Source organism: Liolophura sinensis, chromosome 1 (assembly GCF_032854445.1).
Source record: "Liolophura sinensis isolate JHLJ2023 chromosome 1, CUHK_Ljap_v2, whole genome shotgun sequence".
NCBI classification, from domain to species: Eukaryota; Metazoa; Mollusca; class Polyplacophora; order Chitonida; family Chitonidae; genus Liolophura; species Liolophura sinensis.
The window spans coordinates 15,757,111-15,829,199 of record NC_088295.1 but is presented as its reverse complement, the minus strand read 5'-3'; the positions used below and the strand labels follow the sequence as shown (position 1 = coordinate 15,829,199).

The 72,089-nt window shown below is 38.6% G+C and overlaps 2 protein-coding genes across 3 annotated transcripts in view; one reads left to right on the top strand and one right to left on the bottom strand.

The window, feature by feature from the left end:
- Positions 1 to 12,044: 12,044 nt before the first annotated feature.
- LOC135462085 (protein flightless-1 homolog) lies at positions 12,045 to 64,399 on the top strand. 2 transcript variants are annotated; one of them, XM_064739437.1, is made up of 35 exons: positions 12,045 to 12,109; positions 12,635 to 12,745; positions 13,798 to 13,950; positions 14,268 to 14,353; positions 18,182 to 18,258; positions 18,973 to 19,057; positions 21,048 to 21,151; positions 21,428 to 21,544; positions 23,023 to 23,052; positions 28,835 to 28,893; positions 29,140 to 29,297; positions 29,818 to 29,902; positions 30,112 to 30,268; positions 48,167 to 48,243; positions 48,422 to 48,498; positions 49,252 to 49,334; positions 49,920 to 49,970; positions 50,341 to 50,453; positions 50,983 to 51,168; positions 51,478 to 51,534; positions 52,419 to 52,534; positions 53,058 to 53,187; positions 53,730 to 53,814; positions 55,849 to 55,936; positions 56,603 to 56,716; positions 57,247 to 57,355; positions 57,646 to 57,729; positions 58,545 to 58,641; positions 58,760 to 58,937; positions 59,236 to 59,452; positions 60,016 to 60,053; positions 60,267 to 60,390; positions 60,691 to 60,780; positions 62,171 to 62,377; positions 62,590 to 64,399. In XM_064739437.1, the coding sequence occupies exons 1-35, from the start codon at positions 12,047 to 12,049 to the stop codon at positions 62,722 to 62,724; spliced, it is 3,741 nt and encodes a 1,246-aa protein (XP_064595507.1). In that variant the 5' UTR covers positions 12,045 to 12,046; the 3' UTR covers positions 62,725 to 64,399. The 2 variants fall into 2 exon arrangements, with proteins under 2 accessions (XP_064595507.1, XP_064595508.1); XM_064739438.1 differs by lacking the exon at positions 23,023 to 23,052.
- A 3,940-nt stretch (positions 64,400 to 68,339) lies between these two features.
- The window catches only part of LOC135461435 (uncharacterized), a 17,567-nt gene continuing 13,817 nt past the window's right edge, over positions 68,340 to 72,089 (bottom strand). The window contains exons 7-10 of the mRNA XM_064738537.1: positions 71,406 to 71,663; positions 70,458 to 70,634; positions 69,052 to 69,303; positions 68,340 to 68,535 (exon numbers count right to left, since the gene is read on the bottom strand). Coding sequence (XP_064594607.1) covers positions 68,369 to 68,535; positions 69,052 to 69,303; positions 70,458 to 70,634; positions 71,406 to 71,663 — 854 coding nt within the window. The 3' untranslated portion in view covers positions 68,340 to 68,368. The remainder of the gene's footprint in view (positions 68,536 to 69,051; positions 69,304 to 70,457; positions 70,635 to 71,405; positions 71,664 to 72,089) is intronic.

The following is a 72,089-nucleotide window of genomic DNA, read 5'->3' as shown; positions in this document are numbered from 1 at the left end:
AGGGAAGGAACGTAGCCTATATAGCCCATTCGCTTGTAGACAGTCTACAGGCGGTCAAACTCCATGAGTATGTTAAAGACAAACGAGAACTGATCCAGTTCTGGTAAATTACTTGTTAAAAAAATAACCTCGACAGTAGATTATTTCTGTTGATAATGTACTTTGCACGCTCTCTCTGAAACAACTCTGTGAATAATACATAGCCATATGTAGCTTAAATTGTGTGTCAGTGGAACGTCTAGGCCTACGTCTGCTTTTATGGTGAAGAATACGAAGAATATCTTCAATCGTGTAGGCTTAGGCCTATTGAGGTCAAATATGCATCAATTCAAGAATTTTCGTCACTCAACCACCCAGCCAAAAGCATTCACCTGTATTCATTCAACTCGCCTATAAATTAATAAAATCATTCAGTTCCGTTTACGGTTGTTCATGCTTCTATTTTACTATTAGTAAGCATATATTCGTCATCTTAAGGTCGTTTTCTGTATCATCCATTCCCCCCCCCCTCCCATCCCGCTTACTCACAAGCGTTAAAGGCAAAGAACACACTAAAGTGAAATGTTTATCAGAAGAAAGACCATTAAAACTGTCCAGAAAAGCAATTTGATCTTTTTTTTTTAGCATTTTTTCAACCGAGTAAAATGCCTTGAAAACATCCCATTCTGCGGTGTTTTTTTTGGGACCTATAGGATATCGATGACGACAGATCCATATTTTTGGCATGAAATAGTTCATTTCAAATGCAATTTACTAGATTAAATAAATTCTTAACAAATAAATCGAACTACTTTCCTAGACAGTGTTCATTTGACCTAAATCTGACGTATACTTCATGTTAGCATTGCCTTCATTGGTTGGGCTGAACCCCGTGATGTGACGCTAATGTCCACAATGATACAATGTATCAGCTCTTCTCTAAATTCTTGTTTTGTTACAACTGACGGTCCCCCCACTGGCTGTCCCTGGTCATTCTTCGATAGTGACATTAGCTGCTCGGATGGCCTCGGTCTTTTCCATACGTAACGTCACATCCGTTCCAGTGACATCACACCATTGTTGATTGTTTATAACAACGTCATTTCTGTTGACATCCTTGACGTGAGCTTATCATGTATAGTAAGAAGCGGTAAGTCTGCTGATTGACCTGACTTCATCTGTTTTTGTTATGTTCCGAGATCTTATAATCACACTCCGTTTGCAATATAATATACTCAGTACGCGGCATGAAATAGTGTTCATCTTTTACTGTGGTAATTGATAATTTAAAACCAGGCCTGACAAATGCTGACAGCCGGTTCTTCCATTCTGAAGCAGCGTACAAGTTCAGGCCACCGAATCGGTTTTCTCTTCATCTCACAATAATCATACTCTTTCTACTCAGTCTTTTCATTTTTGACGCCATATTCAAGGAAGTGTAAGTTTCTTGACGGCGGTCAGCTTATTTTGAGGATGAGATATAAGGATTTTCCTTCAACATATATATACATATAGACCTACCCATCCACGATTTACCAAAATGTCCACGGATTTTACAATGTTTTAACTGTGCGTCCACATAAACATAACTTGTCCCTTCTCTCAACAACACAACTTTAACTTAGATTTTCATTTCCGACCTAAAATTCACCAGAACATCAAGATGTCCTCCATTCAATTCGAACAATAAATTGCCATTTCAGTGTTCTGTATCCAATTCCATCTGCCCATCTAGCTGTTTTATTCTACACACCTCTCTTACGTGTCACGCCATCCTCCAAACATCCGCCATTCCTGTATTACACCAGGACTAACTTCCAATTTTGGCAGATTTTGCACCATGGCAAAGCAGGAAGATGACATCAAGTCTGGATATACTGACGATCATGCCGAACACAGCAAATCTGAAGGTAGGCCCTAAGTTTTCACGTGTCTTTCAAAACGAACTAATCTTTATCACTTTCGCTTTGAATAAAAATGAGCTGATTTGACTGCATGTACTTATATATCCATTTATTTCCGGACTATTTTAGATTTACTAATCGAAGCTGACTTCGAGGAAGAATTTGTGCAGGTTTACATGAGCACCTGGCGCGGCCCGTACCTGAGCTTTCTGGAGGTCATGTATCCTGACAGCCCTGACAGAGTCTTGGAGGCCTGGGTCAGCCATCCAAAAGGGCTTCTACTCAGCTCCATTCTCCCACGAGAAAAGGTTGAGTTTACAGAGGTGGGTGTAGTGCCCAATGCACATGAATATAGCTTCTTGCGTAAAGTTTAATCTGTTTAAATGAGTAGCGAGTGCATAAAGAGTGCACTGTGTACAATGTACAATGAAAAATTAACATGGGGCATTCACCAATCAAAAAACCCATCAGCAGTTTGTTATCTGGGTTTGTTTCCTTTATAAACACAGGTGTAAGAGGGAAGGTTTCACATAGATACAGATATACGAGTGGATGGACAGAGATGCAAAGACAATGGAAAGGGAACTCAGTTCTGAGACAAGATGGTCATAAGGCCAATATTATATCAATTCATTAAACCTTGAGCTAATAACTACATACCATCTAGAATTTCTTACATCGTTGTAAAACAAAGAGGCAACAGCCTGTAGGCTTTAATTATGCAACGATCTGAACACAATTTCCAGGGAAGGGTTAGTGACCCCACCTTTAATTAGATTTGCAAAAAAAGTTTCCTTGCATTATTCTAGGTTTTACAATGAAATAACAGGCGTGAGATGGAATCCTCAACTAAACAGGTCTCACAAAGACCTGAGTCATGCTGATTGAATCTATGTAAATATGAATTCACTGGGAAATGACCAAGGACCAGTCGGTGAACAAGGGCATCGGCCAAGGGAAGCTGCACAAACCGAGAGGCCACAAGCGGACGCATTTGATGAGAAACCCTCCCTTTCGTGTTATTATCCCAGTCACATTGGCACAAATTAACGAAAAAGCTTTTTAGTTGGTTCCTCACTTCTGGAATATCAGGAGGTTTCATTAGGAGGTCTGCCTTAGGTAGTGCGTCAGCTTGCTCGTTACCTGAGATCCCATCATGAATTGGTACCCACTCAAAGAATACAGAGACCCCTTCGCGGGCTAGAGAAATATATAGCTATAAAACTTCAAGGACAAGTGGTAAGCATTTGGTGACATTCGGGCATTTTAAAGATTTCAAGGCAGATAGGGAGTCACTGAGTATAACACATTTCAATGGTTTAAACACGTTAAGAAACTGAACAGCCATTAGAATACCCGTTAACTCTGCAGAGTAAACAGACATGTAGTCAGATAACCTGGACTTGTTACCATAATCATTAAAACACATTCAGCCGACGTCTGAACGGTTAGACTTCTTAACCTGAGACAATAATTCAAACGAAATGTTCGGGATACAAAGATGCCAAGGTGGGAAAGGAGGAATAATACAGCCTTGGACCATAAGTTCGTCAGCACCAGATCTCTGGGAGATATTATTACCCCGGAGCTCAAAAGGCTGGGGATCCTTTAGATTATCTTCGTATAAGACATCATACACAGATGCCTCCAGAACAGCAGAGGCCGAAATTCCAGTGGTGGACTTAAGTTTAGTAACATATTTTAAATTACAGAAGTGACGTCTAATGTATAATGGCCATTTATTACGCAGTACCTGAAGCACATTGAGTGGTGTTGTCCTCAAACTCCCTGTGTATATTCGGAGAGCAGCACATTGCACGGCATCCAGTTTAGCCTTAAGATAAACACATGCTGAGTCGTAGGCTTCACAACAGTAATCTAAATGTGTTCGGATAAGGGCTCTATATAGAAGTAACAAACTGGTCTTATCTGCTCCCCATGATTTACCGCAGATGCAGCGCATAATATTCAAGACCTTTTGACATTTTGCAATAATGAAATAGATATGTGTTCAGACCAAGTGAGGTGCTTGTCGAAGATCATACCCAGGTATTTTGGAAGAGACTTTAATCACCCTGCCATTAAGATATAGCAGGGGCAAGTAGTTAGGTCGCCTCCGAGTAAACATCACACACTCTGTTTTCACGTGTGAGAACTTCAATCCCCACAACTTACTCCACTTCAGGATGTCATCAAGTCCCTGTTGGATGTACCTTGAAGCCACAGATAGATTTCCTGAAACGCACCATATAGCTTTATCATCCGCAAACAGTGAGCAGTTCAGTTTAGGATTAGCTTCTGTAGGTAAATCATTTATTGCTGTATTAAACAGTGTAGGTGAAAGAACATTTCCTTGCGGAGTACCATTATCAACTGATAAATCCTTAGAATAACCTCTACCTATTGTAACTCTAATGGAGCGATCTGACAAAAAAAAACCTCGTATCCAGCCCAACATTTAACCACCTATACCCATAGCGTACATTTTAATAAGCAACCCCACTCTCCACAGCGTTTTAGCTCAAACAGAGAAAAGTCTTCATTTACTGACATGTCGTCAAATGAAATGTTGTCAGATTGGTGATTTTTTTTATATCGTCTTTATGTGACAAGAAATCAGCATCATAATTGTTTGAGCTAGACACATAAGAAAAATTGTCAGCCAAGATGTTACACTTTTCAGGGTTTGTGACAGAATATTCAACACATATAGGGGTGGGAACATGGTTATTCCTATTTCTTCCACTAATTGCTCTAACGTGTGACCACACAGACTTTACTGATGTGTTTCTATTAATGGAGGGGCAGTACTCGCGCCAGTGGAGCTCCTGAGCTCGCTTAATGTCACGCTGAGCCTCTGTCTTACACCTTTTGTATGTTATAATATCTTCCAGTGATCCTGATCGTTGTGCTTTGTTCTTAGCTCGCTTTCTGTTTCTGATGGCGTCAGCGCACTCATTGCTCCACCGTGGCACAGGGGCTCTTACTATACCATCACCAGATGTAGGAGGAACTAACTTTCTAGCAGCGGAATTGACAGCCTTAACCACGTTATTTGACAACACATCAGCTTCTTCACTAAAAACACTGTTTGTAAGCGCCAGTTCACATTCCTTTCTATATGTGAACCAATCAGCTTTGTTAATGTTCCATCGATAGAGATAACTTTGATGGTTAGTGCGAGGGCAGACTCCAAAACTTGTAACAATTCACCAATCATGTGAACGGCAACCCAGTTCCCCAGCTTTACTATCTACAACCAGCGGAAGTGTGTCCGAATTTAGTGTGCACTCAGCTACATGTGCGGTATATAGTTCTATCGTGGTTGTGGTTGAATTTGACAGATGCTCGGTGAAAAGCTGGAAGACAAAGAAGAAAAAGAGTGGACGGTAGAGGCCGAAAAAAAGGTTGCGCCTATGCGTGGATTTCCGGGGGTGGGGGTGGGGGTTGGGGGGGGGGGGGGTAGATACGTTTGTATATTAGTGTGGTAGGCCTACCCGCACCCCCATAATAAAAGTTTACCCAAAGAATGTATATTGGAATGAAATGTCTATAAATGCTAATTCTGCTTGACTTGGTTGTAGTTCGACCCGTGGCTCAGGGAAATCGTGTGCCGTATCAGTTTGGTGGATTCTCATCCTTTACACGGAAAACACAGTAAGTTATTAGAACACCTATGAACGATATATCATCATTTTTTTTGGTTACACAAATATATTACAGACTATGCAGTGAAAATGGGATATATTTGCGGAAACTAGATCATTATAGTCTTACAAAACACCTTAAGAAGAAACCATATTCATGCTATTAATTTACCCCATTGTGCTGCGAGTAGCCCATTAGTGTCACGTTGGAAAAAATTTGGGAGTAAAAATTCGAGAAAAAAAGTCGACTTATTTCTGGAATCAAAAGAGTCTAAATTTCGAGAAAGAAGTCCAAATTTGAGGGAAAAAGTCGAAGTGTCAACATAAAGCCAAAATTTCGAGACAAAAGTAGATACTTCGACTTTTGTCTCGAAATTTTGGCTTTATGTTGACACTGCCACTACCGTGACACTAATAGGCTTCCGTATTGTGTTGATCATTACAGCCTGTTCCTTATTGTATTGGTCATTACAGCCTATCCCGTATTGTATTAATAATTACAGCCTATTTGACAAGAATATTTGCAAAACTACCTGAACAGGACAGTCCAGCGCTAGAGGAGGTTCCAAGTATCTCTAAAAGAGTAAGCTGAATCATCAAAAATGTGAATATAATATCACTTATAGAATTAATAGTCTTAAAGTTGATACATAATTAAAATAATGCCAAAGCTTTGAAGTAGAATAAGCTGTAACAACTATTGATAACAATTTAAAAAGTGAACCAACTTTCATACTCTCTGTGTTTTTTCGGAGAAACCCTGCCGTAACAAAAAAAAAAATCTTTATATCGCCTACCCTACGATACAAGTACAGTGTACCTGTATTTAAAGCTCAATGATGTTAATCATTGTTTTACAGCCACGTATACAGGATAAGAACATCCGGCCTGATTTTGACAGATGTCCCATGGTTGACAGTAAGTTATTTTAAACTATGTATATAATGCTAGATGTTTATGTTGTAGTGTAGTGGAAGAAATTGAAAAGGTTAGTACACGTGCATGTCGATTATTTGATTAAACAGTTGAAGTAACATATGATGGCCATGCATGCATTTTGTGGGAAAAGTGAGTGAAAGGATTTGAGTTACCCCTCATGGTGACGATAAATATATTCTTGTATATTTAAATTTAGGGAAAGGTGTAAGAGGCCATGCCCGGGGTCTGGTGTCGAAGGCACTTTTAGACCGCTTGGATGGCGTAGAGGCACTTGACGCGAGATGGCTGGTAGGTCTGATATTCTGAATTATCTCCCTTGATAAATTCAGCCGCCAATGTAATTGGTGTTTTACCCTTACGGCATACAGACAATATTCTAAATTTACTTACATACCCATGTATATATATATGAGGCATTCACTGATCCAAGCCTCTGAAGCAACTTAATCAACTGCAGGGTGACATTTCATCACTACAGTCATTTTATCCAACACCGTTGAGAAAATCAAACTCAAAAGCTTTGAAGTCCTAATACCGTTTGACAGCAAGCCATAATTTTGTTGTTCACCAAATATTAAATTTCAGCCCCAGATGTGGTAAAATCATTTGTTGGTATTCAGTTCAATTACTGTTGTTATGAAATATGTTATGTCTGTTTATAAGATGAACACCAGAGCTCATGAGCTACATTCAGAATTCTGTGTCTATCCAGCCCCGTCCATAGATCTTCCGGCAAATTTCCAGGGGCCAGTTTTGAACAACACAAACAGTAAGTAACTGCCTTCAAGCTCTAACACTCAAATGTATGCACGTATGTACTTACTCCCTTCCGTCAAGGAAGCTATGTTTTTGCCGGCGTGAAAAGTTCTTCAGTTATTTTGCATGCAAGTTTGTGCACAGTTTTGCTTCAGGCAACAGACCAATATATTAAAATCAAATTGTAATTTGAATAGAGATTTTTTTAAGGAAAAAATCTTAAAGCAATTTTTGCAGAACATTGTCATTTTGGTTGTAATGAAGAATTTTTACATATTGCTATTAGGAAAGTTTAAACTCTGGGAGTATCTTCCAGTACATTTATTTGGAGTTATATACCTTCGTGTACATACGTGAAATCAAATTACTCTGAGTAAATAAATCAGTTCGACAGTGTTGTTATTATTATTTATTTATTATTATTTTCCACCCGCCAGCTGCTTGCCTGGCGACCCTATTGGATGATCTGTTTAAGAGAGCTAAGTCACTGGAACTGGAGTTGCAGGCCTTGAATACACCAGTCCAGTCATACGGTTATCCATATGCATGGACAGAGGATATGCTGACTCATGAAACCGGGAGAGTTAGATTCAATGACGCAGTGAGCGTCATACCGAGTGATGACGACTTCTCCAAACCAAGCAAGGACTTGTTTTCCAAGGTGAGCTCAGTATAAAACTAAGTAATCTGTTTCATTTATATTATGTGAGACAGAGTGTTGAAAGATAATAAAAACTGATGCCATAAATTGCTTACAAGTCAACGCTGTCTTTCAATTTCTTTAATTCAGTGCTCATGGTTTTGATGGCTACTTTATTCTAGGTTACTCCAGAATCTTTCATCGAACCATTTACCACAGTAACTGCCGAACCGTCTGACACCGAGTCTCTGGCTGCCGAATACCACGATGCCCAATCCATAACAGCAGTACTTCCTGGTACTGGATCTCTCATTGCCGAATATCGTCAGAAGGGATATACAACAGCTGTACTCCCTGGCACAGAATATCTCCCGGCCGAATACCTTCAGACAGAGTATACACCTGTACCTCCAGGCACTGAGTCCCTTATTGCTGAATACCACGATGCCGAATATACAATAGCTGTGCATCCTGGTACTGAGCCTCTTACACCCAAAGAGGGTGGCGTTGAGTCGGCAACAGCAGAGCTGCCTGGCACCGAATCTCTCACTGCCGAATTTCACGATGCCATGTCCACAACTGCTGTACTTCATGATACCGAGTCTTTAAATGTCGAATACCACGACGCCAAGTCAACTTTATCTGTACTTCCCGGCACAGAGTCTCTAACTGCTGAACGGCGGGGTGCTGAGTCTGCAACAACTGAACTTCCTAACACAGAGTTTCTGGCAGTTGAACAGCGGAGTGCTGAGTCTACAACAGCTGAACTTCCTAACACAGAGTTTCTGGCAGTTGAACAGCGGAGTGCTGAGTCTACAACCGCTGAACTTCCTAACACAGAGTTTCTGGCAGTTGAACAGCGGAGTGCTGAGTCTACAACCGCTGAACTTCCTAACACAGAGTTTCTGGCAGTTGAACAGCGGAGTGCTGAGTCTACAACAGCTGAACTTCCTAACACAGAGTTTCTGGCAGTTGAACAGCGGGGTGCTGAGTCTACAACAGCTGAACTTCCTAACGCAGAGTTTCTGGCAGTTGAACAGCGGAGTGCTGAGTCTACAACAGCTGAACTTCCTAACACAGAGTTTTTGGCAGTTGAACAGCGGAGTGCTGAGTCTGCAACAGCTGAACTTCCTAACACAGAGTTTCTGGCAGTTGAACAGCGGAGTGCTGAGTCAACAACAGCTGAACTTCCCTACGAAGAGTCTGTGAATGCTGAACAGCTTGTTACTGATTCTTTAACAGATGAACTTCCCTCCACCGTGTTTATTGCTACCGAAATGCCGGCTACTGAGTCTACAACAGTTGAGCTTTTTAACACGGAGTCCCTAACTACTGAACAACCCGGCACTAAGTCTACAACATTTGAGCTTCCCACCACCGAGCCTACTGCTGCCGAGATGCCCGGTACTGAGTCTACACTATTTGAGCTTCACGACACCGTGACGCTAATTGTTGAATACAGTGGTGCCGAGTCAAAAAATACTGGTCCGTCTGACACCGAATCTGTAGGCCTGCATGTACCTGCTGAGCTCCCCCAAACAGACTCTCTGACTGTTGAACATTCAGACCTCAATTCTGAACTTGCAGTTCAACCTAATGCCGAATCTGCATCCACCAAATGTCTCATTGACATCGACTCTCTGACTGCTAAAACTCTGGTCAGCGAATCTGACTCACACAGTAAGATTTTCTCTGTATTATGGGCCTTCTTAAAACACTAAATATCATTAGCGTTGAGTTAAATAAGTTTTGATTAAATTAATTTATTTACAATATGGTTACTTAACACCATACTCAAGAATTTTCCACTGATACTATGGCGCTAAGAATTCTGGATGGGGGAAACCGGAGTATAGTCCTTTTTTTTGCGTAAGGTATAGAATTTCAAAATTTGAACTATTTGAATGTAGGGGAATAACAGTGTTGAGAACCACTTCTATAAGTTTTATAAGGACGTTGCCATTAAACTAACGAAATGTTTGTTTGTTTTTTTGTTTTTCTTCACTTTACAGAGCCGGTTGTCAAGTCTCGCGCGAAAAGGCTTCGTACATTCCTGGTAGAGTTACTGTGCTGTTTACAAGTGCGCCGGCGTGAAAAGAAGCTCTCCGAATGAGTAACCACATTATTAAAAAGGGGTTTGACGTATGGGATGCGGGTTCGCCCTTGGGAACGTTTCAGGGATATAGTGGGGCGGGGGAGGGGGGATTAATGGTTCCGTGTCTTTCCTTTCCTTGCTACTACATGGCAGTCCATACTGGGGCACATCTTTTAGTTCTTTTTCTGAATTTTGAATGAATTGATTTATGTTATTTGAAAGATTCGTGCATCGGTGAGCGTAACGGGTTATTTGTTTTCAGTTTATGGTGCAAGGGTATTATATGCGGTATTTTGAATCTTAAACCAATATTTAAGAGTAAAATACATGTATATTTAAATGGAAATATATATTTTAGTAATTGTCGATAGTCTCCTCCTTGATACTCAGGTTATTTGTACGACAGACATGCCACTAAGTGACTTTGCTTGTCTCGCACATTGATGAGTTCAATGTTCCAAAGGCAAGATAAATGTATTAATGATTATTTTGTGTTTATAAAGCAATGTATAAAGAAAAATGTTGTGTATGGTAGTGTAATCACCATTGATTAGTGTTTTTTTTGTATATCTCTTGATCGATTTATACATACAATGTACATGGTTTGTACATGGTTTATACATGCAATTTACATATTTTGACTACAGTTTCATGAGTAGTTGACCTATGATATCAAAGGTACATGACTGCATGTATTTATATAGCATGATAAAAATTTGTGTACATGTATGTATGTATAAATAAAAGCAGACAAATAAGCTTATATCAGTCTTATCTCGCTATATATGTATACCGCATCTTTTTTTTTTCAACGGGTGGAGGCAGAAATTAGGCCGTAATATAGAAAAGTATATTTCCAAGGCTATTCCTTTTGGCCGATGGCCTTTTTAACGAATGCTATGTTTGTATTACTCATTATACTGCATGCAGGAATCTGGGGGTAAATTCGAATCCCCGTAATCGCGTATCCCGGATGTAGTGATTAAGCTAGATGATCACCCAGTCAAGACCGTCTTTTGTCACAGAGTGCGCGAAAGCGACCCAGATGACAAAAGACGGCCTAGAACACAAGGCGCTGGTTATAAGGGTGAAGGATACTTAAGTAGACCATAAACCTTAGCCATGTACCTGATCAACCTCCGGACAAAGCCCCGGCCCAGGTAGTGAGAGCTGCATGGATTCAAACTAGTCATCCCTTTGGTCACACAAGGATCGTACAAGGATAGCTCAAATACTGCCTTTTCAATAAATATCAGACTAGCTCTATAATATATATTTATTTTCATATAAATTTTGTGAACTTAAGTACCGATACTTATTTTTGAAGCCTAGCACGTGCACAGAAGAGGCTTTTGATTTTGTGAAAGGTAATTAATTGGGCTATCTAAAGTAACAGCAAAAATTGTATTGGATTTGCGCTCGTCAATTTTTTGGCCAAAAAATCCCAGATATAGCCTCTTTAAATACGTGGAGATTTGCTTGATAAATTTAAGACAAAATTCTGAACTTCTCCACATAATACCGTGCATTGACTAGCTATCACTTGAGAATTTTCCCGGCACGAGGATTGAAACCTCGCCCAAGTAAAACTTGAACAATTATGTGGAGATGCTGAAAAATTCTTCTTTAATTTCTATATAATTTTGCAAAGCATCACGGTGGTGCCAGTAGTTTCCTTCCGTTTCAACACAGTATCGGTCAAGTAAACAACGCGGTCTCCTCGAAGCAGGCCTTAAATGCACTCTAAACATCAAAAAGCTAATACAGTCATCCAGGGCTAGGTTCCACCTACCTCTAAATGAACTCATTTCGAAGGGGGAATTATTAAGAATAGTTTAGTTAGACATACTGTTTTCATGACTTCACTTACGGTTATCTCCAGCTTTGGGTAACTTACACAGTAAATGTTCATGTGTGTGAAAATGATACATCCCGTTCACTAGCCCTGGACTCCAGCTCCTTTTCTTATAAGGAAAATGAGTTGGACTCTTTTGGGGTTTCCCGTTCACATGAGGTTAACATTTGACAGCCACACGCACGTGTAATTGTCCTGGAGAAAAACAAAGTGTGACGTCATCGGGAAAAGATGGCGGCTACCGGAGTCCTGCCTTTTGTGAGAGGCGTTGACTTCACCCGAAATGACTTCGCCGTAAGTGAATAAGACTTTTACCTTTAAAAATAATCAGAAATCTTATAGACGCACAACCTGACCATGATTTCCAGTGGACATTTCGTGAAGGGTTTAGAATAAGCCAATGAAGGAAACTTTTTACACATGTTGTTGTTGTTGTACGTTCCTCTTGCGAAGATCTTCCTTTTAAATTTAATCACTTTATATATTGCCCACAAGAAGATCACAGAACTATTTGGTTGATATGTACCTTTGAAAGCTGGTTTAATTGATCATCTATCTGTGTAACATCCACGTTAATGCATGTTTATATACTCACCTGTTAATAATTAGGTTAGAGGTATTTAATATGTTTGTGTAAACACATTTGTACCAGTGATAAAGTACTTCATTCTCACCCACCCCAGAAAATTCTCAGTACTATTTATAAAAATGTGTTGTAGTCAATATTTGATGAGGGGTTTCATGTGAAGAATTCCTCAGCTTAATTTAAGCATTTCCGTAAATATACATCATTACTAATTTTATTATGAATGTTTACAGTGTGGGAAGTTTCCCCAGAATGTGGCCAGTATGACTGGGCTGAGATGGCTACGACTCAACAACACAGACCTTGAACAGATGCCTAAGGAGCTTGCAAATCTGAAGAAATTGGTATTGAAAAATTTTGAAACATTTTTTATTTTACGGTTACACGACGCCTGAAGTTGTTTGTAGTGTCATTGAAAGGTAGGTGCGTGTATATGAGTCCTATTAATATTAGGTAAGCGGGCTAAAGGCGGAGTGCTTGTCTTTCACTTGTCTTTGCTTTTTTGAACAAATGTGGTGTAGAGTCTATCCCAGCTGCTGCAAATGGTTGTGGGTTTTGCCATGGGCTCTGCCTCTCACCCTATTGCTTGGCGCAGTATGGCATAAAACATCAATCAAATAAAAAAATAAATCATTCCTGTCCTTGGACAGAGAATCTGTTGATCACTTTGCCACTGCTACTTTGCTACATTACACTACAGTATAAACACAATCTTTATATATTATTTATATAAAGGTGAAACGTCAGGATTTCCATCACTGATAAAAGTGATATCTCACTGACTAAAGTTAGATATCTATTATCACTTCTGTTATTACAAACCCCGACCCCATGACATCACAAAGAAATATTTTATGACGTTCCAATTCAAGCTTAGCAGAATGATGTCATCGTACAAGTTCAGTCAACCTTAACATTTCTTTTGTCATTCAAGATGTAATGTGCGACGTCAGGCTATATACACGAGTCTGTGAAGGCCTACAGCTAAAAACATTGCTTAAACTTGTTCAAAAACACAAAATCATGATGTTGTCAAAATATAAATAATAAATAGAATATTGCACAGTGAAGGTTGAACATCATAAATACTTTTCTCGTGAAAGGTGAAAATGATCACCTACTCGACGCTTTGCGTTTCGGGGGTTATCATTTTCACCTCTCATGCAAAAAATGTTTATGATATTCAACCTTCAATACCCTCTATATATCATGTTCTACCATGAAATATGAGAAATGTGTACATTGACATATATATACTGACATATGCATTTATTTACATATGGGTATAGTTGTTAATTTTTATTTGTAGAGTTAAATTTTGTCAAAATATCACTGTTTAACATATGTTTGATTGCTTTTGTTAAATATTAGACTTGAATTTGTTTTCCTTTGGCAGGAGCATTTATCTATAGTTCATAACAACATCAAGAACTTGGGTCAGGATTTGGGAAATCTTCCTCTTCTGCATGTAATAAACTGCCGAGACAACAAGCTTGTTAATTCTGGGATTCCAAGTAATATCTTCAGCTTGGAGGACCTCCTCGTTATTGTGAGTTTATTTCCCACAGAAATGTTTCGTTGTAGGCTGCTGTCACTGTCAGTCACATAACTGGCTGACCAACTGACAGTACCAGTTTTGTGATGTAAATGTATCATGTCTTAATCCAAATACTTTGGTGGAGTCAGTGTTTAATTGCTTTTGAGATAACCCAGTTCTATGTAGATTGTTAAGAAATTCAGTCAATAATAAAGGTTGAAATACTGTTGGTGCAGGATAGATTGGATAATAAATCTGGTTTGATTTTCTCAAGAACTCAGAGCATATGCCAGTTATACAATTAAGATGGTTTTTTGTTTTTTGCGCAGGACTTCAGTCACAACAATATCAAGGAGATTCCCATAGAACTGGAGAATGCCAGGTCTATTCTGGTCCTCAATCTCAGTCATAACAAGTAAGTTCTGAGCAGCATCCACAAAACATCATCTCACCGTTAGCATCTTAAATAATATTTTATTATTGAAAAAGCTGGATAGGTTTTACATTTGAAACACAGAACAGTAATTAGAATTTTCTTCTTCCAATGTTCATCTTGTTTGTGAAATCATTTTGAACTTTTAATTGGTAAAAGATTTGTCAATTGTGAATCATTCATACACAACTGATTAAACAATGTCCTCTTTTGAAATTTGATTTTCGTTATTGCAATTTCTGTGTTTGATGTTCAAATGAAGTATGGTAGTTTTGAAAATATCCCCAACCATCTGTATTCCTACTTGACATCGTGGTGTGTTATGGACTAATTTTCCCCAAGCTTCTGTGTAATTTCTTTTGGAATAATATGTACCCAACCCTCCAAATACCATTCACTATAATATGGTCGATTTTAGACTTTGGTATTCGGTGGTAAAATTCAGTGAAAAACTCAATACTGGTGTTACAAAAACTAAATTCTGTGGTATTCTTGTACAAATACTAAAATTTTTGGAGAAGAACTAAATTGCATTTGAAAATATATGCATAGCGTTGAACGATTTTCACGGCCAAGATGGCAAAAAGACGACCTTGGTTTGCCGACACGGGTTGAGTAAATGGACTCAAGCTGTGTTGCTCCCCCACCTAGGGTGTTCAAAGACAAACCGCCATCGCAGATATCCGCCACTGTCCTTATTTCAGGCCCAGCATCCTGTTAGCACATAATGCTAATCATATAACCATCTGTGTTCAGCAAACATTGTTGTCAGTCTGTCAGAATCAGGTCTGCCTGGCTACTTCATTAAATTCACTTGGACCCGTGTAACCCACTACAAGCATACAGCGTTGTCCACAAAGCACATGTAATGTGATGTTGTCGTATGTAAGATTTACATATTCTTGTATCAAAAACTACAGTGTACAGTGCAAAGTACTGTGTATAACAATAAAAAGCTTTCACTTGTATCGGTTTTATATAGGGAGCAGGCAGCTGTTTGAATCAATTACTCATTCTAACCTACTCCATGAATTTACTATTTGTGATTTAAATTAGTTTATATCTCTGTGGGCCAAGTAATCATTGTGACAAATTGAAACTGATTCATGTAGATCATACATTTTATAAATAACAGGCTCAAAACGGAAGATTTTTGCTTCATACCTACGTCATCAATCTCCAAGAATGCCCCCTTTTTAAGTTGGCATCAACCATTATGTTCTTCCCAGCTTGAGGCCCCCATTTGAGCCCCTTGTTTAGGCTTGAGAAATGTACTGTTTGGGACATCTCCTATTTAGCAAAAAGGTTAGTCAGGTATAAGGATAATTTTCTCCCCTAAATAGCATGTCATGGATCATGTAATTGGTATGCTTTCCCGAGCGGTCATAGACAGTCACCAACCCAATAATGCTAAGGAAACTTTGGTGGATAGAAAATGTATCCTTTTGCTGATGCATCTTTTACAATTTGAAAACCGTAGTAGAGGCTCTTGAAATGGCAGGTGCATTTGGTCTTTGCATTAGGTCAAAGCTATTCAGTGATCTGAGGTGAGGCTCCCTTGGGTCTTACTCAACATGGCCAAACATAAAATGTACCTGTTTGGTGGATTTTCTAGTGGTTCTGTGAAGATTCCTTTGATAATAATAAAAAAATTATCCTTCTGATGAAGGGCGAATCCTTTACATCATTAATATTGCTTAATTAACAAGTCAGAATTTAACAAACAACAACTGAACATGTATGGTTTATAACTCTTTCATTATACATGTATACCTATAGTCTGAGCAGCATAAGCCTTACAGTAAATGACCTGAAGTTTCGCCCTTGGACTCGGAAAATATATTCCAGGATTTACTGCGTTGATTGTGGTTCTTACTGACTGCGCCCCGGGAGAGCATCGGCGGTGGTCAGGGGATTATATAGGCAGTCTCCGAATGGAATAAACAAGCTCATGCTTCACTGAGCAGTCAGTCTATGCTCCTGCCACCAACAGTTCATGTTTTTCTTTGTTTTAATCATAAGGAATGTAGTACATAAAGGTTTACTGCACAGGAGGAGCACGTTGATTGTTTTGTGATTGTCATTTTATGATGAAAGGGAATACGGAAAAAACGCCCTGGAGATTGTTGAGCATGAGCGTGACAACCCAGTCCTTTTTAATTTGCATTGTCATGTCAAATGTCCGTTAATATAGCTATAATAGAACTTAGCATTTACTTGCCAATTACCAGCAGATGATCACTTAAACTGCGTTTAAAGCAACAACTTAAAATTACTGGATTCGAAATCTCCACAAGTTCATTAAGCTTGATGATGGTGTGATTTTTGCCAGTCAGTGTTGTGCGAATTTCTAATATGTCAACAACACTCCCGATATGCAGGACTCCCACACAGTGCCACTGAAAAGGGGTCAAAGTTAATCGTGGTAGTTTTCTGAGTTTAATGGGGGTTCCCGATTTCAAAACGTGGGAAAGGTAACTTCTGCAATAGATAGGACAGTTCTGAGTGTAACGATAGAAAATGTGCGTGTAGATTGACATACCAGTACTAAATAGCGGAATTACATGGACACGGGAAGCTGATAACAGAGTTTCCTCATTGAAGTTTGTTTCTAGCTGAAATACATTTGTACACATGTGTTGCATAATAAGGGCTCTCAGCAGACAACTGTTAACCAGATATCTGTTTGAGGTGACTTCCACGTAGGCCTTGCCTGAATAATCGGTCCGTCTGCAGTGTACATAGTGCATTTTGTTTGGCGTGGTCATGCTTTGAGACAGTGTTTGGAATTTAAAGATTTGTAATAGGCATCACTTCTTGATACTTTCTTCGATTTCATTCATGGGTATATTTAGAGATGCATAAGTGGCCTACTAGTCGGTAGACCTGCTTACCTCACTGTCAGTGACTTGACCTCAAGTGGCAAGGATTAGCAACTAGAGCTATAAAGTGTAATGCAGGGAAATGAAATTGGCTGGGGGCCAATCACTCTCTTCTGTCATCTTGCCGCCAACTCAGATCATACAAAAGTAAACGACAGTAACTCAAGTGCGATACTTTAGGTGATTTACTGTACAGTGTGTATCGCTGTATTTTGCTCATATTTACATGTACTTTTGATTTAATGTTTGTAAGTTCCTTTCTTTCCTTTAATATAACAAACAACAACTGAACATGCATCACTGTATAGCTGTTTTATTATACAATGTGTATCTCTGATCAGGATAATATACTTATAGAACATAATATAGAACACTTATATTTGTACATATTAACAATTAGATCGTGATCAGAAGTGAACCTTAAATGAAATTAAAATCCTTGTCACGTAATTTTACATTTTCACAGAACTACCAGTGGCTAATGTGGAATTAAACTCAATATCAGGTTAAAGTTGGTGTTTAAAATATAAATAAAGTTAACCTGGACCAACTAAATTTTGAGTTTCCGGTCATAAAAATTTGGACTTCTATGAATCCCTGCATTTATAATACCTGAAAGCCTTTATTTAGCAACCTGTTCAGAATATCTACAACCCTTTATTAAGTTGCCTATGTTGTGTGTTGTAGGAATGAGTTCATCAAGTGTTTATTGAAGATTACTTGTCTTGCATCAATATGGTATGCATATCTGTACATCACATACAGGAATGTTAGTCAGTAGTTTCATAAACATTGGTAGTTTACCCTTAGGACTCCTCCATTTCCTCCACCCGTAAAAGTGGCTGTCATTCATATTACTTTTTAGCGGAAAGCTCTTCAGTATGATATAAACAAGTATCAAATAATTTTGTTTTTGTGTGTACTGTAGCATTGAGAATATCCCCAACCCGCTGTTCATCAACCTGACTGACCTGATTTATCTGGATCTGAGCCACAACAAAATAGGTAAGTTAGTGTTATACTATACCTGAAAGTCTTAGCGAACTCTAGTAATGACTTTTATGCAAACTTCTGGAAAGGTTGACTCAGTGGATTGATAGCAAATGCACATTTCTTGGCAGATTAGAAGTCATGTAGTGTCTGTCACATGCTCTCTAATAATAATAGTAATACATCATTGATATACATGTTGGTAATAGTTTTATCAATAGGGCTGTATTGGATTACCTCCCTTGATGTCACTCCCATTTAAAAAGTGAACGTTTAGGTGTAAGCTGTGGTTAGGTGGGACCTCCGAAAGTGAGTTAAAGCGGCATAAGCTAGTTGAGGACCTGGCTTTAAGACAGATTCTAGTTTTGTAAACTTATTTGGAAAGCCAGGTAGTAAACTTTTTTAAATCCAGTGGGAGGTAATATCCTGGCCCTAAATAAATACAATACGATATAAGCTTTAATCTGCAAGGTCCCACTTCTCCTAGTTCCTAACTAATGTGGCGTTCATTATCATAGTTACTATCATGGTAACTGTAATGTAACATGGGAGGTAATTCATCGTAAATTCAGGACCAATTTCCTGGAATGTAATTAAGTCTGTCCAGAAATTTTTGGATTCTGGGAAAACCGTGAAACAAAGACACAAATCAGTTCTTGTTCAATTTTGTGAGATTCAGGTATGCTATCTGTGATGTCTATGTTCATTACCAGCTTGTACTGTTAACAGATACCCTACCCCCACAGATGAGACGACTGGCCAATCTACACACACTGATCCTCAACAACAACCCACTTTTACACGCACAGCTCAGGTAAAACCTCACCTGTTTAACCAAATCTTATACAGGGTTTGAGGGATGCAGGAATAATGGCGTGCAAATATAAACTTTGAATGATGTAAACATGTAGTAGACATGCATGCGGACGTGTGACTTTGTTATTTAATTTTAATTTTACTGATGAAATATTAACTGAGATATGAATTGAATTCACTCCAAAACAAATCATCTGTTTGAAATGAACACTTATCCTGGCAGTTAATGAGTACATTGTATGTGTCATTGTATTGTTATTGTAACGTTATTAGAATGCCCTGGATGGAATGGGGTAAAGAAAATACAAGTACATGTATTGGGCAACATTAGCTGTAGAGAAGGTTCATTTCCAGTAGATTTGGTGACCTAAGTGTGTGATTTATGATTAGTTGAAAAATGGGATTTAAGTATCTCTTTCTTTGAAATCTTACGTTATTTGGTTAGTCAAGTAAGCGCTTTTTTCAGCCAAGTATAACACTATGGGCGCTTTTATACATGTACTTTGTTGAGGGGCATACTGGAGTCATCCTCTCTGTCTTTCTTTCTGTCTGTCTGTCCGTACACACAATTTTATCCTTACTTCTCCTCCCAAACTACTGATTTTGATTAGACTTACCATACATCTTGCATGTATTCTGAACTTGTGCATGCTTAAGTTTATTGACAGGCGGGGTAATTATTTTCATGATTAACCTCATTTAGAACTTTGTGTAATAGTGCTTTTCCAATGTATTCCATTTTTGTCTGTTCAACTCTTCCTAAAGTACTGAACCTATTTGCATGAAACTTAGCATATATCTTCCCTATAATCTAAACTTGTGTCTGCTTAAAGGTGAACTGTCCCAGTTTATCAACTTTTTCCCGCAATATTGACACAGCATATCCTAGAGGTATCTGAAACACAGAGCCGAAGTGATTTAAAGAATTAAGATCACTAGATGTTATAAAAAAACAACTTTATTCAATTCTGAGAGTTGGAGTTTTATGAAGCTTGGTATTCTCTACACGTTTTAATATTTGCCTCCCTAGTTCATGACGTCACAGTGGAGCAATGCTGTTTTGTGTAGCTATCAGCTGTACTGATCACACACCGAATTAAAATTGGATTAGTTTTCATGCCTTCCCATTAGACCCCTTGATTCGACGAAAATGGATAATCGCCATACGACAAGACCATTTCATGTCGAATAAGCACTTAAAATTATGCTCCCACCATTTTGAGGAGGCATGTTTTGACCCAGCTTACAGACTAAAAATGGGGTTTTGAATTTGATTCCAAAGTGGAATGAAAAGTAAAAAAATCTGACGATTGTCGAAGCAGTACCTTCTATTTTCAATATTCCTGGTCACCAAAGCAGTTTTCCTGTCCAAAAAACGTGGATCACATCCAATGTAGCCGACATTGTGCCTCTTAACCAGAGTACCACTGTTACGTCACTGTTACGCCATATTTGGCAAACTAGCGCCATTCAAGGGCAGACAAGCGATGTGAGTTTCCTTTTCTCAGAATATTTGGCGTTAATTATATTTTTAATTTCTACAAGTAAAACAACTCACTAGATGCATTTTTTTGTTTTCATGTTTTTTTTCCATATCACAGGTATACCATTCAGTTACGTAAAGTGAGACATAAAACTGAGACAGTTCACCTTTAAGTTTAATTACAATTGGGTAATTATTTCCATAATTACTCCCGTTCAGGTACTGTATTGTCTTCTGATTGATACATTTCCTCATTCCAACTGGATGTACAGACAGTGCAATCAGTGCACACCACGAATAGCCATTGACGCAATCTATATGAAGACAAACTAACCAAATTGTCATTTCTTTTGAGGTTTTCTTAATAGTTTTCTTTCTTTTACTTTTGGAATTGTTCGAGGATCGAAGAGGGGTATTTCAGACATATAGATTCTAGTTACGAAATACACACAGCAGTGTAGGAATATACTGTGTAAACTGAAACTTTGTTTCTGTATTTGTGTAGACAACTGCCAGCCTTGGTATCCCTGCAGACCCTGCATATGAGGAACACTCAGCGCACCCTGGGCAATTTCCCCACAGGACTTGACACTCTCACTAATTTACAAGGTACGGACATTATTGATGACTTAAGGTATATCCATGAGACAGAAAATAAAGATGACTTAAGTTATTATTTCCATGTTAAAGCTCAAAATCTGTTCAGATATTAAACCTTTGTTTAAACCTCAGCTCCGATCTGGAAAATATATCTGATTTCCATATGTATTTTCTTGTAAAAATTTTGCTGCGTTAGGGTATATGAGAAAATATGTCATGGTATATGAGAAAGTAGTGCACACTACAGCTTTACACAACTTTATCATAATGCATTGCTGATTACAGAACTTGATTTGGCATTCAATGATCTGCCGCGTGTCCCGGAGCCCCTGTACAAGTTGAGGTCGCTGAAGAGGCTTAACCTGAGTAACAATGAGATCACAGAACTCCCTCTTACAATAGGTCAGTACTTTCACAGTCTCTCTGTGTTTTATGGTTGTGTCTAATGGGAGATATTTACATGTTAATATGAATGTAGCCACGTTACCACCAGTTCATATGGACTCACAAAGATATCATAGGCTAAGTTGAATGTAACTACAAATTTGTAACACACCTGTCTTTAAGATTGTCATGGTGGTTACAGCCAACTTAGTCTACAACAGCATTTTGAAAGAAAGAAAGTGTTACATTTAAATTTGAAAGGTTTGTCTTAACTGAGATCAAAACTTATTTCCCTGAAAATTTCTTGAACATTATGTCAGAGTTTTGGGTAAAACTTCAGTGAAACATATATAACTGTCAACAATCTCCCCCAAGTAACAAGTGACAAAATGGCCTTGATTCGCTCATGTCATATATTTGCTTGGATGAATGTTTGCAATTACTGGTGTGAACATGGCCTCTCAAACTGTGTTATGTATACCTTTTAGCATCAGCATTGTATAAAGGTTGTTTTAAATTTGGAAATAGCTAACAGGAATGTGGAAAAAAGATAACATGCTGAGATGTTATTTATGTGTCAACTGATAACCAGTATGCTATGATTGAAGAGTTATAATATTCAGACCTCACTACTGAATGATTGTATTAACTATATATATATATATATATATATATATATATATATATACACACACACGTAACCATATCTATTGTTTTCTCATGTACCATATGTTCCAGTTTGAAGTTATTATGTCTTTTGTCCCAAAATGTACAATATATGTTATGCGCGTTTTGATTGGAGAGCGCTGCATTTTTAAGAGCTGCGTCAGGGAATGCGCTTGCTTTAATACATGTCCGTGTTTACATTTATGCACCGTCATAAATATTGGAGCATGCCCAGCTTCCGTATACAACTAGCAGTAATATCTACAAGTCAAGCTTGTTATAAATATTTAAATCTGTGACTATAAATAAAACACAAATTGGTTCGTGACCTACAAAGTTATTATTCCACGTATGCAACCAGTATATTCATGTAGAGCATTTTTCCTTCAAGACTGATGTCAGGACACTTCAGCATGTTCATTGATGTGGAAATACAACTTCCTGGTGCATTTAAATCAGAGCTACATATACATGCTTTTCAACCCAGATTACTATTATATTAGTAGCAGATAGTGTGTCGTTTTGCCCTTTTGTATAAAACATATGTTAATTTGGGAGATAATAAATTCTTTAGAATGTCAAGTTTGACAATTACCACAAATTGTATGCTTTAATAAAGAAAGAGATGTTATTCAAAAAGAAAACTTCAGTATGAAATGGGATCTTCAGGATTTTTTGAACCGAGAAGTAATATTTGATGAGGAACAAACACCTCCAAAATCTTAAGATGTTTTTGTAACACCATAAATTTTTACCCTGCGCAAAGCATTATCTGCGATTATAAAGGTTTTACATATACCGTCCATGATATGGTGATCTTCTGTGTGTAGGTTTATATAAAACTGCCACTGAAGAGTGTCGTAAGTATACCAGAAGATGCTTTGATTTTCTCTCTTTCTGTAGAGTTAACTTTAGGCTGTTTATGCTAGTTTTTAATATTCAGTTTCCAGAATGAAACCTCAATATTAACCATATTTAATAATTATCACCCAACACATATAGGTCTTAGACCTAAGTAGAAATATACCATATCTATCATGGTTGGAGATAGCATGGTGTGCCATAGGAAGAGAACTGTAAACATTAGAAATTGGAAAAAAGGGGAATGAGAGGCTGTAAAGTTACAGCTGTTACAGCATTAATTCTGTGACAAGTGAAGGTCCTTCACTAACAAGGTTTAGGCATTGCCCGTTGAAACCTGCAGTTTAAGTCCAGTTTATGGTGCCATGGCTTGTTTGCAGACATGCATCAACAGTTTTTGCAGTGCCTGTTAATGTGTGATGACTTCTTCATGATGCTGCTCAATTCTTTAAACACCGCTATGATTTCCATCTTGTAGATGAAATATTCGGAATTTGACATAAGACATCATGTAAATAAACATATAAATGATTTTTTTTTTAAGTTCTTTGATAAAAAAAAGTGCATGCACTTTCTATGCAATATCACTTTAATATGTTTCTTGTTACATGTTTCGTATCTGTCTGGAAGAAAATACATGCACATATGTGAAATATCTGCATTTTTGCACATAAAACATGGATATTTATTATCTTCTGTGCTATGAAATAACAAACTGTAAAGTTCCATAACTGGCAAAGGAATACCCTAGTTCTTTAACCTTTTCAACCACCACTGCTACCGGTATTTCGAAGCCTTTCATGAGAACTAAAGAATACATTGAAATAATGTGTGCAGTATGAAGCTTGCATGTCTGTTGACAAATCATTTTTCATAATAATTGTATGCATGAATTCCACTGAAAAAAGTACTTTTGAGGATGAAACAGTTGAAAATTTACACTAGTCAAATCTTGGATCAGTAAAATCATTTAGCTGTTTGTGTGAGTTCAGCATGTATTTTAAGTACACTGTTTCCCACCTATGATGAGTCTTTATATAAACAGATTTGTGTGACATCAACCTGTAGTGGGGAACATTGCCCGCCTTAGACTAGTCTGCCCAAGTGTTGTACTCTTCTGTTTTTGACGGCAGTACATCACTGTTTCTGTTCAGGTGTTGTACTCTTCTGATTTTGACTGCAATACATCACTGTTTCTGTCCAGGTGTTGTAGTGTTCTGTTTTTGACTGCAATACATCACTGTTTCTGTCCAGGTGTTGTACTGTTCTGTTTTTGACTGCAGTTCATCACTGTTTCTGTTCAGGTGTTGTACTCTTCTGTTTTTGACTGCAATACATCACTGTTTCAGTCCAAGTTTTGTACTGCTCTGTTTTTGACGGCAATACATCACTGTTTCTGTCCAAGTGTTGTACTCTTCTGTTTTTGACTGCATTACATCACTGTTTCTGTCCAAGTGTTGTACTTCTCTGTTTTTGACGGCAATACATCACTGTTTCTGTCCAGGTGTTGTACTCTTCTGATCTTGACTGCAGTGCATCACTGTTTCTGTCCTGGTGTTGTACTGTTCTAATTTTGACTGCAGTACATCACTGTTTCTGTCCAGCTGTTGTACTCTTCTGATTTTGACGGCAATACATCACTGTTTCTGTCCAAGTGTTATACTCTTCTGTTTTTGACGGCAGTACATCACTGTTTCTGTCCAGGTGTTGTACTCTTCTGTTTTTGACTGCAGTACATCACTGTTTCTGTCCAGGTGTTGTACTGTTCTGTTTTTGACTGCAGTGCATCACTGTTTCTGTCCAAGTGTTGTACTGTTCTAATTTTGACTGCAATACATCACTGTTTCTGTCCAGGTGTTGTACTCTTCTGTTTTTGATGGCAATACATCACTGTTTCTGTCCAAGTGTTGTACTCTTCTGTTTTTGACTGCAATACATCACTGTTTCTGTCCAGGTACTGTACTGTTCTAATTTTGACTGCAGTACATCACTGTTTCTGTCCAAGTTTTGTACGCTTCTGTTTTTGACTGCAGTACATCACTGTTTCTGTCCAAGTGTTGTAGTCTTCTGTTTTTGACTGCAATACATCACTGTTTCTGTCCAGGTGTTGTACTCTTCTGTTTTTGACGGCAGTACATCACTGTTTCTGTCCAGGTGTTGTACTCTTCTGTTTTTGACTGCAGTACATCACTGTTTCTGTCCAAGTTTTGTACGCTTCTGTTTTTGACTGCATTACATCACTGTTTCTGTCCAAGTGTTGTAGACTTCTGTTTTTGACTGCAATACATCACTGTTTCTGTCCAGGTGTTGTAGTGTTCCGTTTTTGACGGCAGCACATCACTGTTTCTGTCCAAGTGTTGTACTCTTCTGTTTTTGACTGCAATACATCACTGTTTCTGTCCAGGTGTTGTACTCTTCTGTTTTTGACTGCAATACATCACTGTTTCTGTCCAAGTGTTGTACTCTTCTGTTTTTGACTGCAATACATCACTGTTTCTGTCCAGGTGTTGTACTCTTCTGTTTTTGACGGCAGTACATCACTGTTTCTGTCCAAGTGTTGTACTCTTCTGATTTTGACTGCAATACATCACTGTTTCTGTCCAGGTGTTGTACTGTTCTGTTTTTGACTGCAATACATCACTGTTTCTGTCCAGGTGTTGTAGTCTTCTGTTTTTGACTGCAATACATCACTGTTTCTGTCCAGGTGTTGTACTGTTCTGTTTTTGACTGCAGTTCATCACTGTTTCTGTCCAGGTGTTGTACTCTTCTGATTTTGACGGCATTACAACACTGTTTCTGTCCAGGTGTTGTAGTCTTCTGTTTTTGACTGCAATACATCACTGTTTCTGTCCAGGTGTTGTAGTGTTCTGTTTTTGACTGCAATACATCACTGCTTCTGTCCAGGTGTTGTACTGTTCTGTTTTTGACTGCAGTTCATCACTGTTTCTGTCCAGGTGTTGTACTGTTCTGTTTTTGACTGCAATACATCACTGATTCTGTCCAGGTGTTGTACTCTTCTGTTTTTGACGGCAATACATCACTGTTTCTGTCCAGGTGTTGTACTGTTCTGTTTTTGACTGCAATACGTCACTGTTTCTGTCCAGGTGTTGTACTGTTCTGTTTTTGACGGCAGTACATCACTGTTTCTGTCCAGGTGTTGTACTCTTCTGTTTTTGACTGCAATACATCACTGTTTCTGTCCAAGTGTTGTACTCTTCTGTTTTTGACTGCAATACATCACTGTTTCTGTCCAGGTGTTGTACTCTTCTGTTTTTGACGGCAGTACATCACTGTTTCTGTCCAAGTGTTGTACTGTTCTGATTTTGACTGCAATACATCACTGTTTCTGTCCAGGTGTTGTACTGTTCTGTTTTTGACTGCAATACATCACTGTTTCTGTCCAGGTGTTGTAGTCTTCTGTTTTTGACTGCAATACATCACTGTTTCTGTCCAGGTGTTGTACTGTTCTGTTTTTGACTGCAGTTCATCACTGTTTCTGTCCAAGTGTTGTACTCTTCTGATTTTGACGGCATTACAACACTGTTTCTGTCCAAGTGTTGTAGTCTTCTGTTTTTGACTGCAATACATCACTGTTTCTGTCCAGGTGTTGTACTCTTCTGTTTTTGACTGCAATACATCACTGTTTCTGTCCAGGTGTTGTAGTCTTCTGTTTTTGACTGCAATACATCACTGTTTATGTCCAGGTGTTGTACTCTTCTGTTTTTGACTGCAGTTCATCACTGTTTCTGTCCAGGTGTTGTACTGTTCTGTTTTTGACTGCAATACATCACTGATTCTGTCCAGGTGTTGTACTCTTCTGTTTTTGACTGCAGTTCATCACTGTTTCTGTCCAGGTGTTGTACTGTTCTGTTTTTGACTGCAATACGTCACTGTTTCTGTCCAGGTGTTGTACTCTTCTGTTTTTGACTGCATTACATCACTGTTTCTGTACAGTTATGCTCGTAAAGCAAAGAGGTATTTCGCAAACATTTACAGCATAATAGCTGTGAAAATGGTGCGTTTTTACACATTATGGAGGCTCATTCCTTGAAAATGTATTTATATATGCCAGTTCAATTTATATTTTAGTATTCTTCAAGTTTGTATGACTTGGCATGTGTCAGATCTGAGTGCATTAAGGTCTTAAATGTGCATGCCCATACAATCAGATATTTTATACATATGTGATAATTGTGGTATAGCAAAAGTTAGACTAAGAGCTACGAAGCTAGACTTTCTAATTGATGCATATCTACCAGCCACTCAAAAGCCTGCATTATGCTAAGTACTACATCATTTTCCTTGTGGACTTTCAGAAGTTCCTTCATACATAAACTTGAGCATCTTAAAATATGAAGTAAAATGTTCTTGGGTAAGGAGTAAATTCAAGTACATGTAAATCAATAAGATCACGCACATGGAACAGCTGACAGTTCGGTCGATAGATATTTCTTAGGGTTGCACAATATCTGTGTTTTATCTCCATGATTGGTGTTAGCCACCTGGATATGCTGTGGGTAGAAATTGCCTGAGAACATTGACCTTGAGTACATGTGCATTACAGATTTTTTAAATATATGAATAAAAGGGGATATCAGTTTACAACAGTAAAGTGTACATTTTAGTGTATGTGCATGTATGCCAAAATAATTTATGATTAGTTGTTTACAGGTGATTCGGACATGAAACACAATGTACAACTCAGAATCTGTCTAGTTTTCTTCTTCATAGACTCATAAGAAGAATTTCTTGACTCGTTAAAGAAAAGTACAGGTGTAAAATGCAATTTTGGGAAATATATATAGGGATCCAAACTTGCTCACTGATTTCTTGGTTTGGCCCACCAAAGTAAAACATTTATGTTAGGTTACATTGTAACAGTGATTTGTCATAATTGTACTTACACTTTAATATTGCCATGCTGAGAATGGCTAAATATTCACTTCTGTAAACAAATACACATAGATTATATTACATCATGTATGATCTTCATATATTTGCACTAACAGTTATTAAAATAAGACATTGGTAGGTATAAAAACAGTATGTAAGCATGCCAAGCTGATAACAGTAACGACAATACGATAATGGTTGCTATATGTATTCAGTGTTTCTCTGTGCTAATACTAACAGTGCACCATGGAGTTCATGGATTTATAAAGTGTACATGTGTTTTTAATGTTTGAAGTGCAGTGTAAAAAGATTTGATATGTCTGTGAATTGTATCATATAAATGCCTCAAGATGTTTATGTAGAATATATATACTGTGTAATTCATGTGCCTGCTCTTACATGACTGAATGCAGTTCATGTTTAATATATGAATACATTTGTGTATAATTTACATATATGTACTCACATTGTTTGCCGCTTGAATATTCTTTCATAACTCTCTGTAGTGATGAATAGTGACAGCTACCTGTAAATTGTTGATACCTATACCTCAGTATATGTACATAAGTGAGTATCAAGGTTTGACTTGTCTGAACTTTGACTTTGTCAGAACTTAGGATCTGTGATTTATATATGCTGATTTGTAATGCCACAGCTCATTGTGAGTTTTTTCTGTAAGCTATATGTACATGTAAGGCTTTGTGGTGTGAATTTTATTTAGTTTGCCAATTTGCGGGATCTTTTGTGCAGATACAGTCATATGTATTATGTATCTGCAAGGGTAACTTATTGTATTTCAATACACATTTTGCATATATGAATATTATGAGATGAGAAAAGATAAGAATATTGTTTTTACCTAACTTTGGAATATGTCTCCTTTATCAGATTCTTGGGGCAGTTTGGAGTACCTCAACTTATCAAGAAATAAGTTGAAAGCTTTGCCTGTAAGTATTGTTTCAGTACTTACATGAATTCTTTCAGCTTTCATAATTATTAATGCAGAAATGGAGGAAAACTGTAATTTATAAATGTGGTTTAACAAGAGATAACAGACTGCTTCTTGAGCCAATATCTCTGACTACTCACAGCTAAACATTCAACAATGATGGATCATGTTCACTTACTTTGTTTACCATGGGTCATTATAGGTTACTCATTAATCTTTAGACATGTGCTTTCATTGGATTCAGAATTCCCTGTGTAAATTGGTTGAACTGAAGAAGTTGTACGTCAATTCCAATCAGCTAGACTTTGAGGGTATACCAGCCAGTATAGGGAAGTTGTTTGAACTGGAGGTGTTTTCGGCTGCTAACAATAACCTGGAGACCATTCCAGAGGGTCTGTGCAGGTAGGTTATATTTTATACATATCTGTAATGTATGTTGATAACTAAACTTGCATGTACATGTAAATATACCATAGCTGTAGACATAGCTGTACCATTGCTGTAGACATAGCTGTAGACAAAACTGTACCATAGCTGTACCATAGCCATACTCTCTTCTTTATGAAAACTAGGCAAGTTTTTGTGCATGTATGTTACTATACCAGTTAATGGATGTATATGTACTTGAGCTAATGTAGTCAGTATATACAGGGTGTAGGTGTAGTGCCTCAATCAGAAATGTTGAGAGGCAGTGGCACATCACACTGGTTAATTCTGGGACATCTGCTATGCCCCCATCTGAAATGTTACAGGAAGCGTCACCCAAGCTTCTTCATGGACACCTGTATTTTCCCAGTCAAAACTAGCTCCTCTTTCTCATGATGTAGTAATCTCTGTGATCTTGTGTGACTTAGATGGCTAACATCATTTAATTGCTTTCTGATGTGTGTACAATATGGAGTTTGTGTCTGATGTGCTACAGGTGTGGAAAACTGAAGAAGTTAATCTTGAACTGCAACAGGCTGATTACACTACCTGAGATACTTCATCTGTTGACAGATCTGGAGGTATGTAGTGTGTATGATCCATCCAGCTTCCAGTAGGTCAGATTTTCAATGTTTACACGATGTGCATAGGTTCACATTACCACTTCACATTTGCACTCAGATTTTGGATAGCATACAGTGTATCCTGATAATCCTACTTACTTTACTGCATGATTCGTGTGTGGAATTGGAACAGTGTACTGCAAGAACTATTTGTAATTTTCTTGAAGCTATTAGATGTCCATGACAACCCTGACCTGGTCATGCCTCCCAAACCAGTGGACTTGGTGAAGAAGAACTGGGAGTATTACAACATTGACTTCTCTCTCAACAACCAGCTGAGACTGGCAGGGGCTTCCCCTACCAAGGAACAAGATGAGAAGCCAGGTGAGTTATCTCCCTTCTCTCACATTTGCAGTCATCGTGAGGTTGTACATTTCAGAAGCATTTGACTGCTATTGTTGCGCCTTCCTTTTTCTGCTGAGAATGAAATCAGATGACATTGGAGTAATTTTGAAAAGAAAATATCTGCACAACCTGTCAACAGTGTTTATCTAGTCCAAAGTCACATTTTGTTATTAAACTAAGCCTACATTGTAAGAATGTCAAATTTTACCTGGGATTTGCAGCCTTTTAGATTGTGAATGTGTTGCAAGTATAGAATGCCAATGGAAAGGTATGTTTTTTTTATGTTTCTCTCTGTCCTATTTTTGTGGTGTTTGTTAAAGCATGTGTGTATGTGATTTGTTATTATCCTCTTGTGTTCATACAAAGGACTATTTTGTAAATAAAGCACTGTATTGTGATGCTTGTGCGTTTATGTACATGTCTTTGTGTTCTGAAACATCCAGCAGATAGTTTATCTTAAAGGATACATAAAACGCTTTGGTTTTATTTCTTAATGTGCAAATTATGATGTGTAATAGCATATAACACTACACAAAAGTATTCAACTTTTGCTCTGGGGGGTGGGGGGGGTGTGAATTATGGCTTCAGAGTACAGTTTTCTTAAGGGCCCAGCGGTCAGTCCGAGGGAGTGCTAAGCTCGTCCATAGAAGCCATGCAGTATCTGTTCACATGTTACCTTGCCCACACTCTAGCGACATGGTTCACCGGGCTTGAGGCACTTCAGGGGGGTTTTCACCAAGTTCTGAGCAAGATATACTATGACGTAATTTCAGGTATAAAAATACCCCCAAAATGAATTAATTTTTAAATAGAAATTCCAGGGCATAATTTTCTTCATTTGGCACAGAAACACAATCTTTGTTTGAGAGTTCCTTTTCACGTATCCTTTATCTTACGCTGATAATAATCCTGCAGCCGTGTACAAATAAGATTCTGTGTTGAATGTTTTATCAAGATTATTTTGTGAGTTATGTTTGTCAAACTTGTGGCATCGTAACCTTACAGACAGGTAAATGAATCTGAAATATAAGAGCTGCCCTGTTAGTTTGTTTTTTTTCCTGCATGTGGTCAGAACAGAGCATATGTTACATGCAGGTACAAATGTAGTTCTGTAAGATGGTTTATGGTGGGTAATTAATTTTCCCTTGCTGAGGACAGTTGAAGTTCTGATTCACTGCAGTAGTCACACCTTTGACTACTGAGGTTATGAGCTCAAATCCAGCATTATCTGGCTTCTAGTCAGGAGGTTTGCCAAGTACTTTGAACACTCTGGTTCCTCCAAACATGAACCTGAAAGTGAAACGTTCTTGAGCACGAGTTCAGCACCAGTCAATCAGTTGGCGGGTTATACAACTTATTCTGCATGGATGTACATGTGTTATTGATCTTCCAGTAATACACTCAAGATTACAATCATCACACCGAACGCAAATAATCACGACTAAAAAGTTTCTCAAAGGTACTCCAAGACAGTGGTTGAGTTCTTGAATGAAACACATATTCTTTTTATGTTCCTCGTGAGAACCTTCTCACAAAAAGCTGAAAGACTAAAGCCTTATGAACCTTTCAATTTATCTGTAAATTTTATGAATTTTATTACATGTACACACATTGCTTACATGAAGTGTTGGTTTACAGAATGTACCTTAATGACTTTAGACAGCCACTTCCTCACACTATGTCAGTTACTGTTTAAGCAAATTAAGCAAGAGTTTTACTCTGCAGTGCCTACTTTATTCTTTCCCAAGCATTAGTTAATATTATGTGACAATTAATCTTGGCACTGTTCCTAATTAGTCTGTTTAATGTAATAATGAGGTAATGCTTACTGCTGTCATAATGTGGGTAAAGAAAATCAGCTTATCGTGTAAACCACAGCCATTTAAGTGATTTCAAAGAGCCAAAAGGCATGACAAGGCTAGTCCAAGGCACATGTTGATCTGATGAATCAGCAGATTCTGTGGTTTGGGAGGGGTTGGGGGGGGGGGAGTGCTTGTGGTTCGGAGGCATGTCATTTTTATAGTGGTTTTTTTTTATATTTTTTTTGTATATTTTTATACTTTTACATCAAGTATCAGGTTATTATTGTTCAATCAGAACTCCACTTTGTCCATTATTACATACTGTTAGAGTGTATTAGGCCATAAGAGTTGTTTTCTACATGTGTGCTACATTTTTGTACTGAATATTTGAATAGGATGTGAAAGGCTCATGCTTTGGCGTTATCTGATCACATAATTGCTACCTGTAAATATATGAACATTTCTTAAAGGAATGGTAAATATAGTATTGTTTTTTTAGTAGATTATTGACTAAAATCTAGTAAATGTATACTGAATGATATTCGGTGAAAAAAAAACCCCACATTTTTAGGACCTACTTCACTGAACACTTGTGAATACTTTGTATTAATTCAGGTATGTGAATGGATAGTGTATGGCTGAACGGGGTTATGCTGAGATTACTCAACTTCAGTTTTCAGGCAGCTACAGAAGATTTATAGTCTGTAATATATTTCTGTTGTAACCCATCATATGTACAATGTATAAAGTTTGAAAATGGTCATTCACACCCCTGTACATGTAGTTCGTAAACTAACTAATTAGTGTGAAGTTGTTGTACATATGGTGGATATTTAGTTGCCGTGTATCAAAATAAGATTTGATAGTTATATACACAATTCCGGTGGTATTAAATTCTTCCTTGTCACCGGACACCATAAACAGTACCCTTGTTGACAAGGTAAAGATATTTACTTTGATCTCTGGCTTATAGACATGTCTACAAGGTCTTCACAGAGTGTGTCATTTGAACTGCAGACCACGTCTGTCATAATAGTTCATACCTGATGGCTGGTACAGGTGTATTTGATGGTGTGTAAATATGAATTAAGTGACCTGTCCTCACTCGAATTGAAAGCCATTACAGAGGATTTTAGGTGTATTTTGACAGATCAGGCATGGTGCATATTGACAGTTGAGTTGATCCACTAGCTGTCATTAAATACATGTGTACACAGACTATTACTTCTTTTTATAATTATGTGACCCTGTGTGCTTATTTGAAAGCTAGTGGGATATTAAATGGAGGGCTCTCTCAAATTTTCCATGCTGAAACGATTGATGGCTCTTCTTGTGAACCAGTGCATATTACGTTAAACATGCTGCCTATTTGCTGGCATGTATTTTTAATATATGAGCTTTGTTTACACGTGGATGTTCTTTAATATCCATTAAGTTGTGGTTCGTCATTTTCCTCATAATGGAAACTTGTTGCTATGTATCAGATAGTACATCATCAGCCTTCACAGTACAATTATCACAATAACACTAATAATTTCAGGCAATATAATGTTGTATGGTAATATTGTTTGTCACAAATGAGTGGCTGTGATGTAACAATGGTGTGCTAATATCCCTTGATTTCTGTATTTTTTTCCCACCCTTGTGCTATAAACCACAGAAGTGGTTGACCACTATATATGTAGTCTCTAGTCCCTGTGAATCAATTACAGTTTAACCCTAGCTGCCTTGACTTAACATTATCCTGTGTAGTGCTGGGTTATGTTGGGTGAAGTCAATGAATCATTACCTGTATGTGTTCATAACAGCTGTAGTCAGCTCATGAGTGAGAGAGACACACTGATGGCTCCTTGTAAATACAATATTTGCCAAATTTGGGATCTGTCCAAATGGGAGAAGGGATTAGAATAGTAGTAGTCTGTCTTGGCACCTATGTGGCCAGTAATTGAAACCCCCAAGACAAGCAGTGCCCACCAAGACAGTGGTGAAGTCGCCAATGGAGATAGAGTGACTGTTCATGCTCAGACTTGTCCCCCTGGGCCAGTGGAACAGCTCCCACTGGGGAACCGCTCAGTTCACTGGATTGCTTGTTTGCCCCATGATAATCAGGTGTCTCCAATCTGCAGGGGCCTTTAAATCCTGGTCACATAAGTGCAGGCTAGGTAACAGGGACTATAGTTTTTTGACACATTGCCAGTGCTAGCTTTTTATTACAGCAAAGTTTCATGGCTGTGTATATGGCTTTCTGTGGACAAGCTGACACTACAGTAGAAGCATGCTATTTGTGCTGGGTATTCCTTGGTTAAGTAGAATGATACCCTAACTTTGAGCCTTGCACAATGTACAGTACCAAGCCTACATGGAAAAAAAAAACAAAAACAGAATTAACTTTCCAAGGAGGTGATGACATGCCTTGTGTGAATATTTATGTGGAGGATCTACAAAGTGGATTGTCAGTTAGCTAAGATGACAATGTACCACACAACAGGGATTCACCAAGACGTTGTCAATACAGCCCAGGCAGGACTCTTAATAATTCATAATCTGAGCAGTTTCAGAGGAGAATCTACCATGATGACAATATGACAGGGATAGGCTGTGGACACATAGCAGTCAGAAGGCTTTCATGAATTTTCATTTTACAGCCAGTATCGGTTTCATGTTTTTTTCACTTCTGAATTGTTTACTAATCTTTAGTTCTTAAATGGATACTTGACGCTGTGGACATGGTGGAATTTACAGGCAGATACATTCTACTTTGTATCCAAGACTGATTTGGTGTCAGATTGAAAGTAAGCTGAGAAAGTGTGCCAAAGTCCGTCCTTATAAGGGGGACTTTTTGTTGCTTAAAACCGTGACAAAATAATGTGGATACAAAATTCCAGGAATCCTACACATGATATGAGTGAATTGCTTCATTTTCACCATAGTGAAGGTTCCCTTGTGCTGGACTACACCATTATATACTGAAGATGAGCAGTGAGGACCTCAGCCTACAGTTCAGCCAGTTGATAGAAGATGATCAGGATGAAGATGGAGTTGAATCAGACTCCTGGGATGGGGATGAGCTGGAAAGAGAGTTCAGGAATTTTTCCAAGGAGGCCACTTTGAAAGAGCACAAAAGCTCTAATCGTGATTCTTCCACCTCACTGATCCATGGGAAGATAGATAATACCTCAGCAGAATCAGCCAACTCCTTAAATGACATCCCAGTACGGACCTCTCTCCAGAGAAGTTTTTCTGTCAAGGAAAGATCTGAAAAGTTTGAGAAATCAGTAAATTCCCCTAGGAAGTCTTCTGAGAACACTGAAAATTCCACACCAAGGCTCAAACAGGACCAAATATCACAGATGATTTCAAAATTGAACAAAAGCATGGAAGACCAAGCAACATCTGTTAGGAAAATCAGAAGTGGATCAAGGTTTAAACAGAATGTGATAAGCATCTTTGAAAAGGAAGTAAATGACAGTATTAGTGAACCAAAAGCAATTGATAATTCTGAGCATCTTCGGCGATCCATCAAACTTCAGCGTGGCAGAGAAAGTGTCGAGAATGTGAAGGGTATTTTTGAGACAACATTGGGAGATGATAGTGAGACACCCAAACAAGTCAGTCCAAGACGTTCTCTTAGCAAGGAAAAGACACAAAACAGTGGCAAGTTGCTTGCCATCAAAGGTGTGTTTGAAAATGCCACTGATGTAGGAAAGGAGCAAAAAGCCAGAGGTAACCATAAACCTAAAGTATTAACACAGACAAGCGTTTCACAGCTAGCTACTGAGTTGCAGAAAACTTTGAAATTGTATACTCCAACTCCATCCTCTGTACCCTGGGCCTTCCCTGGGCAGACAACTACCTCTGACTCTGCCCATACCCTTCACTCTAGTTCTGAAACTTCAGGATACTCGACTCAAAGCCAGTCATCTCCCAGACACTTTGTGTTCCCTGGTCAGGTGGACATGGAGGCAATCTCAAGAAACTTACAGGCTAAACTTTCAAAGAAACTTAACCCTGATAGTCAGCCTAGACATAGTGAAGGCATTTGTGGGACTGTGGATACATTTGTATCACCGGCTGATGTGGTGAATGGCCAGACCTCAGCAGCATTGTCTCCAAGGCAAAAACAAAGTGACAGTGAACCTAAACAGAGCTCAAATTCTGAATCGAGTTCAAAGAAAAGCTTTGCTACAGCAGTGGTTACATGCTACGAAGCTCCAGCAGCTGCTGGTGGCCAAAGTGACAATGCAGCCAATGTTCATGAGAAGATTACTACTATAAAGGACAAAGACAGCTTAGTTTACCAGGAATGCCAATCACAGCCTGACCACATGCAGACACAGCATATATCCTCAAACACTGACAACCACCAAAATCAATCTGATAAGATAAGTAAAAATAATCTCTTAAAATCCCCAGCTGAATTCATTGATACAGTGACAAACTCTCATAAAGCGAATGTCAGTTTAAATTCAAGTAGATCTCTGCACATGGAAGCCTGTGGCAAAGCTGTTTCTGCTGATGACTTGCCCTCTGTTTCTCCAGAATCTGTGCTACCTGTTAGCAGTGCTTGTACATCCCCTTCTGTGATGGGTAACCAGCACTTCATGGTTCATGTCAAAGCTAACAAGAGTAATGAGCCAAGCGGAACTAATTTTTCCTTGCCACCAAACCCAGGAAACGATTCTGTATCGGACATTGTGCCAATAGACAGATATGACAATAAAAGTGTGTTAAGTAAGATTCGCAGACTGGTTACCACAGCTTCTGATGTGCAGAGAAATTCAGAGTATCGAGTCAGGGAATTAAGTATTCGTGAGAGGAAGCGGTCTGACATCCGGCGGACATGGTCTGATGTGGAATTGACTGCATCTGTGTCTTCTTCTGCTTCTTATCAGCTTTGTGACTCCAAAAAGAAAACCCATAGAAAAAGAGCTTCTTGGACTAGGAATGTAGAGCCCAGTCAGCTTCAGAAGTCCACAGTCACTCAACGCGAGCATTTGTCAAGTGATTCCAGCAGTGTGGACAGTGCCAATTACCATATGCCGTGCAGCTCATACATTTTGAAGGACGTCAGGCAGTGGGCAAAAACAGTTCAGATGTCACTTGAGAAAGAGAAAATGACACACATGCATGTAAGCAAGGCTTACGTTCACGCTGACATTGAAAATGTTGTTCCATCATACTTTCTGGTTAAGGATAATGGGCAAAATGAAAAGTCAGTGTCTTCAAGATTCATTAACCAGGAAAGACCAGTTTACTCTAGATATGATAGTCAGGAAAGACACTCACCCTGTAATCATAACAGGCAGGAAAAATTTATCAATACTACCTCTGACAGTCACGCAAACCAACTTTCTTATGGATATAATAGTAAGAAAAGACCGGTTTCTGATAGATATGATAGCCAGGAAAGGCAAATTTCTGCTAGAAATGGTAGACAGGAAGGATCTGTTTCTGCTAGATATTATAACGAGGATAGACCATTGTCTGGTAAATATAATAGCCAGGAAAGGCCAGTTTCTCCTGCACATAATAGCTGTGAAATGCCAATTTCTGGTAGATATGATAGTGAGGAAAGGCCTGTTTCTGCTAGATATGATAGCCAGGAGAGGCCAGTTTCTGTTAGATATGATGGACATGAAAGACCAATGTCTGGTAGATATGATAGCCAGGAAAGACCTGATTCTGCTAGATATGGAAGCCTGGAAAGGCCTGTTTTTGTTAGACATGATGGCCATGAAAGGCCAATGTCTGGTAGATATGATAGCGAGGAAAGGCCTGTTTCTGCTAGATATGATAGCCAGGAAAGGCCTGTTTCTGTTAGACATGATGGCCATGAAAGGCCAATTTCTGGTGGATATGATAACCATGAAAGGCCTGTTTCTGCTAGATATGATAGCCAGAAAAGGCCAATCTCTGTTAGATATGATAGTAAGGAAAGGCCAATATCTAATAGATATAAAAGCCAGGAAAGGCCTGTTTCTGCTAGATATGATAGCCAGGAAAGACCAGTTTCTGTTAGACGTGATAGCCATGAAAGGCCAATGTCTGGTAGAGATGATAACCAGGAATGGCCTGCATCTGCTAGATACAATAGTCAAGAAATGCCAATATCTGATAGATATGATAGCCAGGAAAGGCCTGTTTCTGCTAGATATGATAGCCAGAAAAGGCCAATATCTGCTAGATATGATAGTAAGGAAAGGCCAGTATCTGCTAGATATGATAGCCAGAAAAGGCCAATATCTGCTAGATATGATAGCCAGAAAAGGCCAATATCTGGCAGACATGATAGCCAAGAAAAGCCAGTTTCTGCTAGATACGATAGCCATGAAAGTGCAGATTCTGCTGGATATGATAGTCAGCAAAGATCAGATACTAGACATGACAGCCATGAAAGGCCAGTTTCTGGTAGATATGATAGCCAGGAAAGGCCAGTGTCTGGTAGATATGATAGCCAGGAAAGGTCAATTTCTATTAGTCAGGAAAGACAAGTTTCTTCTAGACGTGATAGTCGTGAAAGGTCAGTTTCTGCTAGATATAATGGCCAAAAAAGGTCAGTTTCTGCTAGATGTGATAATCAAGAATGGCCAGTTTCTGCTAGATATGATAGCCAGAAAAGTCCAGTTTCTTACACATATGATAGCCAGGAAAGGCCAATTTCTATCTGTCAGGAAAGACCAGTTTTTGCCATATGTGATAGTCATAAAAGGCCAGTTTCTGCTGGATATGATAGCCAGGAAAGTCCCGTTTGTAACAGATATGATTGCAACGAAATGCCAATCTCCACTTGTGGTAAACTTGATTGTGAGGAAGGACCAGTTTCTATGTCTGGTAGATTTCTTATTACAGGTAATACATTTGAACATGTAAATCAGAAAACCATCAGAGTAATTAACTCTCCAGAAACAAGAACATATGATTGTAACCAAAGGCCCCAATCAGAAAAACATTTAAAATGTGTTGATAACCAGAATTCAGAAAACTCTGTGAATCGGTTAGGAGCATTAAGCCGTCAAGTCCAGGGAAGGTCTCAGCCGGACACCACTTCATTGCACAGTCTAGGAAATGCGTTCCAGTCTCATGGACCAGATGTCAATGCACAGGTGAAACACTTACCAGATCAAGGAGAAAATGATTTTTCTGACTTGGAGAACATTAAACCCTTTTTAGCCCCCAATCAGGAGATGAAACCTGAATCATGCTATGACACTGAAAGTGCTGTTGAAAGTGACATGGAGTCAGTAGTGAACGCAAGTGCTAGACCAGTCCGCAAGTTTTGGTCTTTGAACTCCCTCTCACAGGGTAAAATTCTTGTGAACTCGAATGGTCAAAGTCTCCAAAATGATATATCTATTTTCAAACCTCAGTCAGTTGAAGATATACAAGCAATGGATGCCATTCAACAGCTACGACACAGGGCCAGTAGTGTCAGAAGCTTGAGCAGGTGCTCTTCTGAAATGACGGATGAATTGTCATCCCAGTACAGTATATTTAGTGAGCGGGGACACTTGTCTACCTCAGTAAGGGAGGGTAAACAGCCCCCACATCAGGGATATCAGGGATACAAGGACAGTGTGCATTACAGTGTCAGGCCACCTGTGGTCAACAGTGTAGAACAATACACGCATCCAACAAATCGTAATCCAAACTCCATTGACAATAGCTCTGAGCAAATGAAGCCAATAACCAAATCTATTCCCACAGTGATAATTCATCCTGCTGATTCAGAAGGCCAGTGCACCCCCAAGGTGATGGAAACAAGTCCTACATGCACATGTATGAAAGCCCAGGTGCCAGAGAATAGGGTAAAACCAGATCACGAGGTTAAAACAGACAGTCACAATATTTCAAAAAGCAGGACAGCTGCAAATGAAATAATACCAGTCAGGTCACAGTCACTGGAAGCGCTGAACACAAGGCCAAAGAGTCGACCACTCAAGAAACGGGATAGATCAAATTCTGCATCAGTGGGTTTGAACTTTCTTCATGATAAACTGTTGAAATTCATAAACAATCCAGAGCCACAGACATCAGTATTTGTGCATTCTAAAGTTTCTGATGTGCAAAGGTCAAAACCTATAGATGGTGTAAAGGAACGAAAAAATACTTTTCAGGAAATTTCATCTGAGCATAAAACGAGAGATTCAGACAAAACACCTGGGTTTTCTTCCACAAACTCAAAGACATTAGAAAGTGTGCAGTGTGAGAAATCAGTAAGGCCACAGTCAGCTCATTTCACTGATTCCAAGAACAGACCAAGAGCTAACTTCAGTGTGGAGGAGAGAAAATCTAAGAAAACTGTTTCCTTTGGTGAAACTCCTCACAGCCTCTTAAACACTGTGAACTCCTCTCATAATCCGGGTAACTTCCGACTAAGAAAACCCCAATCCAGGCCAGAGCAGCCTGTCCAACAGAGGGACAAACCTCTGAAGGCTTTCCCTATCCACAGCAGCACGGAGTGCAAATACATGGTGCTAGAGGAGCCAGTTTATGTGATCTACAAACCTCCAGATGAAGCCAGTCCAGAAGAGTCTGGGAAACAAGGAAATGGGTCATTAAGTGTTCGTGCTGAAGTTGAATCTGAACAACTAACATCCACTGGCATCAGGGCAAAGCGTCCAAGTAAATCGCGTATTCCACGACCTGTCAGAAGTATCAGTCCTACACCAGTACATGTGCACCAGAGTTTGGATTATAACCAAAAAGGCCCTTCTAGAACAGCTAATCATATTTTATCAGAAAAGAAGAAAACAATGTCCCTAGATGACAGAAGTTGGAATTCATTATCAGTATGGCCAAAAACTGGCAGATCACAACAGAGCTCTATGAGCCCCAGGCGTTCAGTATCAACAAGTCAGGAAAGCTTAATTCGCAGTTCACTAACAGAAGGCATGTCCAAAGGGACCTTGCATTATAGCTCTGCCCTGGATTTGAAAACGTCACATTCTCAAAATGGCATTCATCAACTAGGGGGTCATCAAGCAGGTAACAGGTCAGATTTTAGACCTGTTGCAAGAAAAGCTTCCCCCAGGCAGTCCTGGCAAAAACCAGAGTCTTTTAATCGAAGCGGCAATTCTCCAAGAATATCAGTGTCTGCCTGGCCAGTGGCAAGTAAAAGTCACAGAGAAACCATTTCCAAAGATAACATTGAAGGGAATACCCAAAACAGTGCAAAAACTTTGTTCAAAGCTAAATCATTTAGTACTTCTGACTTGTCCATGAAACCAAACAGACCAAATTTACATAAACTCTCACCGAAACCATCGCAAAATTTACCAACAAAATCTAGAACTGTTGGATCTCCTCGATACCATGCGTCCTCAGGAAGAAATCATGGATTTCACCATTCACCATTGGTATCGTCATCTAGAGCCAACAACGGTAACGCAGCTGCTGTGAAAAGCCAAGAACGACCAGGTTCTGCTGTTTTACGTAAAATGTATGACCAGAAGCTGCAAGCAGCTCGCAAAAGCACATCGGCATTACAAACAAGTCATTATGACCCTGAAAGCCAGTCTCTACATGCAGAAACTGGCACTGTGGAACCTGCACACGGAAATTCCAACATAAATACTTCTGGTCCAGGTAGAATGTTTGTGAGTGCCGGAAGACCAGGTGCTCTATCTCCAGGTGTGATCGCAGATGGTGGGGGAATTGAACCAAGTGTGTCGGTCAGCAAGTCCTGTATGGAAGATCTTAATAGAAGGATGCATGAAGAAAATAGCAGTGTTCAATCTTCATTCAAGGACGTCTCTACATCTGAAAGTGAGGAGACAACAAAAGCCTTGGTGAGAAGTTGCCACCCACTCGCTGTGGCTCTCAGGGCAGCAAAGTGCCAGCAGAGGGAACGGAATTTGGGTATCCAAATCCCAATTACTCTGGAGCAAGCAAACGATAACCCAGAACTTGTTCTACCCGTGACAGGGAATTCTGATTTCAAAAGTCTTCTTGTACCAAGGGCACAGAAGCAGTGGAAAACCAGAGGGAAAGTTCCATCCGGGAACAGAGATGGAAAATGCAAAGCTGTGACTAGACATTACCTTAATCGTGCTGAAATGATGTTGCAACAACAACAACTGTGTGATATTGATTTGGAATTTGAGTCATCAGAGAATGAAGGTAGGCATGTGAAAGGGTTTGTTTATGAACACTAGGCAAAAGGACAAACCATTTTAGAAATGCATATTCTTGAAACAATGTGGTTCAAATCTATTACAACATACTGACTTTTCTTTGTAGCACGTCTGTAGAAGAAGATTTGTTTATTTTTTTCATGGTTGATTGATGTAAAGAGTTTTTTGTGTTAATGGAATCGAGAATAAACTACTGTTTGCAGCTATGGTTCGTAAGTGACTGAAGACAGCTGTGGTGGGTATGATACATTGCCTGAGAGTCAATAGAATGACACTTTCAAACCAGACAACTGCTTTAGCTTTATTTGAGTGCTCTGTTGGAATAGACATACATGTCATATTTCTGGTTAGACTTGTTTTGAATAACATGTTTTCCATATAATAGACAGTTTTGGCCCTTGAGTGACCTCAGTCTTTTATCTGTATTGGTGCCATTGAAGTCGGAATGAAGTGCTTCAGTAGTGCCAGGTAATGGTTGCTTGACACTGCCACCTGTTATTGTTACAACTGTACACACAGGTCATCATATACACATGTGCATTGTGTTGTTCAGAACATTAACACTATTGCCACCTGTTAGTGCGTTTTAGTATCTTAGATATAATGCATATATCTTTGTATATGTATTGAACCAAGCATGTTTAATAACTGGTTCCATGGTACAACTGAAAGACACAGGTACATGAAACATGAGATTATCTTGTGTATACTATGCATTTCAAATGTTTATGCTATTGCTTTTAAGTACATATCTGTACCGTGTATCAGAATTCAAAATGACCCTGTACATGTACTTTCACATGTTTTGTTGTTTTGTTTCAATGTTAGATACCAGGCCTTGCTAGATTTTCCTGTCTTTTCTACTGCTGACTGAGCTGTATACGTTTCTTGTCTTCCACCATAACTGTGCTTATCTGTACCACACATTGGAGAAAGTTTGTCAGTAACTTGCCAAACGTCATTGGTTTACCCTAGGCACATCTGATTTGCTTCACCTATAAAACTGACCTCTGTCATATATGTGACAAATTTTTTAGTATTGCGTGAAGGAACAATCAAATAAATAAATCAGAACAAACTAAAGGAATTCCAATATGACTTATCCAGTCACTACGGTGTCACGTTACCTACTGATAGTAAGATAGACACACTTGCACAACATGAGCCATGTTTGGAATGACATTTAAGTAATGGTAAATTTATGTGGCCATGCCTAATTGTATTGGTCTTGTAACCGGGATATAGAGGAATTTGATAGCCATGAAGTGTGCTGTGATTGCAGAAAGAGCCAGGTACCATTGTAGAGATCAAGAAATGTTCCTGACACAAACAGGTTAATTAGATGTTTACATTAATAAACGATGCGTTCTTCAACCTGGTCAATGAATTTATAATATTTAATGATTATATGGAATGGAATACCTGTACTTGCAGGTCATTTGATCAAAGTAACCTTGGACCTGTTCCATGCTCCATGTCACTACAAGTGTTAATGGCATGTCTACCCACCTGTATACTTGTATATCATTGTACAATGACTACCTGGTTACACATGTAAACACCTAGCCAGGCATTGCAGTTGGGGAATGTCATTTTACTAATTCACAGACCTGATAGATTTATGATGTGACCCCATTTATTCTCACTTACTCCCCTTACAAAAGGGGACGACTTGTAACCCATGAGCACTAAAATACTCAGAGAGGGCAGGGTTATTTGTAGTTGATATGACCATTATATTTGCATATTCTCTCTTGGTGAATAGGTCTAGGTTAGAATAGATATCCTCCTTATAAATTGTCAGCTACTATTAAAAATATCTATAAAACATGTTGATCAAATGTGACCACGGCCAGTTTGAAAAGAGTGTTATGGCTCTCTTTCAGAAGAGTTAAAGTACTTTGAAGTGAAAATCACTGTGTACTTGTGTATAAATATGTTTTGAAATGAATATTATAGCAGAATTGATGCATACTCATACAAGATGCTGCTTTAATAATAGCAGTTGAGTAGATGTTTGTGAGTCGAGAGCTGTATATCGATACATACTGAAATGGTGTTAATGACTGAATCATTGGTAAAAGACTGTCCTATTTCCTCAACCTTTTTGCATATGAAAGAGCAACTTTCAGTGCAAATTATTCACATTTATAATTAGATTTTGGAGACAAAACTACATTTGTTGGTTGGCCAATTTCAGGGCTTTGCAAAAAGTATAATTTTATCAGTCTACACAGAATAATGCCTTCAGAATATGCTTCAATAAACACCTTGCAACATTTGAAAATATTGAAGAATTACAGTATCTAGTTTACTTTAATACCCAATGACCCCATGCCGTTGTAACCTGTATACTTGTGCCCTTCATACTTTGTTAAGTACATGTAATGATGAACAAGCTCCCACATACATGTATAAATAAATATGATGTGATATTGCATAGTACATACTTGAGCCAGAGGCAATGTGCTATTGTGTGTGCATGGAGTGCGCGTGTGTGTTTTTATCAGTGATTCAAGCAAATGACACAAGTAGATATGAAGAATGTTTAGCTTCAGCATGAAAAAGTTATGATGTTAAAAGTTTTAAATGCTACATCTAATTTGTATTTACACTGTCTTATAAAAAGTGTTTTATTTCTTATATCTTCATAGTATGTGTAACATCTGGTTGATAAAGTTTTGGATACACATGTATTATTCTTTATTCAGTTAAACCCATTATATTACTTTTCTTATCTTACTATATGATGAAGATTATTGTAGAAAAAATATGTTTCATGTGATTAGGTCTCTGAGGATGGGCACACTGTATATCTGTAGTTTGTAGTGCTGTGTATATATAGCGGTATAAAATGTTTTCTTCTGATGTGGAGAAGCAAGATAAGGGAAAGCAGAACTTCTATGTGTTTTGGAAATTGTATGTACATGTATATTGCAATTTATCTTCAATGTCCAACTGTTGAGTTCTTTTCAGTGAATTTGAATTGAAGGAACATGTTATTTGAAATGAACTTCACAGCTCGATGTAGAGAAGGTGTAACTGAACAGTTCTTCTTATGCATACATATTTACTAATATATTTATGTTGGCTGAGACATGCCAGAATGTAGAAATTGATTCCACCTGTTCACTATGATTTATCAGACCTCCAGCTGAGGATTGCTCCCATTCTTTTCTCTAAGCCCTGGCTTGTTGTATCAGACCTTTAAAGTGGAGCCTATTATTTGAGGTCTATGGCATTATGTATGCTCAGTCTTACTGACCTGCATGTTCTCAAGGGTGAAGTCATAGTCAGTAATAAATATGAAACATTACTTACATGTAGAGGTGTGCTGTATTTAACCTCGAGTTTGGTCGGTACATATGCGCTTTTTTATGATGATACTTTTCATGCCAGCATCCAGTGTCTCTGATAGGAATTAATCAATCTTCATAAACAAAACAAACTCTTAAGTGGCTCTATAAGGTGGCTGAATCTGTCAAAATCAAACAAGATGTGTCATTTGTAAAACGCTAAACTTTAAAAGTGAAATCAATATAACAGTATACTGGAAGATTGTATACTTATCATCATTATACACAAAACATGATATACGTCCATCTGAAGTATGTCTCGTTGCACGTGACTATAATTTATGCTATGAGAACAACCTGTACTGAATAATATTTGACATGAACATACCTGTCCATGTACATGTATGTACAAATATAGTAACCATCTATTAGTATATTATATATTAGCCTATATGATTTAAATATGCTTATGTGATAAATAAAATTGAACATTATTGTATCACTTCAAATATATTTGTTTAGCCATTTTCGGTAAAATTCTGGGACTGTGTGACATATTTTTTAATATTTTAAAATGCATATACTGATAATGGTTTTTACCCAAGGTACACTTGATGATTGACAGTGACTCAAGGAATGTGTTAAAAAGTCTTTTACTGATAAATGTTTCTGATTGCTGTTAAATTATTTTGTTAGTGTTATGTGATAGTAATGTTTTGGATTTCAAATTTGTCATTTGTAATCATGTAAATAAACGTATATATTTACAGAATTTAACCTTTGTTTTTACTGTTAGTATTTTAGCTTCTGCCAAGCCGACAGCCAGTGTACCAACAATGCAGAATTTCAGTACTAGAAGCTTGTATTAGGGAAACACCTACATAATATGATAAGTTCAATATGATGAATATGAGAAGCATTTGACAGTCAACACTATTGTCCCAGGTTTCCATCATGATGATATATACACACACATGTACACTGTAGGGGAGGCATACACTGTAACTAGCTCACACACTCTTCCCTTGTGTAATATTATGTTTAGGTGAAGAGTTTCCCTCATTTCACTTAATTGCCGATATATTGATTAAAACTTATTGATTTATACAGTTACTATATGTGCATGTACTTGTCTGTATGTTGACATGCTTTTAGCGCAGACTGACTGTGCCAGAATAAACCATTGGTATCTACATGTATGTATGTACAATATTGCAAGTAAATTTGTAGTGAAACTAGATGATTCCAAGGATTGACAGGACCATAGCAAATTCTGAGAGCTTTTGAATCATAGGACTGAGAATGTACAGTTGGATGTGATCAATCCAGTGTGATTGTAGGCTATAATACAGCAAAACATATTTTTTATGCTTTTTAAACATTTTTTCTTAAAATTTTATCTGCTGTTTTCTTGAACAGTAATTATCCAGCCAAAACCGTCAGTCTTTCTGTAATGTTGCTTTTTGTCTTTAGTAACAAAATCAGTAACCACAACCGACAGTGTTAATCTTTATAATGGGAATGTGATTCTATTCCACGCTTACTTATTTCCTTTTATTTGCACAATGCAGTAAGCTCTGTGGGAAGATAAACTTGGGGATCCAAGCAGCATTTGTTGCACTTTTAAGAAATGTTGGTTTTGAAACATATTCTCAAGTTGACATGAATATTTTCTTGTGATTTCTGGTTAAAAGAATGTAAATTATCAGGAAATGAATCATCCTCCAAAGATCTAAAATCTGAAAAATTGTATAACATGTACATGTAATTGTATGCCGTAATTATTCCATTCTTCTGTGAAAAGGTGAAGGATATTAATTTGGGTCTGTCTGTCTGTTGGTGTGTCAAGCTTTGGTTTCCATGCAAAATAACTGCTCCAGATATGGTCTGATTTTATACACTATTGTGTTTTGGCTTAAAAACCTCCTTGCAGTTGATATAGTTTTACATACATGTATTTAGTGATGAATATAAATGCTGTGAACTTGCTTACCTAACTGTTTTTTACAGTAAGTGTACAAGTAGTTTGCAGATCATTCCTTTCTCTACTAGACTAAGGGCTTTGTGTCTGAAGACTGCAGGGTAATCTGTTGAACCACGATTGTGTAATATGTATGGAAAACACACTTTTACAGCACTTTAGTGTGTTTGTCCTTCACACTCTGCAACGTCACATAAAGTGTGTGTGAAGACTTTTCTGTGTGATGCACTGTTAGGGGGTTTTCTTTTCGTCTGTGTGGGTGTGCACAATTATGTCATCAACATGTTTCCATATTTTCTGTCTTTTCTTCACTGTTTGGCTGGTTTGCTTTTTTTTTATTTCCTTGGTGATGTATTTCTATCCACATTTTTACACTTGCTATAAACAAGCACTTCTGCCTTGTTAAGATATTTTATATGTTATAGAAACTTATTTGAGATTTTCTCTATTAACATACAAGAGAATAATTGAAAGCGTCAGTGACAACAACTATCATGCTTTACGAAGTTTGGTGTATTCAGTGTACATGTATGTAATATTTACACTTGCATTGGAGCTAGAATATTTGCTGTGCTAAGAATTTTCTCTTTCTTTGTACATTTTGTAGATGTTCATATGTTTGCATGGACAGTATTAATCACAGCTATGTGTTGTTTTTGTTTTAGTTCATAAAGACCCCATAGCTAGAAAACTGAGACTGCGTCGCCGAAGAGATGGGCAAGAAAGTGAAAAAGTCTTAAAGGTTTGTGTTGAACTTACAACATACATACTGTAGAAAAAAGATGGCCTCTTGAAATTTTGCAGTGAAATGGAAGTTAAAACATCAATTAAAGGGTTAATTGAAATTTTTATTGTAAATTATATGCATAAGAATTACATTATTTTTCAGATTATTAAAATGATTTCTTTTCTGTTTTCAGGGTATGAGAGATGTGGCCAAAGACAAAGCTGCTGGTATTGCCACAGCCATAGAAGAAGAACAGAGAGAACCACTAAGGTAACATGTCTACGTATCCATGCCACCTGTGATTTGAAATTTCACATTTTTAAGGCACATAGAGATGTAACTTAAGTTTGTTTGAAAATTTATGCTTCATTTATTTTGTATATGATTTTTTGTTAAACCTACATTTAAAACTAAGGACAAATTCCAGGTAGACCAAGATCCTTGTTCATTCAGTACATGTATGCAGTTTTGGTACTTTTCGTAGTATAAGGTTCTTAGTATAAAGCCAGTTTTGATTCTAGTATTAAGCATAAATCACTGCCCTAAATATAAGATGTTGTAGTTGTGATAGATTTGTCTTAACAGAAAATGAATTAGATGTTCCAAATTTTAACTCCTAAAAACAAAGAATAAGTGTTAAATTGGATTTCAAATTTTCATTTGAGGACTGCCTCTGTGCTTATCTCAGCGTGTTATAAGTGTGCATTTACTGGGTGGGATGTTGCCTGATGTCTTTGATGTGAGATTCTGTTAAGAACAAATTAAACATATTAATATAGATCATAGGTCTAAATAGATCATATGACTAAAATAGTGATGAAAGAATGTAAGGTTGTCAGCAAACAAACAAACAAATAAATATAATCTTCGGTGGTGTGGGGGCTCTTTGTATTTGATTTATATATATATATGTAGCTTTAGCATATCTGACACTACAACAGTGAACACATGTAATGTCTGTACATGTATTAAGCAGGTGAGATAGTAACACTTTATAATATGTTCATATAATCTACCTCACAGACCAAAGAGATGGGATGAGAATCTGAACAAGCCAGAGCTAGATTACAGTGACATATTTGATGCAGCTGTTGGACAGATTCCAGGTAAAGTAGACTCAGGAGAGATAACTCAGATATGAGCGCTCATCTACTATCAAGGATTTACATTTCATTCTTGGCTTAATGTACATGATCATTTATGGCTTTATTGTTCACACACTAAGTACATGATGTATTTATTCACAAGCTTTCAGAAGTGACTTCTTCAGTCATCTCTTCCGAAGGCTTGTGAATAAGTCATCATGTACAAAGTGTACTTTGTCGTTTAATTCATCACTAGCATTGTGAAACCTATCCATACTTGTATCTTCTTGTTAATCCAAATAGCCCTGTGAAACTTCTTTAGATATACATGTGAATGCTTTGTCCTCAACCTTTACTTGTGTTTCCTGTGTTGTGTATAGATTGACATTTGTTGAGTGACCTGTTCTCCATGTACGTACATGTAGATGAAGCAGTTCTTTTTGTCAGTCATCACAACCAACATATGAATATATTCTATTCTGTAAAGTCGAGTGACTAAAACATCTAAATTGAATCATCCTTGTACTCTGTAAGATTAAAGCTCCAATGTTTGGTGGCTGTGTTGCTGTTTTCCTGCTAATAATATGTGCTTATTTTTTTAAACAGGCATTACTACCTGGGAAATTGAAAACTTTTTACCCATTATTGTGGATGACAGTAAGTTGTTTGACACGTCTGGACATCTGTGTGTTTGTACTCCCAAGTATCTGTAATTGCAGGCTGTGTTTGGCTGCAGCTTTCTGTCAGGAGGTTTATCAGGTACCTGTAATGGTCGCTGGTGTACACTAGGGTTTACAGTTTTCTCCATCCATAAACTGGTATCGCCATGGTATAAGTGAAAACCTCTTGAGCACAATAGTAAACTTCAGTGAAATAATATGTGGTGTACTGAGATATTTGAAATACCTGATGTGATGTATGTTATAATTGTGAGTTGTGCATAGAATTCAGATTGCACAGGCATTGATGCCAGGTACTTGGAACTTGAACATAAACCATTGCTATATTGGAGTTTTCTGTTTTGTAGGTTTTCTGGGGAAATTCTATGAAGCTGATTGTTACATCATACTGAACACATATATTGATGAGTCGAACAGTCTGAATTGGCAGATTTATTACTGGATAGGTGCAAAGGCTACGGTAAGTGGTGGATAGTGTGTTTAGGTCAGTGGATCAGTACCCTGTTTGACATGTAATGTAACAGTACAGAGGGTGCTGCTATAGTGTTGTGCCATTACATTGTATGTAATAACTTTGACATACAGGTTATATTCGTTATGTGGAATAGTTGAGATTTCTTCTTTGATGTATTTGAATTTCACATGTATATTTTAATGAAGTACCGTCAATGATAGTCTGTTTTGTTATTGGCATTGGGGTGGTTTTTTGGACAGTACTGTATTTCAAAAGCCTGTAGAATGGATACTATTCTTTAGTTTACACTGTGAGTCTAACATGCGTTTGTTCATCTGAGCACATTTCCAGATGACCGTAACATGTAGTGTATACTAATGATTGATAGATGCCATGTACCTGTTCACTGATGAAACCATCTTTGAAACACACGGACAAGCTTTGGTGTATACATTTGCAGAATATAATAACAGAAATAGCAGACTTGGTGGGATAAGCTTTTGCTAAAGTTGAATTAATTAAATGCTGACTTCAGCTGGATAAGAAGGCGTGTGCAGCCATACATGCTGTCAATCTGAGGAACCTACTGGGTGCAGAATCTCGTACCTCTAGACAGGAAATGAACGATGAAGACGATGAATTCCTCGACCTTTTCGATAACGAAGTTTCATACATCGAGGGAGGTAGAACATCAAGTGGGTTTTACACAGTAGAAGATACAGTAAGTTAGCAGTACCTGATGTTCAGCTGTAATAATTGTTAATTAATACAAGTTCATTCATGTGTATTTTTGCATTAAATGATAGACTTATTAAGATTGACACAAACACAAAGCTAAATGTAATATGTGTATGTTACTGGTCTTTTTTGATCAATGTATTTTGGTATTGAAGCTGGTAAAACTGCTTGTGTCTGGGTGGTTTTATCAGATGTTGTTAACATGCATACTAATTCCATTATCCATTTGAACATGTAATCACCACTGCTAATGTGCAAAATAATTACCTTGTGTGATTTCCTTTCTGAACAGGTTTATGATGCAAAGTTATACAGGGCAAGTGGCTCTCAACGTATTCACCTGGAACGGGTAAGTTGTTGCTGGAAACTCAGCTCAGCTAATCACACTGCGCTTTCAGTTTTAAATTTATAAATTATTTCAGTACAGTTTACTTCACACTTTACAAATCAATTTGAAATCTGTTTAATCATGTAAAAAATTTTAGGACAAAAATCATGTTGCAGTAAGGTATTTTAGTGCATCTGGATTTGTTTTGTTACACTTAAGTATGAAGTAACTATACCACAGACACTCTACATATGATGTTTTCTGTCTGCCTGTCAGTTCATGTGTACAGATGACAGTATCCTCGGCCTCAAAGGGCAGACTGTATGTGTATCATGTTTTCTGTCTGCCTGTCAGTTCATGTGTACAGTTGACAGTATCCTTGGCCTCAAAGGGCAGACTGTATGTGTATCATGTTTTCTGTCCGTCGGTCAGTCCATGTGTACAGTTGACAGTATCCTCGGCCTCACTGGGCAGACTGTATGTGTATCATGTTTTCTGTCTGCCTGTCAGTTCATGTGTACAGATGACAGTATCCTCGGCCTCAAAGGGCAGACTGTATGTGTATCATGTTTTTTGTCCGTCGGTCAGTCCATGTGTACAGTTGACAGTATCCTCGGCCTCACTGGGCAGACTGTATGTGTATCATGTTTTCTGTCTGCCTGTCAGTTCATGTGTACAGATGACAGTATCCTCGGCCTCAAAGGGCAGACTGTATGTGTATCATGTTTTCTGTCTGCCTGTCAGTTCATGTGTACAGTTGACAGTATCCTCGGCCTCACTGGGCAGACTGTATGTGTATCATGTTTTCTGTCTGCCTGTCAGTTCATGTGTACAGATGACAGTATCCTCAGCCGCACTGGACAGATGTTTGATGTGTCATCTTTTCTGTCGGTCTGTGTGTACAGGTGGCAGTATCCCCGTCTTCTCTGGATAGACGCTATGTGTTCTTCTTGGACGTGGGCATGAAGCTGTTTGTCTGGGTGGGAAAGATGTCCAAAGGTGTCACCAAAACAAAGACCAGGTAAGTCACAGCTGTGGACGTTATGTGGAAAAAGGAGTGTCATTAAAACAAAGACCAGGTAAATCATGGCTGTGGGTGTTGTGTGGATCAAAGGTGTCACCAAAACAAAGACCAGGTAAGTCATGGCTGTGGGTGTTGTGTGGATCAAAGGTGTCACCAAAACAAAGACCAGGTAAGTCATGGCTGTGGGTGCTATGTGGATTGTGATATCTGGGTAAACCAGCAAAGGTTGGTGGTTTACCTTGGCGTTCTGGTACCTATGTATTCCCCACGCTTAAAACTGACCTCCATCATATAAGAACATGTAAAACATTTTTGACTTATTTTGAACAAGAAAATAAATAAGTAAATTCAGTCACAGGTATTCTGTTTTTGTGGCTAGCATGTTTACTGATGAAATTAAGTAGAGCCATAAGTTACATTTAGGCCAAACTAGTGGTGTCTATTTTCTTTCCTGGGAAATGATTGACAAAAAATATGATATGACAAAATAGAAATCAACTTCGATTGTGGGTGTTTTTAGGTTACTGGCTGAGAAGGTGGACAAACATGAGAGGAAAGCTTGTGCAGAGATCACCACCATGTTACAGTACCAGGAGACGACAGACTTCTGGAAGGAGCTAGGAGGACCTCCAGATGACCTTGACATAAAGGTGAGAGGTCAGAAAGAGAGTAGTTGGTCATGGGCAGTGATTCTGTGCTAGTACAGAAAGTATCACTATTCCAGTGGTTGCAGATTAACAAGCCTTTTGTGTGGATTTCTGAATGATTCTTATACTGGCTTCCTCTTGGCTTATATATGGGAAGGTCTGACAGCAACCTGCGGATAGTTTGGGTTTTCGCCTTGCTCTGCCTGCTTTCCGCCATCATAAAGCTGGTCGCTGTTGCATAAATGAAATATTCTTTAGCATGGTGTAAATGTAAATCAAATAAACAAATATGTGTGAGTTATCTAAAGCATTAGCAAGTGTCCCACAGCCATAAACCTGACCATGCAGTGCTGTGTACATGATTTATTTATTTATTTGATTGGTGTTTTACGTTGTATTCAAGAATATTTCACTGATGTGACGGCGACCAGCATTATGGTGGGAGATTGCTGGCAGACCTTCCCACGACAGATGATTGATTTAGAGCATTAAATACTAATTTATTAAATCTATGCATAAAGAAGAGGTTTTGTCTTTTGTTTCAGGAAACTGTGCCTGACAACTTTGTGACAAGAGAGCCAAAGTTGTACAAAGTTGGCCTTGGTATGGGATACTTGGAACTACCACAAGGTACAAACTGTCTTTTTGATATGTACACACTGTATATTGTATACAGGTTGTTTTCAACTTTTTCATTTACCTGCATGTTGCATCAAATATTCTTCAACACAGCTCAAAGCACAATCCATTCAATAAGAAAACTAGAATGGATCTGCGAACAACAGATCCTAGGCCGGGATCCCGGATCGGATCAATGACATTTTCCCCTTCATGTCCTGTGGATGTTGACACAGATTGAAGATTTTCAGCACACATAGAGTACGTGTGTAGTGCTTTGCACTCAGTGATGTTCAGCTTTACAGCTGTAACGGTTTTCTCTCACCAGACCTCCAGATATGGTGGGATTAGCGCTTTTTCGCGTTTTGATCGCAATTTGCGGCAAAACTATACATCGCCGGAAAGAAATAAGTCCCGATTCATGATCAGGACGTCAAACTCCGTTGGGTAGCATGCTTACAATGTTCGTGCCTTCATCCTAGTTGCAAATGCATTTAAAATGCATCATATAACATGGGGACATCAATGTGCCAAATACAGCAAGTCGGCCTTTGGACAATATTTGAAGCACTGGAACTCCCACATTTATTGACATATTTCCATGGTTTTCTGAACGCCTACAGTACCCATATAGCCCTTTGTACTCAGTCATTTTCAGCTCCACAGCTGCAGCAGTTTTGTGTCACGTGACTTCCAAATATGGGCGAAAATTGCACTTTTTCGCACTTTCATAGCAATTGGCGACAAAACTGTGCGTCGGAGAAAGGAAAAAACCACCAGATTCATCATCAGAACATCCAACTACGCCTAGCAGCCTACTTAAAACCTTGAAATTGACAACATTTTCATCGCCTGACAAATTGGCTAAGCTGGGATCGAACTCTGACATGACTGACAGGCGTCAGCGGTAAGAGAAAAGAAAGAAAGAAGAAAAATCAAAGTTTGTACTTTCATGTCTCAATCCATGACCTGCCACGAACAGACTCACTGCTCTACTAATATCTAGGCCGTTGTCAGAAAGTCAACACCTGAACCACGGCACATGGCGATGTCTGTTAATCACCCTGGCCTGGTTAGCGTATGGTAAAGAAGACAAGGCCTGCGCAAAACAAAGCTAACTTTTACAGGTCCACGTCGTTTGCTGTTGTACTTAGAATTCTACACCATCTAATAGAGTACTGTATAGCTGAATGTCATCCTACAACCGTTTTGGGAGATCACGGACAGTGTAGCAGAAAGCATCAGGTCAAATACTATAAACCCAGTCCAGTCCCCATCTAACTCCATGTTAAAGCAATAGGATTCCCATCTTTTTCTAAACAAAAAATGGTGTTGTCATTTAAACGCTTCTGGCGAGAAAACTATTGATCGTAGCTCAAATCCGTTGGCGAATGCTCAAAAGAGCATGTCTTGGGCTACAATTTGGTGCAGGTTGCATATTTCTAGCTCCCATAGTTCTCGAGTTACAGGTCATTGAAATTATGTAACTTTTTTTTAGTTTTTTGCTTATATCTCAAAAAGTTACATAGATATGCAAAAAATAAATTCGGAAATCAGCAGCTCAAGATACATCAGAATACGTTGAGAACAATTGACATTTCAGAACTTTTTGTGACGTCACAATTTCGACCAATGGCAAGCTTCCAGAGTTTTGACCGAAAGTCAAGCATTTCTGCAAACTTTTTGTAACTCGTGACCTTCTAGCTGCATGTCAAATTTGAAAACAATCCGTTCTGTGGTTCTTGAGAATCACATTTTTAAAGGTTTTACACAAAATTCAATATGGTGGCCGAACCACGTGACATAGAAAAAAAAATGGAGAATTTGTCCTGAGATATTCACCGCCAGAATATATGAGCAAAATTTGAGACTTATATGTTGAACGGTGTAGGAGTTTCCCTGCTGACAAAGTCGGTGAAAAAAAAATAATAATTATAATAATAAGAAGAAAAAACAGAACGATTACAATAGGGATCCCATTCTTCCAATATACCAATATATAGTGGTTTATTTGGTGTTTATTTTTTTTTTGTTTTTTTTTTTCAGTTGAAGTTCCAAAGGGAAAGTTAACTCAGTCACTGTTGGATACCAAAAGTGTTTACATTCTTGATTGCTTTTCTGATATATTTGTCTGGTAAGTGCAGTCTTTATCAACGATACATTATGAGTATATTTTTGTGTAAAGCACAATGGCATGAGAGAGGTTTTCCATTGTTGATGCTATGCGTGCATATTAATTACAGCAGATTGCAACATATACAACTTTCTGTATGTAATAGAATCAATTTTAGGACACAAGTAAATGTTGCAGGTGATTTCTCAAGTACTACTTGTATTGACCTCAAGGTTTGCATACATGTACATTGTACGTGTAAAGCACATCTGACACAAGGGACATGTTCTGTTGTTGATGCACTGTGTGTATATTAATTACAGTGAATTACAAAATTCACGACTTATTGTCTTTTGTATTGGAAAGAATGTAAAGATAAATGTCAGTGGTTTGATCAGAAAATGTACTGGATTTATTGAGCTTAGGGTTAGTAAAGCTCAGTGACACAATAGGGGAATGATCCACTGTTGATGCCCTGCAAATGTGTTCATTATCGTAAATAGCTAAATTTATGGCTGTCACATCTCTTTCATTTGTTAGAATCCATGTTAAGGTAAATGGTTTAATTTATTCTGTATTGAGCTGACGTTTACATCTATATGCCTCCTACAGTTATCCTGGTTATTGTAAGATGTACAGTAAGTTTTACCCAGGCGGTCATGTACTACTCCACTTGGTTGTTAACAGGATTGGGAAGAAGTCGATGCGTCTGGTAAGGGCAGCAGCACTCAAGCTGTCACAGGAGCTGTTAGGAATGATTGACAGGCCCAGCTTTACCTCTGTCACACGATGCCTGGAAGGGTGAGGATACAGTAGCATCCTAAAATAGGGGTATCTCTATCACCTTCTGTAGGTGATGTCAACTCAGTGTTTAACATAACCAATTACATGTAGTTTCACCATTTGAGGAGTCAAATCTATTGTGCTAGAAATCTTCTGTTTTCAATTGCATTGCATGTTTATACTGTTAGCTTCAAACTTGCTTGCCAAGAGAACAGACGCTGTACTTTGTATTTTACTTTTATGGAGGATTATCGTCATTCCACAGCAGGTTTTGTGACTTTTTTGACATGTGAATCAAAGGAAACCATCTTGTATGGGTTGAGAGCTACCAATCAAGATGTATGTCAAAACTGCTAACCTCAGTCTGGTACAGGAAACTTGGTGTAGTGGTCACAAATTGAGTAGACATTTTAACATTTTGGTCATATTTTTCTTAAGAGTCAAAAAATCGTTTGATTTCCTTAACCCTTGCTGAGAAGAGTCTATTTTGTTGATTGTAAATCATTTGATGACATGAAACATTGTTACTTCTTTACTGGTGTGTACAGGACAGAGTGTCAGGTGTTCAAGACAAAGTTCTTCGGCTGGGACGATGTGATTGCTGTGGACTTTACCAGGACAGCGGAGTCTGTGTCCAGAAGAGGCGCTGATATGAAGGTAAGGCTAACACGTATACAAAATAAAACATTTGTACCCAAATTACAGGTTAACAATAAAACCTATGAAATGACTGGTGAGAATATGTGAGAACTACTTAAACACATTTGTCAACTCAGTGTTAATAAAAGCTCCCTCCCTCACCACTTGGGAGCGTGTTTTGCAAATCTCACAGTCATTGCTATTTTAATCCTGATTTTCATTGTGTGCATTGTAAACTTCAATGGTTCATGTTGATGGGAAATATCTGTAAAATCGCTAAACACATGTACCGGAATTATACTCCACAGGTGATCATGGAACGTGACAAGATGAAGACTGACTTATCTGCACTTTTCATGCCTAGACAGCCTGCCATGTCAGCCGAAGAAGCTGTAAGTACACACAGTTCATGGTTTTTAGCTAAAGCCACCTTTAAAAAAATTTGAGCTAATTTAGTTAAGAAATAATTTGGGGATTCACTTACGTAGTACAGATAGGTTAGCTGAGAAGCCTGTGAATATATTGTGGCAGTCATTTTAGGTAGGTAGTAATGAGAAGTGACTCTCTTCACCATGAAATCTTTAATACAGGTGGATGTGAGAATACAGTACATGTATATGCATGCTCTTTCATACAGTATAACAATGTGATGAAGACACTTTGCTCTTCTCACAGTTTTTAATACCCTTCTTTCTGTCCTCTGCTTTACCTTCTTGACGAAGTTTTCATTAAAATATTCCTCCTTATTCACCACGTCTTGTTTGTTTTATGTTGTTGGCCATTTCTTTAGTATTTTGTTTTTTTCAAATCTTTGTCCTGTGAAAGTTTATTTCTTTGACAAGTGTCCACTTCGGGACCGGTAGATCCAGGATCAATCCTTGATCGAGTCACACTTAAGACTTTAAAAGAGGAAGTTGTAACTTCCTCGCTTGGCGTTCAGCATGAAGGGGATAGTGCAACAACTGGTTGACCCGTATCAGTATAATAGCTCGGGCGGGGCTGCTTACTTGCGTTCGGTAAGTCGTCACTAGATAAAAGAGCGGTGGAAATCCGTCCTGCGACAAGGAGGCACATTACATTCACCCTAAGGATTCCTTCGTCGTCATCGTGACTGAAAAATTGTTGAGTACGACGTTAAACCCCAAGCACTCGCTCACTCACTCTTTGACAAGTCTTAGCCATGTGCGTCATTATTTTCTGGCTACAGGATCAACTGGTGGAGGAATGGAATGAAGACCTGGATGGGATGGAAGCTTTTGTTCTGGAGGGCAGAAAGTTTGTCCGTCTTCCAGACGAAGAATTAGGTATTTTCTTTTATAGCATTCCTGTAAATTACAAGTATTTTACTCAGCTTTGCCTATATTGGCACTTGTCTGTTGTACCACTACCTGTTATCATAGGGGTTGTTGTTGTTGTACACAGGTCAGTTCCACAGTGAGGACTGCTATGTGTTTCTGTGTCGGTACTGGGTGGTCCCAGAGTTACCTGAAGGTGAGGAGGAGGATGAAGATGACCCCCCAGAGGACGAAATCAAGTGTACAGTGTACTTCTGGCAGGGGCGCAACGCCAGCAACATGGGATGGCTCACTTTTACATTCAGGTAAGTGTATAGACATGGCTTAACAGTTAGCTAATGGCAGCATTCAAATGCCTGCAGTTTCAAACATCGTGAAATACGTTCTGTATAAAATAGACTGCTGGAGTGTTGCTGTTGTTGTGAATAGATGAATTCAGAATTTTTGTTGTTGTTGCAGTTGATGTTTAGCTTTTTAGTGTTCCAACTGATTAATGAATCTTCAAACATTCATGTAAGTCAGTGAAGTTTTTAGCAGACAAAAGGGAGAAAAGCTGACTTAAAGTTTGATTTAATTCAGATAAATAATGATTATGTTTTGCAGTTTACAAAAGAAGTTTGAATCTTTGTTTGGAGATAAATTGGAAGTTGTTCGCATGCACCAGCAGCAGGAAAACCTGAAGTTTTTGTCTCACTTCAAGCGAAAGTTTGTGGTGTTTGATGGTAAACGTGTGAAGCCAGGGGAGCCAGCTGAGAAGCCGCAGGTGTCACTCTTCCAGCTGCGTGCTAATGGCAGTCCTATAGCCACAAGATGCGTACAGGTAATGTTATTTTGTTGTTAATAATATAACATTTTGTCTTATGAGAATTGTTAAGTATGACATTAAAACCCCAGCATACATATGTATTATCTTAATAAATATGAGGAAATTCAGTTAGCATAGGACCAATCTTCCTTGATCCCATTGCACAAAAACCCAAGCTGGCGCCCACATGTGCTTCTTTGATTTTAAAATCTACAGGCTAAGACTGTTAACTAACCTGAGGAAAAACAAATTTGCAGTACATTTATATTAAGAATCTTGAGATCATAGGATCCCAGCTTCAGCTTTAAGTCAGGTGGTTTGTGTGGTACTTGGCCAGGCACTGTGGTTTCCCTCAGTTGTTTCCCATAAACATGACCATTGTTACAAATGTATAAGTGTATACTCTTGAATATGTCATAAAACAACCAATTATGTTAGCAAATGATTAAATAAATACACTTATGTACTGTCATGAGAGGAAAGTGTGCGCTTTCTAAATTTCTCTTTCCGTGGTAGAAGGCAAAACATTTTGTAGTTAACATGGTAAATGTGAAATGTGGTGTCATATTGTGTTCCAGATTCAGGTTAGTGCCAGCAAGCTGAACTCCTGTTTCTGGTAAGTTGCTTTAATTTAAGTAAATTTTAACATGGTAGAATTTAGGAGGCTTTTTATGTACAATGTAGATCATCACATAGAATCCTACAATCTTCAGCAAAAATAACTGGATTTTAGTGCCCAGAACAGTTAAAATCATTTTATAATATTACAGGAAATGTACACTGGTGCAAAGAAATTTAATGCATATAAATTTTGTTTTTTTCATTCCAGCTACATCCTCCATGTTCCTTTTGATACAGCTGACCTACAAGGCATAGTGTATGTGTGGATAGGCCGGAAGGCTGAGCACAGCGAGGCTACAATAGCAGAGGAAATAGCCTATGACATATATGGGGTAAGAGTTGTCAGTCAGAAATGCATGGGCAATAAAGCAGTGGGTTACAGGGGTTGGCACGTCAGCGTGGCCAGCAATAACGTCAGGAATAATCCAGTGGCCTCAGGCTGACTTTCTCTCGACGTATGTAAAGGCTGCAGCAACCTGCAGATAGTTGTGGGTTTCCTCCGATCATAATAGACCTTACCGTTAAACTATCTATGCTTCTGATGTTTAAATATTTTCCCATGTGGCATCGTTTGTTAACAAACAGGTTTAATTTCTGCTGTGTTTCATATTCATTGTATGATTGTATTACAGCAAAACCACACAATACAGATGATCAATGAGGGGGAGGAGCCCGAGAACTTCTTCTGGGTTGGTATTGGTGGTCGCAAGAAGTATGACAAGGTAAGTATGGAGCTAGGTAATGATGTCTGTTGACATCAATACATGTACATGTAAATTCATGTCTATTTCTAAGCTACATATCCATATTCAGCATGAAAGTAGGTACATGTACACTGTTATCAGTTGGGGGCCTCCATGGCTGAGGTGGTTAGCATGGCAGCGCAATGCGTTGACCTAGGAGCCTCTCACCAATGCAGTCACTGTGAGTTCAAGCCCAACTCCTGTTGGCTTCTTCTCCGGTCACGTGGGAAGGTGTGGCAGCAATGGCGGATGGTCATAGGTTTCATAAATAAATAAATAAAGTTCTCAGGATCATTTGTGTATCAATAAACATATGATTTCAAGTTGTTTATGTTTTGTTTATGGGTTTTTTTTTTCAGTTTCGACAGTAATGTTTTGGTGTTCACTATACTTGTGTGAAAAAATATCATGGGTTTAATAGGCAGCAACAGCAAAGTAGATTATTGTAGGATTAATGTAGGATTTAGATAGATGTCTGTCTTAATCCCAGACTTAGATAAAATATTAGGAAGTGTCATGCAGAGACCAGGAAGAAAAGCCCACATGGGCTTACTGTCAAACGGTGACACTTTGTCAAAATTGAACAACAATAGGCATGTGTGTATTGGAGTAGGTAAATAATACTCACAACTGTCAAACTTTAATAACTGACATACACTGTATGGTTTTAAAAATTGCAAATAGTAGGAATAAATTAATCTCTCAAAACTGGCTGCTGGAGCTAAATTGACCGTTTCTTTGTAAATCTCTCTTCTGTACAATTGCCTGGATGGCAGTTTAATTAGGAACTGAGCAAGTCTGTATATGTAGGCTGATCTTGAAAACTTCGTGAACACACCAGTCAGATTAACCAGCCACTTCAGGTTACTTGTTGAGCTTGGCCTACATTTCCGTTCACGACAAGCGCGCACTACTGCGCGTGCTTTATTCACAAGAAAGTTGTGTTGGTTTGTGAAATGTATATGAAGATTTGGCCATTTTACTATAAAATATCTGTCGCATGGTTCTACATGACATAGTATAAAGATAGATCAAAATTAGTGTGCCGATCGTCGACACCAGTGGGAGATTTTGATCTCGTACTCCTATGCCTTCCGACAATGATCCTACGCGCCTCAGCAGGTCTCTAAAACAGCCCAGTAGAGAGTTTGGCCCGCGCCAGTGGAGCGTTATTCAGTAACTCCGAGTGCAATACGAATGGTAAACAAATGACGTTTGAGCTGTACTGTAACAGTTCAGGATGGAAGAAAGTTGAACACTTTGTAATGTGATATGGAGATACAGATTTTGATTGCTTTCTAAATGTACAGATGGTGTGTGTCAATCAATACATGTAGTTTAATCCTGTGTTGTTGTTGTTTGGCATCAGGACGCAGACTTCATGGAAAATGCCCGTCTCTTCCGCTGCTCTAATGAGAAAGGTTATTTTGCTGTTTCGGAGAAGTGTGCTGATTTCTGTCAGGACGATTTGGCAGATGATGATGTCATGATCCTAGATAACGGGGAGCAGGTGTTCCTCTGGGTCGGGAAGAAAACTAGCGATGTGGAGATTAAACTGGCCTTTAAAAGTGCGCAGGTGAGTCAAGGGGGAATAACTCCAAAGAACCAAAACCCAGCTGACATGCCACATGTGTAACCATATTTGTAATGAAAGGTTATCTGTGCAAAAACATTTTGGAAATGTCCCATAGCTATGCCACAGTAAAGAATTGCTACCTTCAGATGTGCTTGTGAATTGTGAGGGTGAAATGTTAACTCGGCTTACCTTTCTCCTCATTTGTATTACAGGTATACATCCAGAACGTGAGAAGTAAACAGCCAAACAAGCCCAGGAAACTTCTCCTGGCCATGAAACACAAGGAACATCCGAAGTTCATCAAGTGTTTCCATGGCTGGGGGAAGCACAGAGAGGCACCAGTCTGAATCTACCATAGGTCATTGGTAGAGTTTTCCAGTACACTGGGTTTGTGTATGCCAATACATCTGTTACTGTTACATGTATTCATGATTCCTTCCTCTTGAATTTATACAGATCCCTCACATAGAGACATCATATACTTATTCTGTGTGACGTGTTACGTGGATGGATTTGTATACAGGCTATGATTATACACATATAATTGTCTGCATTATTTTGACCCTTGGAGTGGAAAAGTGTCAATAGCTTGCAAAAGAATGTTGGTTTACCCCCAGGCAATTCTGTTCCAATGTCCAGAGTCTTACATTAAGTGCTATCATCTGGGTAATAATGAGTTTGGCACATGTTGTGCATGCTCTGCTACCTGTTTTAGCATTGCAATCATATTGTTTAAGGTATAAGGTACATATGTACGTATTCATAACCTGTTGACAAATTTTCTTTATAGAAATGCTATGTATATCAAAAGTCTTTTGAAATAATAAATGTCTGACTAATATGTCGGTAATATGAATTGAGAAAGTTTCAGTTGTGACGAGTAATAATAAGAAAACTGTATTTGTCACAGGCACAAGAATGTATAAACATTGTTTATTGGCCTTCCTGATGAGTTCAGAAAAGGTTTCATAAGCTTAATGTCTTTTTGAGCATTTCTGCTAAAATGAACAAATTTATTAAACAAGTGTCAACATGCTTCCAGCAATTTCTGCCAGGGTTTTAGATCAGTATATTAAAATTTGATCAGAATCAAGAGCCAAACTTTACTACACTGGTCATGTTGATGGGACATGAAATTCTCAGCTATTGCTTTATACATGGATGGTGCTGGACACCATGTCATTGTATACAAGTACATGTAGTTTGTAAATAATTTATCATGCTGGATTCCTCTCCAGCCGTAAGTGGAAAGGTCTGGCAGCAACCTGCGGATGGTCGTGGGTTTCCTCCGAGCCCTGCCCAGTTTTCCTCCCACCATAATGCTGGCCGCCGAATAAGTGAAATATTCTTGAATACAGAATAAAACACCAGTCAACTAAATAAATAAATAAATAATTTACCTAAAGCTATGTGTACCAGGTACACTGGTAAACAACATTGTATAGGAAGCTGTATATACCTTAATGTAAAATGTGTTTATCTCAGTGACTGCTTTTGCATTTATATCTGCATTTTGTGTGATAAAGCGGAAAGTGGCATGAGCTTACATGTGCATGTATGTCAGAGTGGGTTCTGTGACTTTTGTATTCACACAAAAATAATAAGCTGTGATGTAGCCGATGTTTTGTATTTACCAAGTATGTATAGGACTAGTGTTAGGAAGTGATTGATGAGGCTTGGCTTTACACCTGATTTCTGGAGGATAAATCATTCATAATTTTCACTTGTACTTTGTATAGTGATAGGTGTGTCATACGTTTTATCATGAAGCATTCACTTGTAGCATCCCTCATACTTTCTTGGTGAAACTAGACTTGTTGTGTAATCATATTAAGTTTGTGTTCCCGCGAAATCTTTACGCAAAATGTGTGCTGTCTATATATTTTTGTACTTTTCTGTTCTATTTATTTCTTGTGTAAATTGTGATGACCTTATAGGATATAATCACTTTGTCATCAATCATAATACCAACATTGTCTCATTCTCATTGTAAGAAGTAAATATGTATCACTCCTCTTCCTATATCAAGGTGTTGAATGTTTTTCTGTTATGTGACAACTTCTACATCTGTGTCATGGTAGATGTAGGTCTAAAGGTATATATGCATCTTGCAGTGTACCCTATTTCGTGTAATTTTTGGGACATCTGGTGTGCTTTTTTTAGCCAGTATATATGTAATCGTAGCAGGAATATGTAGTTTCCTTTTTCTCACATGGTTAGTCCGTTTAATGAACAAAATACTCATATCTTCAAAAAGCTGGGAAAGAAATGTAATATTCTGCTTTCAGCACTACTATTATTTGTCCCAAAAATGCAAAAACTTAGGGAACATGTATGCCTACTGGCTCCAGGTTGTGTTGCTTCTATCTTTCGATTGTACTGAATTGTGTTTGACCCTAACATTAAAAACAAAAGCAAATTCACAAAAGTTGCAACTTCCTGCTCAGAGTTTCATGTGGCCTTGTACCCACAGATGTGCCCGCTTCGATGGTGAGTGATCCAGGGTCAATCCTGGGTCGGGTTATACCTAAGACTCTAAAAAGAGGAAGTTGCAATTTCCTCTCTTTGCGTTCAGCATTAAGGGGATAGTGCAATGTCTGGTTGACTGGTATCAGTATAATGGCTGGGGTGAGCCAGCTTACTTGCCTTCAGAAAGTTGTCTCAGTGAAGCAGCACTAGATAAAGGAGTGGTGAAAATCTGTCCTGCAACAAGGAGGCACATTACATGCACTCTAAGGATTCCTTCGTCGTCGTATGACTGAAAAAAAGGTTAAGTACGACCTTAAACCCAAAGCACTCACTCGCTTACAGAGGTGCGTTGTCATATGTGATTCTACATTTTACATGACCATATAACTAGAAGGGACAGTTAGTATATGTACATGTAGCTAAGATGCTTGTGTTTCAATCGCTATGACACACAGGGTGCAAGCTAAATCACAGCCTCAAACAGGGAATCCCAAGATGTCACTGGTCTTTGATCGGGTTGACAATATGAAGCTGACAATCCAGACATTTATTGGTGATCTTTTGTGAGGTTTGTTGGAGATCACATACCTCCCACCAATATAGTACAAACCTTTACCTCACTTTTCGGATGAACAATCCGTCACAAATGGGGAAAAGTCCCAGGGTACTTGCCAAGGGCTGGTGGTTTATGGAGCCTACTCCAGTACCATGTGGTTTCCTCGAACCATAAAACAGACTGCCGTCGTATGAATGAAAACTTGTGAGTATTTTGTTAACGACCAATCAATAAAACAAATCTGCAAAAATTTCTCTAGCCCCTCAGCATCACTACCATTTACCTAACAAGGCCTACCTACCTTTTACCTACCTTACCATAGGCTCTTATAATTAATTTATACAAGTGAAAAGTGGCTGGTTTGGTTGCCTTTCTCTGCAATATCATAACGCTTTTCTGGATAAAAGTTGATACTAAAGGCAGCAAGTGTTGTAAACAGGTTGTACTATTAATGGAGCAATATGAATGTGAGAATACACCTGTATGCATGTTACACAAATCCACCCAACAGTTGAGAACATTTATTAAAAATTGTGTAGTAATAAAAAGTCATTTACATAATCAAATACCACATCAACAAATACAAATACTTTGTACAAAAGGAAAACAACAAGCGTAAACTGCATAACTCAGGATGATAAATAGCTTACAAAAGCTATTATTTTTTTTTATTTTAATTAATTTTTTTTCTTTTACAAGGAGCTTGAGACTATTACGTTTATTAATTTATCGATGATATAAGGACATGAACTCCCTTGAGACTCACTGAACTTTCTAATGCCACGATCATGACTGTTCTCTATCTGAGTCTACATGTATGTTGTACTGAATCAACCATTTCACGCTGGACACAACATACCATCTTCTTGGTGAGATGTCTCAGATAGGTGCACCTCATTGGTGTACAGTTTGCATGGCGCCATTTGTTGAATGGGTGGGTCCTTGGATTCATATCGTCCTCGATAGGATCATAGGAATGAACTGAGAATCTTTATCAAGATAAAGATCGTGTTTGTTGCATCCCAGGCTGGATGGGAGACTTAAAACTTGTCTTTTTCACACTGGTCCCAAGCTGCTACTCTGCTACTCTTTGTCTGTGATTTTGCAGAGCAATGGACAGACACTACAGACTGGAAAAGACGCCTAAATTACATTTCAGCTTGGGGCGTGCTTTTCTCTGTCAGATATGTGTGGGTTCGACAGCTGGACAACAAACCCAGGACTCTTCAGTTGTATACCATTTTGCCATGAACTGAATTCGTTACACCAGTAACTGTTCCCGCCATCTAACCTGTTGAATTTGTTAAATTTCATTGTAATACCCGTAATAAACCATCAACAGGGATACAATCTCTATGCCAGTGATGCATCTGGATACACCAATGATTCCAGTAAAAACAAACTCGTATTCCAGCCGGAGTGGATTGAGTTTTGTCAGTTTGAGGTGTTTGAGGTTTGTTCATATCGGACTGGTATTAATTCTTGACAGCTAATAACATAGGCAATAATAATCAAAATATGTTCACGAAAAAAAAACAAATGTCAGCACGATTGCTTACATGTACGTAGGTGTTTCTCTGTATCACCAACGAGTGGTCAATCACAGGTCTTGTTGTTCTGACACATACAAATGATGTTAGTAACTATTATAATTCCACAGCATACGTAACCGCTGCATATGTACTTAGCAGTTTAATAACTATGCGCTATTTACGTTCACGTGCAGCAATCAGGGATTAAGCATATACACATGGACAATTTGAGTACGTGACTATAAAAGTGCAAACTATTAATAGTGTGTTTAAATTATACATTTTTACAACATACCGACAAATTCATAGTCATGAGATTATTATCTTACGATAATTAATGAACAATGTACAATTTTAACATGAAAAAAACAAAATGACAGCGAAGAGACCAATATTTAGAAGGACATGCATCCCTGATATAATTGAGAGGTGGGCACGGCCCTTCAGCATGATTCGTCAACAAGAAAATATCTGTCATAAAATATAAACTTTCGATCATGGCAAAAAGAGAAACAATGTAAACAATATGAGAGGCACAAAAATGCGAATGGTACTTTCCTGGAAATTCCATTGGATCTTTGGAGGGAGGCGGTGTTGTTGAACAGCCATAACATATGTTAAGTTTTTCTGCTTTGGCAAAAGATGAATTTGGTACTCAAATCTGCAAGCCAACAATCTCTACTCTTTGTGATGTTGTATTCAGCTGAATTATTGAAATGATGGCTGAGGATATTCCCTGGTATACAGGGCAGATGAGATACCTGCAGTGGTAACAATCCACGAGGCGCACTACAGGCCTCCACCTCCTACATGTTTCAATATACACCGTCTGTTCTTTGATACCAAAAATGTGTGAGGGAAAACAGGACAGCAGTAGTAACAGTCCGAGACTCCCGATATTCATTTCCGGCGCTCTTCGGGGTGTGTCCATTGATACCAACGGTCTGGTTTTGCTCTTCAAAATTCTCTAGTGGCTGCACAGTTCAGGGGTTATTTGTCCATTTTTCGCTCACCATTTGAAGAGCCACATACTGTACCAGGCCCAATGTCCTTCATTTTCCGCGTTCTTTCTCACGGTCTATCCACTGAGGCCAATAGTTTAGCTGAGGTAAAGCAGAGTCAAAATGCGTAAAACAAAAACAAAATTGTTAATAAGTGTAAATAGAGGACAAAACAAGTAGGAATTTAATCCAAACATGACATTATGTGAAAAATGATTTAGTATATCAAGAAAAACCTCAGATGTAAACTTTGCTAATATCACATGGTTACGGCACTGGTTACAGCGGACTCCACAAAACAGTTAGCTTTTCTGTGGAGACTTGACGCAGTCCATCATCATCGCAAACCGTTATCGTACAAATCCAATGCTGCCTTCTTTATATACATGGTCGAAAAAACACCCTCCATCGGCGCGTGCGCCACGCGACTTGATCACGTGGGTTCGTCTTCACATAGTCCACACGTCGCTGCACACTTCCGTCTCATCTTTTTCTTCTTTGTGGTACAATACCCTTTTCCTTTCAGACGCTGGCATTTTGATTCACTTCGATTATCCTGACATTCCCCTGTTTTTTGGGGCAGACCGGTTCTGTATTTGCCTACAAAAGCATTAAGAAATTGAATCAATACAATTGCATTAATATTTTGAGAACTTGGCATCTACTTCAGCATCCCGATAGCAGAAAGGTCAAGCAATCGGATGACATAATCGTCATAATGTAGATAAGCCTACGGACAATATGCCGACTGAAAATGTTTAATACATGTTTAATTTATTTATTATTTATTTGATTGGTGTTTTACGCCGTACGCAAGAATATTTCACTTATACGACGGCGGCCAGGAAACCGGACAGAGCTCGGGGAAAAACCACGACCATCCGCAGGTTGCTGCAGGGTTTCCCACTTATGGCTGGAAAGAAAGCCAGCATGAGCTGGACAGCGACCGTATTGGTGAGAAGCTCCTGTGTCATTACGCTGCGCTAGCGTGCTAATCAACTGAGCTACGGAGGCCCCCAGTACATATTTAATGCGTTACCTGTAAAATACTGCATTAACATGTAACATGTTTTAAAAACATGGTGTAATGACACAGAACAGAAATTTAAAACGTACGTTTTAAACAAAATCCACATGTTTTCCCACAGTTGCTCCTCATCCAGTTCTCCAGATGATGAACTTTACACATTCCCATTTTGTACATATATTTGCATTTCCTCTTCGTAAAGGTGTCTTTGCACTTCTTCTTCTTCTTTTTCTTCGCGCTACTACCCGTGTTCTGTGTTGTCCTCGTTTCGCTGACTGTCGCTGTTCCCGTATCGTCCTTCACTGGTGTATAGTTCCGTTCATCACTAAAGCCTCTGGCCACTTAAAATGATAAGAATGGTCAGGATCACTATACAGCGCATTACATAACCATGGAAGACAAAGGCGGCCCTGAAGTATGTCTTCCTTTTATTGCTATTTCAGATATGACATTGCTCTTATATTTTGACCTTGACAACAATATGACTGTCTCTCCTCGTGTCTGGAGAGTGTTGCCAGTTTGGATATATGAGCAGTTGCAATCAAGGCGCAACTGAGGTACATATTTTGACTATCGACAACTTGCAGACATGATGCACGATCTGGATACTGATGTCATTCATTTGCCTAGAACATTCCTTGCACTGAAAACTGTTGACTGCTTCTCTTTGCACGAATTTGTTTAATATAATTTCTTAGCTTTTTGGTGGTTTGTGTACAATGTCGTTTTTGGAACTGGCCGGGCGATTTTTGAATCGGCACTTAAAAGTTGGTGGACGGCTGGTATACGCATGTGTGTTTTGACGCATAGATTCCAACATGTGAACACTACACCGGGCATCAGTAGACCTACGTTGGGCTTATGAGATCCCCGTTTCCTTAAATGTTCTATACTAACAGATGAGCTCCAAGGCGCCACGGTTAAAGCCTTTGTTATGATCCAGCCTATAGCTAACCCATAACACAGCTGGAGTGTCTTGCATGGAACGAAACTTTCAAATAAATAATCGTCAATTAAAATCAAATTAACAGCCTGAAGGCAGCATTGTACAGACACAGTATGTGTAGTTCACTTCTCCGTCAGCCCGACAACTGCACACCGCTCCCACTGTTCCTTAGGGTTTGCCCACAATACTCCTTTCATATCTGACTATTTAGTCACGTGAGCCATGTTTTGACATATTTGTCATCTTTCCCATTGTTTATCACTTTATATTCTAATACCTTGTGTACATAACCATGTGCCATCTTACTTTAAGAAATACCAGGCGTAAAGGCGTTGTGAAACTTGCGCCATCACTATCCGCTGATGTTCCTAAAATCTCCTGCTGCACCGATGCCAGAGCACCAATTATTTTTACGCTGGCAAATTTAGAGTGGACAGAGTTAGGAGGGTGATGGGGGTGCAGGTAAAAAAAAGAGAGCCTTTCTAGAAGTTGAGCTAGACCATAGGTTGAGATTTGAAGACTCACGTACAGTTGATGATAAGCACTTACTTGGATCGCAGAGACCGCATGATCGTTTACAGTAGTGCTCCATGCTGACTGGGTTCAGTTCGCATTCGCCGACAGTCGCCCAGATCTGACACTGTCTAGACTCGTACATATCCTCACACTGCTCGTCGCTTTGGCGAATCACGTGGGTATTCCCATCGCCGATCACGTCCCCGTTATCTGAAACAGACGTGAGATGTGCTATCACATTTGATATGAAAGGGTATTAGCGTCATATCCAGAGAAATGTAATACACAGGTAGACCTACATACGGTAATAATCAGGCGGGTTAGCTCTCCAGTAAGAGTATGAAAGCACGCGCAGAGGGTAAATACGAGTGGCCAATCAAGCATCAAGATACGCCTGCTGAGGCGAGGTTCCCGGTGCTACACTGTCCCGGCCGCTGGAGGTACATTGGAATAATCACGGTACCCTGGCTCATGTTTTGGAAACCAATCTCGCCTAAAGCAATTTGGGTTCAAGTTGAGTAGTCATACGTTGTGAAGTGGACGTTTGTAGTATTTGGGTAACGGAATGGTGTAGATAAAATTGGGAGATTTTGTAAAACATCCAGAATAGCGTGCATTATCGCTACACGATTTATGTACCACTGATACATATATCATTGGTGATGTGCAAATTTGTAACAGATGTGTTGTGGGAGTAGACATTCTGACATTTCTGCATGGTGTGCTTGGAAATCTAAAGACTGTGACTGATTATGAATCTCTAATAATTAGAGACTGAATTCAGTAATATCACATCAAAACGGCTTACGGATGATCTCGATCCTGATTGTCATTTACTTTTGTTCATACATCCGATAAATGGAATGCAATGGAAATAGCACATTGTTTTTGTACTAGGAGCTGGGCCCTGCTGGTATCGTGTTGGGTATAACTTTCCTATAATCTGCGAAGAAAAACAATACACGTCTTTCCAATCATTACCTCTGGGACAACGTCCACAAGACCTTTTACAATAGTGATCCATGGCGTCACTGTTCCGCTCACACTCCCCTTGTCTGGCCCAAGCCTCGCAAAACACTTTCTGGAGATCTTCACAGCCGTCCGTCTTGCGGTTCCCGAATTTGTCATCTAAGCTTTCCCTGCCTGACATGGGTCCTGGTTTTAACTTGACATCTGGCTTTGCGCTGATTACGGTTAGAGTCTGGGAAATGTCTGCTACAGCCTCATCTGCTGTAGCACCTGTGGGGAAGAGAAAATTGCGGAACATGTTCCTCTTTATGTTTCATTAGGGTACCATAAGACATCTTTTTATCTCATGCGATTGTATTATAAATATGGGTATAACAACTGTTTTGGCCAAAAGGGAAATTCCCTACACACACATAACATTCACGATCGTAGGACACGTGTGGAAAGGTAACTTAATTTTCGATTAAGAGAAACTGGATACTTCAACTGCGAATGTCAGATTAAATACTGTCGGGTTTGAAGTGAATGAAGTGCTAACTTTCACATGGATGTGTGATGTTCAAATACAGACACTCTATCATCAGTGACTGCAGAAACTTAAATGCATCTGTGTAAAGGAAGCCTGAAAGGTATTACAGAAAAGTCACTGTGTAATCTATTCAGTCGGCATTTCACCGCTCCTGTTCAGAGAGTACA

Coding starts and splice junctions, on each gene's coding strand:
- LOC135462085 (XM_064739437.1), top strand. CDS start 12,047: ATGGCGGCTACCGGAGTCCTGCCTTTTGTGAGAGGCGTTGACTTCACC. Junction 52,535..53,057: donor GTCACCAAAACAAAGACCAG/GTAAGTCACAGC, acceptor GGGTGTTTTTAG/GTTACTGGCTGAGAAGGTGG. Junction 53,188..53,729: donor CAGATGACCTTGACATAAAG/GTGAGAGGTCAG, acceptor CTTTTGTTTCAG/GAAACTGTGCCTGACAACTT.